Below are 72,089 nucleotides of genomic sequence, written 5' to 3' on the forward strand. Positions count from 1 at the left end.
ATTAAGAGACCAGAGATTATAGTCATGCCTGTGTGTCCCATGAAGAGACCGGAGATTATAGGCATGCCTGTGTGTCCCATGAAGAGACCTCGGATTATAGGCTTGCCTGTGTGTCCCATGAAGAGACCGGAGATTATAGGCACGCCTGTGTGTCCCATGAAGGGACCGGAGATTATAGGCATGCCAGTGTGTCCCATGAAGAGACCGGAGATTATCGGCATGCCTGTGTGTCCCAAGAAGAGACCGGAGATTATCGGCATGCCTGTGTGTCCTGTGTAGAGACCGGAGATTATAGGCACGCCTGTGTGTCCCATGAAGGGACCGGAGATTATCGGCATGCCTGTGTGTCCCACTAAGAGACCAGAGATTATAAGCATGCCTGTGTGTCCAATGAAGAGACCTCGGATTATAGGCATGCCTGTGTGTCCCATGAAGAGACCGGAGATTATAGGCATGCCTGTGTGTCCCATTTAGAGACCGGAGATTATCGGCACGCCTGTGTGTCCCGTGTAGAGACCGGAGATTATAGGCATGCCTGTGTGTCCCATGAAGAGACCGGAGATTATCGGCATGCCTGTGTGTCCCATGAAGAGACCGGAGATTATAGGCATGCCTGTGTGTCCCATGAAGAGACCGGAGATTATAGGCATGCCTGTGTGTCCCATGAAGAGACCAGAGATTATAGGCATGCCTGTGTGTCCCATGAAGAGACCGGAGATTGTAGGCATGCCTGTGTGTCCCATGAAGAGACCGGAGATTATAGGCATGCCTGTGTGTCCCATGAAGGGACCGGAGTTATAGGCATGCCTGTGTGTCCCATTTAGAGACCGGAGATTATCGGCATGCCTGTGTGTCCCATGAAGAGACCTCGGATTATCGGCATGCCTGTGTGTCCCATGAAGAGACCGGAGATTATAGGCATGCCTGTGTGTCCCATGAAGAGACCGGAGATTATCGGGATGCCTGTGTGTCCCATGAAGAGACCGGAGATTATAGGCATGCCTGTGTGTCCCATGAAGAGACCGGAGATTATCGGCATGCCTGTGTGTCCCATGAAGAGACCAGAGATTATATGCACGCCTGTGTGTCCCATGAAGAGACCGGAGATTATAGGCATGCCTGTGTGTCCCGTGTAGAGACCGGAGATAATAGGCATGCCTGTGTGTCCCATGAAGAGACCTCGGATTATAGGCATGCCTGTGTGTCCCATGAAGAGACCCGAGATTATAGGCACGCCTGTGTGTCCCATGAAGGGACCGGAGTTATAGGCATGCCTGTGTGTCCCATTTAGAGACCGGAGATTATCGGCATGCCTGTGTGTCCCATGAAGAGACCTCAGATTATCGGCATGCCTGTGTGTCTCATGAAGAGACCTCGGATTATAGGCTTGCCTGTGTGTCCCATGAAGAGACTGGAGATTATAGGCATGCCTGTGTGTCCCATGAAGAGACCGGTGATTATAGGCATGCCTGTGTGTCCCATGAAGAGACCGGAGATTATAGGCATGCCTGTGTGTCCCATGAAGAGACCGGAGATTATAGGCATGCCTGTGTGTCCCATGAAGAGACCAGAGATTATAGGCATGCCTGTGTGTCCCATGAAGAGACCGGAGATTGTAGGCATGCCTGTGTGTCCCATGAAGAGACCGGAGATTATAGGCATGTCTGTGTGTCCCATGAAGGGACCGGAGTTATAGGCATGCCTGTGTGTCCCATTTAGAGACCAGAGATTATCGGCATGCCTGTGTGTCCCATGAAGAGACCTCGGATTATCGGCATGCCTGTGTGTCCCATGACGAGACCTCAGATTATAGGCATGCCTGTGTGTCCCATGAAGAGACCGGAGATTGTGGGCACGCCTGTGTGTCCCATGAAGAGACCGGAGATTATAGGCATGCCTGTGTGTCCCATGAAGGGACTGGAGATTATCAGCATGCCTGTGTGTCCCATGAAGAGACCGGAGATTATCGGCATGCCTGTGTGTCCCATGAAGAGACCGGAGATTATGGGCATGCCTGTGTGTCCCATGAAGAGACCGGAGATTATCGGCATGCCTGTGTGTCCCATGAAGAGACCGGAGATTATCGGCATGCCTGTGTGTCCCATGAAGAGACCGGAGTTTATCGGCATGCCTGTGCGTCCCATGAAGAGACCAGAGATTATAGGCATGCCTGTGTGTCCCATGAAGAGACCGGAGATTATAGGCATGACTGTGTGTCCCATGAAGAGACCTCGGATTATAGGCTTGCCTGTGTGTCCCATGAAGAGACCGGAGATTATAGGCATGCCTGTGTGTCCCATGAAGAGATTGGAGATTATAGGCATGCCTGTGTGTCCCATGAAGAGACCAGAGATTATCGGCATGCCTGTGTGTCCCATGAAGAGACCGGAGATAATAGGAATGCCTGTGTGTCCCATGAAGAGACCGGCGATTGTAGGCACGCCTGTGTGTCCCGTGTAGAGACTGGAGATTATAGGCATGCCTGTGTGTCCCATGAAGAGACCGGAGATTATAGGCACGCCTGTATGTCCCATGAAGAGACCAGAGATAGGCACGCCTGTGTGTCCCATGAAGGGACCGGAGATTATAGGCACGCCTGTGTGTCTCATGAAGAGACCGGAGATTATAGGCTTGCCTGTGTGTCCCATGAAGAGACTGGAGATTATAGGCATGCCTCTGTGTCCCATGAAGAGACCGGAGATTATAGGCATGCCTGTGTGCCCCATTTAGAGACCGGAGATTATCGGCATGCCTGTGTGTCCCATGAAGAGACCGGAGATTATAGGCATGCCTGTGTGTCCCATGAAGAGACCGGAGATTATCGGCATGCCTGTGTGTCCCATGAAGAGACCAGAGATTATATGCATGCCTGTGTGTCCCATGAAGAGATCGGAGATTATAGGCATGCCTGTGTGTCCGATGAAGAGACCAGAGATTATAGGCATGCCTGTGTGTCCCATGAAGAGACCGGAGATTGTAGGCATGCCTGTGTGTCCCATGAAGAGGCCGGAGATTATAGGCATGCCTGTGTGTCCCATGAAGGGACCGGAGTTATAGGCATGCCTGTGTGTCCCATTTAGAGACCGGAGATTATCGGCATGCCTGTGTGTCCCATGAAGAGACCTCGGATTATCGGCATGCCTGTGTGTCCCATGAAGAGACCTCAGATTATAGGCATGCCTGTGTGTCCCATGAAGAGACCGGAGATTGTAGGCATGCCTGTGTGTCCCATGAAGAGACCGGAGATTATAGGCATGCCTGTGTGTCCCATGAAGGGACTGGAGATTATCAGCATGCCTGTGTGTTCCATGAAGAGACCGGAGATTATCGGCATGCCTGTGTGTCCCATGAAGAGACCGGAGATTATGGGCATGCCTGTGTGTCCCATGAAGAGAACGGAGAATATAGGCATGCCTGTGTGTCCCATGAGGAGACCGGAGATTATCGGCATGCCTGTGTGTCCCATGAAGAGACCGGAGTTTATCGGTATGCCTGTGCGTCTCATGAAGAGACCAGAGATTATAGGCATGCCTGTGTGTCCCATGAAGAGACCGGAGATTATAGGCATGCCTGTGTGTCCCATGAAGAGACCTCGGATTATAGGCTTGCCTGTGTGTCCCATGAAGAGACCGGAGATTATAGGCACGCCTGTGTGTCCCATGAAGGGACCGGAGATTATAGGCATGCCAGTGTGTCCCATGAAGAGACCGGAGATAATCGGCATGCCTGTGTGTCCTGTGTAGAGACTGGAGATTATAGGCACGCCTGTGTGTCCCATGAAGGGACCGGAGATTATCGGCATGCCTGTGTGTCCCACTAAGAGACCAGAGATTATAAGCATGCCTGTGTGTCCCATGAAGAGACCTCGGATTATAGGCATGCCTGTGTGTCCCATGAAGAGACCTGAGATTATAGGCATGCCTGTGTGTCCCATTTAGAGACCGGAGATTATCGGCATGCCTGTGTGTCCCGTGTAGAGACCGGAGATTATAGGCATGCCTGTGTGTCCCATGAAGAGACCGGAGATTATCGGCATGCCTGTGTGTCCCATGAAGAGACCGGAGATTATAGGCATGCCTGTGTGTCCCATGAAGAGACCGGAGATTATCGGCATGCCTGTGTGTCCCATGAAGAGACCGGAGATTATAGGCATGCCTGTGTGTCCCATGAAGAGACCGGAGATTATAGGCATGCCTGTGTGTCCCATGAAGAGGCCGGCGATTGTAGGCACGCCTGTGTGTCCCGTGTAGAGACCGGAGATTATAGGCATGCCTGTGTGTCCCATGAAGAGACCGAAGATTATAGGCACGCCTGTATGTCCCATGAAGAGACCAGAGATTATAGGCATGCCTGTGTGTCCCGTGTAGAGACCGGAGATTATAGGCATGCCTGTGTGTCCCATGAAGAGACCTCGGATTATAGGCATGCCTGTGTGTCCCATCAAGAGACCGGAGATTATAGGCACGCCTGTGTGTCCCATGAAGGGACCGGAGTTATAGGCATGCCTGTGTGTCCCATTTAGAGACCGGAGATTATCGGCATGCCTGTGTGTCCCATGAAGAGACCTCGGATTATAGGCATGCCTGTGTGTCCCATGAAAAGACCTCGGATTATAGGCTTGCCTGTCTGTCCCATGAAGAGACCAGAGATTATAGGCACGCCTGTGTGTCCCATGAAGAGACCGGAGATTATAGGCATGCCTGTGTGTCCCGTGTAGAGACCGGAGATTATAGGCATGCCTGTGTGTCCCATGAAGAGACCTCAGATTATAGGCATGCCTGTGTGTCCCATTTAGAGACCGGAGATTATCGGCATGCCTGTGTGTCCCATGAAGAGACCTCGGATTATAGGCATGCCTGTGTGTCCCATGAAAAGACCTCGGATTATAGGCTTGCCTGTGTGTCCCATGAAGAGACCAGAGATTATAGGCACGCCTGTGTGTCCCATGAAGAGACCGGAGATTATAGGCATGCCTGTGTGTCCCGTGTAGAGACCGGAGATTATAGGCATGCCTGTGTGTCCCATGAAGAGACCTCGGATTATAGGCATGCCTGTGTGTCCCGTGTAGAGACCGGAGATTATAGGCATGCCTGTGTGTCCCATGAAGAGACCAGAGATTATAGGCATGCCTGTGTGTCCCGTGTAGAGACCGGAGATTATAGGCATGCCTGTGTGTCCCATGAAGAGACCTCGGATTATAGGCATGCCTGTGTGTCCCATCAAGAGACCGGAGATTATAGGCACGCCTGTGTGTCCCATGAAGGGACCGGAGTTATAGGCATGCCTGTGTGTCCCATTTAGAGACCGGAGATTATCGGCATGCCTGTGTGTCCCATGAAGAGACCTCGAAATATAGGCATGCCTGTGTGTCCCATGAAAAGACCTCGGATTATAGGCTTGCCTGTGTGTCCCATGAAGAGACCGGAGATTATAGGCATGCCTGTGTGTCCCATGAAGAGACCTCGGATTATAGGCATGCCTGTGTGTCCCATCAAGAGACCGGAGATTATAGGCACGCCTGTGTGTCCCATGAAGGGACCGGAGTTATAGGCATGCCTGTGTGTCCCATTTAGAGACCGGAGATTATCGGCATGCCTGTGTGTCCCATGAAGAGACCTCGGATTATAGGCATGCCTGTGTGTCCCATGAAAAGACCTCGGATTATAGGCTCGCCTGTGTGTCCCATGAAGAGACCAGAGATTATAGGCACGCCTGTGTGTCCCATGAAGAGACCAGAGATTATAGGCATGCCTGTGTGTCCCATGTAGAGACCGGAGATTATAGGCATGCCTGTGTGTCCCATGAAGAGACCTCGGATTATAGGCATGCCTGTGTGTCCCATGAAGAGACCCGAGATTATAGGCACGCCTGTGTGTCCCATGAAGGGACCGGAGTTATAGGCATGCCTGTGTGTCCCATTTAGAGACCGGAGATTATCGGCATGCCTGTGTGTCCCATGAAGAGACCTCAGATTATCGGCATGCCTGTGTGTCCCATGAAGAGACCTCGGATTATAGGCTTGCCTGTGTGTCCCATGAAGAGACTGGAGATTATAGGCATGCCTGTGTGTCCCATGAAGAGACCAGTGATTATAGGCATGTCTGTGTGTCCCATGAAGAGACTGGAGATTATCGGCATGCCTGTGTGTCCCATGAAGAGACCGGAGATTATAGGCATGCCTGTGTGTCCCATGAAGAGACCGGAGATTATAGGCATGCCTGTGTGTCCCATGAAGAGACCAGAGATTATAGGCATGCCTGTGTGTCCCATGAAGAGACCGGAGATTGTAGGCATGCCTGTGTGTCCCATGAAGAGACCGGAGATTATCGGCATGTCTGTGTGTCCCATGAAGGGACCGGAGTTATAGGCATGCCTGTGTGTCCCATTTAGAGACCAGAGATTATCGGCATGCCTGTGTGTCCCATGAAGAGACCTCGGATTATCGGCATGCCTGTGCGTCCCATGAAGAGACCAGAGATTATAGGCATGCCTGTGTGTCCCATGAAGAGACCGGAGATTATAGGCATGACTGTGTGTCCCATGAAGAGACCTCGGGTTATAGGCTTGCCTGTGTGTCCCATGAAGAGACCGGAGATTATAGGCATGCCTGTGTGTCCCATGAAGAGATTGGAGATTATAGGCATGCCTGTGTGTCCCATGAAGAGACCAGAGATTATCGGCATGCCTGTGTGTCCCATGAAGAGACCGGAGATTATAGGAATGCCTGTGTGTCCCATGAAGAGACTGGAGATTATAGGCATGCCTGTGTATCCCATGAAGAGACCGGAGATTATAGGCATGCCAGTGTGTCCCATGAAGAGACCGGAGATTATAGGCATGCCAGTGTGTCCCATGAAGAGACCGGAGATTATAGGCATGCCTGTGTGTCCCATGAAGAGACCGGCGATTGTAGGCACGCCTGTGTGTCCCGTGTAGAGACCGGAGATTATAGGCATGCCTGTGTGTCCCATGAAGAGACCGGAGATTATAGGCACGCCTGTATGTCCCATGAAGAGACCGGAGATTATAGGCATGCCTGTGTGTCCCATGTAGAGACCGGAGATTATAGGCATGCCTGTGTGTCCCATGAAGAGACCTCGGATTATAGGCATGCCTGTGTGTCCCATCAAGAGACCGGAGATTATAGGCACGCCTGTGTGTCCCATGAAGGGACCGGAGTTATAGGCATGCCTGTGTGTCCCATTTAGAGACCGGAGATTATCGGCATGCCTGTGTGTCCCATGAAGAAACCTCGGATTATAGGCATGCCTGTGTGTCCCATGAAAAGACCTCAGATTATAGGCTTGCCTGTGTGTCCCATGAAGAGACCGGAGATTATAGGCATGCCTGTGTGTCTCATGAAGAGACCGGAGATTATAGGCTTGCCTGTGTGTCCCATGAAGAGACTGGAGATTATAGGCATGCCTGTGTGTCTCATGAAGAGACCTGAGATTATAGGCATGCCTGTGTGTCCCATTTAGAGACCGGAGATTATCGGCATGCCTGTGTGTCCCATGAAGAGACCGGAGATTATCAGCATGCCTGTGTGTCCCATGAAGAGACCGGAGATTATAGGCATGCCTGTGTGATCCATGAAGAGACTGGAGTTATAGGCATGCCTGTGTGTCCCATTTAGAGACCGGAGATTATCGGCATGCCTGTGTGTCCCATGAAGAGACCGGAGATTATAGGCATGCCTGTGTGTCCCATGAAGAGACCGGAGATTATCGGCATGCCTGTGTGTCCCATGAAGAGACCGGAGATTATAGGCATGCCTGTGTGTCCCATGAAGAGATCGGAGATTATAGGCATGCCTGTGTGTCCGATGAAGAGACCAGAGATTATAGGCATGCCTGTGTGTCCCATGAAGAGACCGGAGATTGTAGGCATGCCTGTGTGTCCCATGAAGAGACCTCAGATTATCGGCATGCCTGTGTGTCCCATGAAGAGACCCCGGATTATAGGCTTGCCTGTGTGTCCCATGAAGAGACTGGAGATTATAGGCATGCCTGTGTGTCCCATTTAGAGACCGGAGATTATCGGCATGCCTGTGTGTCCCATGAAGAGACCTCAGATTATCGGCATGCCTGTGTGTCCCATGAAGAGACCTCGGATTATAGGCTTGCCTGTGTGTCCCATGAATAGACCGGAGATTATCGGCATGCCTGTGTGTCCCATGAAGAGACCGGAGATTATAGGCATGCCTGTGTGTCCCATGAAGAGACCGGAGATTATAGGCATGCCTGTGTGTCCCATGAAGAGACCAGAGATTATAGGCATGCCTGTGTGTCCCATGAAGAGACCGGAGATTGTAGGCATGCCTGTGTGTCCCATGAAGAGACCGGAGATTATAGGCATGTCTGTGTGTCCCATGAAGGGACCGGAGTTATAGGCATGCCTGTGTGTCCCATTTAGAGACCAGAGATTATCGGCATGCCTGTGTGTCCCATGAAGAGACCTCGGATTATCGGCATGCCTGTGTGTCCCATGAAGAGACCTCAGATTATAGGCATGCCTGTGTGTCCCATGAAGAGACCGGAGATTGTAGGCACGCCTGTGTGTCCCATGAAGAGACCGGAGATTATAGGCATGCCTGTGTGTCCCATGAAGGGACTGGAGATTATCAGCATGCCTGTGTGTCCCATGAAGTGACCGGAGATTATCAGCATGCCTGTGTGTCCCATGAAGTGACCGGAGATTATCGGCATGCCTGTGTGTCCCATGAAGAGACCGGAGATTATGGGCATGCCTGTGTGTCCCATGAAGAGAACGGAGATCATAGGCATGCCTGTGTGTCCCATGAAGAGACCAGAGATTATCGGCATGCCTGTGTGTCCCATGAAGAGACCGGAGATTATCGGCATGCCTGTGTGTCCCATGAAGAGACCGGAGTTTATCGGCATGCCTGTGCGTCCCATGAAGAGACCAGAGATTATAGGCATGCCTGTGTGTCCCATGAAGAGACTGGAGATTATAGGCATGACTGTGTGTCCCATGAAGAGATTGGAGATTATAGGCATGCCTGTGTGTCCCATGAAGAGACCAGAGATTATCGGCATGCCTGTGTGTCCCATGAAGAGACTGGAGATTATAGGCATGCCTGTGTGTCTCATGAACAGACCTGAGATTATAGGCATGCCTGTGTGTCCCATTTAGAGACCGGAGATTATCGGCATGCCTGTGTGTCCCATGAAGAGACCGGAGATTATCAGCATGCCTGTGTGTCCCATGAAGAGACCGGAGATTATAGGCATGCCTGTGTGATCCATGAAGAGACCGGAGTTATAGGCATGCCTGTGTGTCCCATGAAGAGACCGGAGATTATAGGCATGCCTGTGTGACCCATGAAGAGACCAGAGATTATAGGCATGCCTGTGTGTCCCATGAAGTGACTGGAGATTATAGGCATGCCTCTGTGTCCCATGAAGAGACCGGAGATTATAGGCATGCCTGTGTGTCCCATTTAGAGACCGGAGATTATCGGCATGCCTGTGTGTCCCATGAAGAGACCGGAGATTATAGGCATGCCTGTGTGTCCCATGAAGAGACCGGAGATTATCGGCATGCCTGTGTGTCCCATGAAGAGACCGGAGATTATAGGCATGCCTGTGTGTCCCATGAAGAGATCGGAGATTATAGGCATGCCTGTGTGTCCGATGAAGAGACCAGAGATTATAGGCATGCCTGTGTGTCCCATGAAGAGACCGGAGATTGTAGGCATGCCTGTGTGTCCCATGAAGAGGCCAGAGATTATAGGCATGCCTGTGTGTCCCATGAAGGGACCGGAGTTATAGGCATGCCTGTGTGTCCCATTTAGAGACCGGAGATTATCAGCATGCCTGTGTGTCCCATGAAGAGACCGGAGATTATAGGCATGCCTGTGTGATCCATGAAGAGACCGGAGTTATAGGCATGCCTGTGTGTCCCATGAAGAGACCGGAGATTATAGGCATGCCTGTGTGACCCATGAAGAGACCAGAGATTATAGGCATGCCTGTGTGTCCCATGAAGTGACTGGAGATTATAGGCATGCCTCTGTGTCCCATGAAGAGACCGGAGATTATAGGCATGCCTGTGTGTCCCATTTAGAGACCGGAGATTATCGGCATGCCTGTGTGTCCCATGAAGAGACCGGAGATTATAGGCATGCCTGTGTGTCCCATGAAGAGACCGGAGATTATCGGCATGCCTGTGTGTCCCATGAAGAGACCGGAGATTATAGGCATGCCTGTGTGTCCCATGAAGAGATCGGAGATTATAGGCATGCCTGTGTGTCCGATGAAGAGACCAGAGATTATAGGCATGCCTGTGTGTCCCATGAAGAGACCGGAGATTGTAGGCATGCCTGTGTGTCCCATGAAGAGGCCAGAGATTATAGGCATGCCTGTGTGTCCCATGAAGGGACCGGAGTTATAGGCATGCCTGTGTGTCCCATTTAGAGACCGGAGATTATCGGCATGCCTGTGTGTCCCATGAAGAGACCTCGGATTATCGGCATGCCTGTGTGTCCCATGAAGAGACCTCAGATTATAGGCATGCCTGTGTGTCCCATGAAGAGACCGGAGATTGTAGGCATGCCTGTGTGTCCCATGAAGAGACCGGAGATTATAGGCATGCCTGTGTGTCCCATGAAGGGACTGGAGATTATCAGCATGCCTGTGTGTTCCATGAAGAGACCGGAGATTATCGGCATGCCTGTGTGTCCCATGAAGAGACCGGAGATTATGGGCATGCCTGCGTGTCCCATGAAGAGAACGGAGAATATAGGCATGCCTGTGTGTCCCATGAAGAGACCGGAGATTATCGGCATGCCTGTGTGTCCCATGAAGAGACCGGAGTTTATCGGTATGCCTGTGCGTCTCATGAAGAGACCAGAGATTATAGGCATGCCTGTGTGTCCCATGAAGAGACTGGAGATTATAGGCATGCCTGTGTGTCCCATGAAGAGACCAGTGATTATAGGCATGTCTGTGTGTCCCATGAAGAGACTGGAGATTATCGGCATGCCTGTGTGTCCCATGAAGAGACCGGAGATTATAGGCATGCCTGTGTGTCCCATGAAGAGACCGGAGATTATAGGCATGCCTGTGTGTCCCATGAAGAGACCAGAGATTATAGGCATGCCTGTGTGTCCCATGAAGAGACCGGAGATTGTAGGCATGCCTGTGTGTCCCATGAAGAGACCGGAGATTATCGGCATGTCTGTGTGTCCCATGAAGGGACCGGAGTTATAGGCATGCCTGTGTGTCCCATTTAGAGACCAGAGATTATCGGCATGCCTGTGTGTCCCATGAAGAGACCTCGGATTATCGGCATGCCTGTGCGTCCCATGAAGAGACCAGAGATTATAGGCATGCCTGTGTGTCCCATGAAGAGACCGGAGATTATAGGCATGACTGTGTGTCCCATGAAGAGACCTCGGGTTATAGGCTTGCCTGTGTGTCCCATGAAGAGACCGGAGATTATAGGCATGCCTGTGTGTCCCATGAAGAGATTGGAGATTATAGGCATGCCTGTGTGTCCCATGAAGAGACCAGAGATTATCGGCATGCCTGTGTGTCCCATGAAGAGACCGGAGATTATAGGAATGCCTGTGTGTCCCATGAAGAGACTGGAGATTATAGGCATGCCTGTGTATCCCATGAAGAGACCGGAGATTATAGGCATGCCAGTGTGTCCCATGAAGAGACCGGAGATTATAGGCATGCCAGTGTGTCCCATGAAGAGACCGGAGATTATAGGCATGCCTGTGTGTCCCATGAAGAGACCGGCGATTGTAGGCACGCCTGTGTGTCCCGTGTAGAGACCGGAGATTATAGGCATGCCTGTGTGTCCCATGAAGAGACCGGAGATTATAGGCACGCCTGTATGTCCCATGAAGAGACCGGAGATTATAGGCATGCCTGTGTGTCCCATGTAGAGACCGGAGATTATAGGCATGCCTGTGTGTCCCATGAAGAGACCTCGGATTATAGGCATGCCTGTGTGTCCCATCAAGAGACCGGAGATTATAGGCACGCCTGTGTGTCCCATGAAGGGACCGGAGTTATAGGCATGCCTGTGTGTCCCATTTAGAGACCGGAGATTATCGGCATGCCTGTGTGTCCCATGAAGAGACCTCGGATTATAGGCATGCCTGTGTGTCCCATGAAAAGACCTCGGATTATAGGCTTGCCTGTGTGTCCCATGAAGAGACCGGAGATTATAGGCATGCCTGTGTGTCTCATGAAGAGACCGGAGATTATAGGCTTGCCTGTGTGTCCCATGAAGAGACTGGAGATTATAGGCATGCCTGTGTGTCTCATGAAGAGACCTGAGATTATAGGCATGCCTGTGTGTCCCATTTAGAGACCGGAGATTATCGGCATGCCTGTGTGTCCCATGAAGAGACCGGAGATTATCAGCATGCCTGTGTGTCCCATGAAGAGACCGGAGATTATAGGCGTGCCTGTGTGATCCATGAAGAGACTGGAGTTATAGGCATGCCTGTGTGTCCCATTTAGAGACCGGAGATTATCGGCATGCCTGTGTGTCCCATGAAGAGACCGGAGATTATAGGCATGCCTGTGTGTCCCATGAAGAGACCGGAGATTATCGGCATGCCTGTGTGTCCCATGAAGAGACCGGAGATTATAGGCATGCCTGTGTGTCCCATGAAGAGATCGGAGATTATAGGCATGCCTGTGTGTCCGATGAAGAGACCAGAGATTATAGGCATGCCTGTGTGTCCCATGAATAGACCGGAGATTGTAGGCATGCCTGTGTGTCCCATGAAGAGACCTCAGATTATCGGCATGCCTGTGTGTCCCATGAAGAGACCCCGGATTATAGGCTTGCCTGTGTGTCCCATGAAGAGACTGGAGATTATAGGCATGCCTGTGTGTCTCATGAAGAGACCTGAGATTATAGGCATGCCTGTGTGTCCCATTTAGAGACCGGAGATTATCGGCATGCCTGTGTGTCCCATGAAGAGACCGGAGATTATCAGCATGCCTGTGTGTCCCATGAAGAGACCGGAGATTATAGGCATGCCTGTGTGATCCATGAAGAGACTGGAGTTATAGGCATGCCTGTGTGTCCCATTTAGAGACCGGAGATTATCGGCATGCCTGTGTGTCCCATGAAGAGACCGGAGATTATAGGCATGCCTGTGTGTCCCATGAAGAGACCGGAGATTATCGGCATGCCTGTGTGTCCCATGAAGAGACCGGAGATTATAGGCATGCCTGTGTGTCCCATGAAGAGATCGGAGATTATAGGCATGCCTGTGTGTCCGATGAAGAGACCAGAGATTATAGGCATGCCTGTGTGTCCCATGAATAGACCGGAGATTGTAGGCATGCCTGTGTGTCCCATGAAGAGACCTCAGATTATCGGCATGCCTGTGTGTCCCATGAAGAGACCCCGGATTATAGGCTTGCCTGTGTGTCCCATGAAGAGACTGGAGATTATAGGCATGCCTGTGTGTCCCATTTAGAGACCGGAGATTATCGGCATGCCTGTGTGTCCCATGAAGAGACCTCAGATTATCGGCATGCCTGTGTGTCCCATGAAGAGACCTCGGATTATAGGCTTGCCTGTGTGTCCCATGAAGAGACTGGAGATTATAGGCATGCCTGTGTGTCCCATGAAGAGACCGGTGATTATAGGCATGCCTGTTTGTTACATGAATAGACCGGAGATTATCGGCATGCCTGTGTGTCCCATGAAGAGACCGGAGATTATAGGCATGCCTGTGTGTCCCATGAAGAGACCGGAGATTATAGGCATGCCTGTGTGTCCCATGAAGAGACCAGAGATTATAGGCATGCCTGTGTGTCCCATGAAGAGACCGGAGATTGTAGGCATGCCTGTGTGTCCCATGAAGAGACCGGAGATTATAGGCATGTCTGTGTGTCCCATGAAGGGACCGGAGTTATAGGCATGCCTGTGTGTCCCATTTAGAGACCAGAGATTATCGGCATGCCTGTGTGTCCCATGAAGAGACCTCGGATTATCGGCATGCCTGTGTGTCCCATGAAGAGACCTCAGATTATAGGCATGCCTGTGTGTCCCATGAAGAGACCGGAGATTGTAGGCACGCCTGTGTGTCCCATGAAGAGACCGGAGATTATAGGCATGCCTGTGTGTCCCATGAAGGGACTGGAGATTATCAGCATGCCTGTGTGTCCCATGAAGTGACCGGAGATCATCGGCATGCCTGTGTGTCCCATGAAGAGACCGGAGATTATGGGCATGCCTGTGTGTCCCATGAAGAGAACGGAGATCATAGGCATGCCTGTGTGTCCCATGAAGAGACCAGAGATTATCGGCATGCCTGTGTGTCCCATGAAGAGACCGGAGATTATCGGCATGCCTGTGTGTCCCATGAAGAGACCGGAGTTTATCGGCATGCCTGTGCGTCCCATGAAGAGACCAGAGATTATAGGCATGCCTGTGTGTCCCATGAAGAGACTGGAGATTATAGGCATGACTGTGTGTCCCATGAAGAGACCTCGGATTATAGGCTTGCCTGTGTGTCCCATGAAGAGACCGGAGATTATAGGCATGCCTGTGTGTCCCATGAAGAGATTGGAGATTATAGGCATGCCTGTGTGTCCCATGAAGAGACCAGAGATTATCGGCATGCCTGTGTGTCCCATGAAGAGACTGGAGATTATAGGCATGCCTGTGTGTCTCATGAACAGACCTGAGATTATAGGCATGCCTGTGTGTCCCATTTAGAGACCGGAGATTATCGGCATGCCTGTGTGTCCCATGAAGAGACCGGAGATTATCAGCATGCCTGTGTGTCCCATGAAGAGACCGGAGATTATAGGCATGCCTGTGTGATCCATGAAGAGACCGGAGTTATAGGCATGCCTGTGTGTCCCATGAAGAGACCGGAGATTATAGGCATGCCTGTGTGACCCATGAAGAGACCAGAGATTATAGGCATGCCTGTGTGTCCCATGAAGAGACTGGAGATTATAGGCATGCCTCTGTGTCCCATGAAGAGACCGGAGATTATAGGCATGCCTGTGTGTCCCATTTAGAGACCAGAGATTATCGGCATGCCTGTGTGTCCCATGAAGAGACCGGAGATTATAGGCATGCCTGTGTGTCCCATGAAGAGACCGGAGATTATCGGCATGCCTGTGTGTCCCATGAAGAGACCGGAGATTATAGGCATGCCTGTGTGTCCCATGAAGAGATCGGAGATTATAGGCATGCCTGTGTGTCCGATGAAGAGACCAGAGATTATAGGCATGCCTGTGTGTCCCATGAAGAGACCGGAGATTGTAGGCATGCCTGTGTGTCCCATGAAGAGGCCAGAGATTATAGGCATGCCTGTGTGTCCCATGAAGGGACCGGAGTTATAGGCATGCCTGTGTGTCCCATTTAGAGACCGGAGATTATCGGCATGCCTGTGTGTCCCATGAAGAGACCTCGGATTATCGGCATGCCTGTGTGTCCCATGAAGAGACCTCAGATTATAGGCATGCCTGTGTGTCCCATGAAGAGACCGGAGATTGTAGGCATGCCTGTGTGTCCAATGAAGAGACCGGAGATTATAGGCATGCCTGTGTGTCCCATGAAGGGACTGGAGATTATCAGCATGCCTGTGTGTTCCATGAAGAGACCGGAGATTATCGGCATGCCTGTGTGTCCCATGAAGAGACCGGAGATTATGGGCATGCCTGCGTGTCCCATGAAGAGAACGGAGAATATAGGCATGCCTGTGTGTCCCATGAAGAGACCGGAGATTATCGGCATGCCTGTGTGTCCCATGAAGAGACCGGAGTTTATCGGTATGCCTGTGCGTCTCATGAAGAGACCAGAGATTATAGGCATGCCTGTGTGTCCCATGAAGAGACTGGAGATTATAGGCATGCCTGTGTGTCCCATGAAGAGACCAGTGATTATAGGCATGTCTGTGTGTCCCATGAAGAGACTGGAGATTATCGGCATGCCTGTGTGTCCCATGAAGAGACCGGAGATTATAGGCATGCCTGTGTGTCCCATGAAGAGACCGGAGATTATAGGCATGCCTGTGTGTCCCATGAAGAGACCAGAGATTATAGGCATGCCTGTGTGTCCCATGAAGAGACCGGAGATTGTAGGCATGCCTGTGTGTCCCATGAAGAGACCGGAGATTATCGGCATGTCTGTGTGTCCCATGAAGGGACCGGAGTTATAGGCATGCCTGTGTGTCCCATTTAGAGACCAGAGATTATCAGCATGCCTGTGTGTCCCATGAAGAGACCTCGGATTATCGGCATGCCTGTGCGTCCCATGAAGAGACCAGAGATTATAGGCATGCCTGTGTGTCCCATGAAGAGACCGGAGATTATAGGCATGACTGTGTGTCCCATGAAGAGACCTCGGGTTATAGGCTTGCCTGTGTGTCCCATGAAGAGACCGGAGATTATAGGCATGCCTGTGTGTCCCATGAAGAGATTGGAGATTATAGGCATGCCTGTGTGTCCCATGAAGAGACCAGAGATTATCGGCATGCCTGTGTGTCCCATGAAGAGACCGGAGATTATAGGAATGCCTGTGTGTCCCATGAAGAGACTGGAGATTATAGGCATGCCTGTGTATCCCATGAAGAGACCGGAGATTATAGGCATGCCAGTGTGTCCCATGAAGAGACCGGAGATTATAGGCATGCCAGTGTGTCCCATGAAGAGACCGGAGATTATAGGCATGCCTGTGTGTCCCATGAAGAGACCGGCGATTGTACGCACGCCTGTGTGTCCCGTGTAGAGACCGGAGATTATAGGCATGCCTGTGTGTCCCATGAAGAGACCGGAGATTATAGGCACGCCTGTATGTCCCATGAAGAGACCGGAGATTATAGGCATGCCTGTGTGTCCCATGTAGAGACCGGAGATTATAGGCATGCCTGTGTGTCCCATGAAGAGACCTCGGATTATAGGCATGCCTGTGTGTCCCATCAAGAGACCGGAGATTATAGGCACGCCTGTGTGTCCCATGAAGGGACCGGAGTTATAGGCATGCCTGTGTGTCCCATTTAGAGACCGGAGATTATCGGCATGCCTGTGTGTCCCATGAAGAGACCTCGGATTATAGGCATGCCTGTGTGTCCCATGAAAAGACCTCGGATTATAGGCTTGCCTGTGTGTCCCATGAAGAGACCGGAGATTATAGGCATGCCTGTGTGTCTCATGAAGAGACCGGAGATTATAGGCTTGCCTGTGTGTCCCATGAAGAGACTGGAGATTATAGGCATGCCTGTGTGTCTCATGAAGAGACCTGAGATTATAGGCATGCCTGTGTGTCCCATTTAGAGACCGGAGATTATCGGCATGCCTGTGTGTCCCATGAAGAGACCGGAGATTATCAGCATGCCTGTGTGTCCCATGAAGAGACCGGAGATTATAGGCATGCCTGTGTGATCCATGAAGAGACTGGAGTTATAGGCATGCCTGTGTGTCCCATTTAGAGACCGGAGATTATCGGCATGCCTGTGTGTCCCATGAAGAGACCGGAGATTATAGGCATGCCTGTGTGTCCCATGAAGAGACCGGAGATTATCGGCATGCCTGTGTGTCCCATGAAGAGACCGGAGATTATAGGCATGCCTGTGTGTCCCATGAAGAGATCGGAGATTATAGGCATGCCTGTGTGTCCGATGAAGAGACCAGAGATTATAGGCATGCCTGTGTGTCCCATGAATAGACCGGAGATTGTAGGCATGCCTGTGTGTCCCATGAAGAGACCTCAGATTATCGGCATGCCTGTGTGTCCCATGAAGAGACCCCGGATTATAGGCTTGCCTGTGTGTCCCATGAAGAGACTGGAGATTATAGGCATGCCTGTGTGTCCCATTTAGAGACCGGAGATTATCGGCATGCCTGTGTGTCCCATGAAGAGACCTCAGATTATCGGCATGCCTGTGTGTCCCATGAAGAGACCTCGGATTATAGGCTTGCCTGTGTGTCCCATGAAGAGACTGGAGATTATAGGCATGCCTGTGTGTCCCATGAAGAGACCGGTGATTATAGGCATGCCTGTTTGTTACATGAATAGACCGGAGATTATCGGCATGCCTGTGTGTCCCATGAAGAGACCGGAGATTATAGGCATGCCTGTGTGTCCCATGAAGAGACCGGAGATTATAGGCATGCCTGTGTGTCCCATGAAGAGACCAGAGATTATAGGCATGCCTGTGTGTCCCATGAAGAGACCGGAGATTGTAGGCATGCCTGTGTGTCCCATGAAGAGACCTGAGATTATAGGCATGTCTGTGTGTCCCATGAAGGGACCGGAGTTATAGGCATGCCTGTGTGTCCCATTTAGAGACCAGAGATTATCGGCATGCCTGTGTGTCCCATGAAGAGACCTCGGATTATCGGCATGCCTGTGTGTCCCATGAAGAGACCTCAGATTATAGGCATGCCTGTGTGTCCCATGAAGAGACCGGAGATTGTAGGCACGCCTGTGTGTCCCATGAAGAGACCGGAGATTATAGGCATGCCTGTGTGTCCCATGAAGGGACTGGAGATTATCAGCATGCCTGTGTGTCCCATGAAGTGACCGGAGATTATCAGCATGCCTGTGTGTCCCATGAAGTGACCGGAGATTATCGGCATGCCTGTGTGTCCCATGAAGAGACCGGAGATTATGGGCATGCCTGTGTGTCCCATGAAGAGAACGGAGATCATAGGCATGCCTGTGTGTCCCATGAAGAGACCAGAGATTATCGGCATGCCTGTGTGTCCCATGAAGAGACCGGAGATTATCGGCATGCCTGTGTGTCCCATGAAGAGACCGGAGTTTATCGGCATGGCTGTGCGTCCCATGAAGAGACCAGAGATTATAGGCATGCCTGTGTGTCCCATGAAGAGACTGGAGATTATAGGCATGACTGTGTGTCCCATGAAGAGACCTCGGATTATAGGCTTGCCTGTGTGTCCCATGAAGAGACCGGAGATTATAGGCATGCCTGTGTGTCCCATGAAGAGATTGGAGATTATAGGCATGCCTGTGTGTCCCATGAAGAGACCAGAGATTATCGGCATGCCTGTGTGTCCCATGAAGAGACTGGAGATTATAGGCATGCCTGTGTGTCTCATGAACAGACCTGAGATTATAGGCATGCCTGTGTGTCCCATTTAGAGACCGGAGATTATCGGCATGCCTGTGTGTCCCATGAAGAGACCGGAGATTATCAGCATGCCTGTGTGTCCCATGAAGAGACCGGAGATTATAGGCATGCCTGTGTGATCCATGAAGAGACCGGAGTTATAGGCATGCCTGTGTGTCCCATTTAGAGACCGGAGATTATCGGCATGCCTGTGTGTCCCATGAAGAGACCTCGGATTATCGGCATGCCTGTGTGTCCCATGAAGAGACCTCAGATTATAGGCATGCCTGTGTGTCCCATGAAGAGACCGGAGATTGTAGGCATGCCTGTGTGTCCAATGAAGAGACCGGAGATTATCAGCATGCCTGTGTGTTCCATGAAGAGACCGGAGATTATCGGCATGCCTGTGTGTCCCATGAAGAGACCGGAGATTATGGGCATGCCTGCGTGTCCCATGAAGAGAACGGAGAATATAGGCATGCCTGTGTGTCCCATGAAGAGACCGGAGATTATCGGCATGCCTGTGTGTCCCATGAAGAGACCGGAGTTTATCGGTATGCCTGTGCGTCTCATGAAGAGACCAGAGATTATAGGCATGCCTGTGTGTCCCATGAAGAGACTGGAGATTATAGGCATGCCTGTGTGTCCCATGAAGAGACCAGTGATTATAGGCATGTCTGTGTGTCCCATGAAGAGACTGGAGATTATCGGCATGCCTGTGTGTCCCATGAAGAGACCGGAGATTATAGGCATGCCTGTGTGTCCCATGAAGAGACCGGAGATTATAGGCATGCCTGTGTGTCCCATGAAGAGACCAGAGATTATAGGCATGCCTGTGTGTCCCATGAAGAGACCGGAGATTGTAGGCATGCCTGTGTGTCCCATGAAGAGACCGGAGATTATCGGCATGTCTGTGTGTCCCATGAAGGGACCGGAGTTATAGGCATGCCTGTGTGTCCCATTTAGAGACCAGAGATTATCAGCATGCCTGTGTGTCCCATGAAGAGACCTCGGATTATCGGCATGCCTGTGCGTCCCATGAAGAGACCAGAGATTATAGGCATGCCTGTGTGTCCCATGAAGAGACCGGAGATTATAGGCATGACTGTGTGTCCCATGAAGAGACCTCGGGTTATAGGCTTGCCTGTGTGTCCCATGAAGAGACCGGAGATTATAGGCATGCCTGTGTGTCCCATGAAGAGATTGGAGATTATAGGCATGCCTGTGTGTCCCATGAAGAGACCAGAGATTATCGGCATGCCTGTGTGTCCCATGAAGAGACCGGAGATTATAGGAATGCCTGTGTGTCCCATGAAGAGACTGGAGATTATAGGCATGCCTGTGTATCCCATGAAGAGACCGGAGATTATAGGCATGCCAGTGTGTCCCATGAAGAGACCGGAGATTATAGGCATGCCAGTGTGTCCCATGAAGAGACCGGAGATTATAGGCATGCCTGTGTGTCCCATGAAGAGACCGGCGATTGTACGCACGCCTGTGTGTCCCGTGTAGAGACCGGAGATTATAGGCATGCCTGTGTGTCCCATGAAGAGACCGGAGATTATAGGCACGCCTGTATGTCCCATGAAGAGACCGGAGATTATAGGCATGCCTGTGTGTCCCATGTAGAGACCGGAGATTATAGGCATGCCTGTGTGTCCCATGAAGAGACCTCGGATTATAGGCATGCCTGTGTGTCCCATCAAGAGACCGGAGATTATAGGCACGCCTGTGTGTCCCATGAAGGGACCGGAGTTATAGGCATGCCTGTGTGTCCCATTTAGAGACCGGAGATTATCGGCATGCCTGTGTGTCCCATGAAGAGACCTCGGATTATAGGCATGCCTGTGTGTCCCATGAAAAGACCTCGGATTATAGGCTTGCCTGTGTGTCCCATGAAGAGACCGGAGATTATAGGCATGCCTGTGTGTCTCATGAAGAGACCGGAGATTATAGGCTTGCCTGTGTGTCCCATGAAGAGACTGGAGATTATAGGCATGCCTGTGTGTCTCATGAAGAGACCTGAGATTATAGGCATGCCTGTGTGTCCCATTTAGAGACCGGAGATTATCGGCATGCCTGTGTGTCCCATGAAGAGACCGGAGATTATCAGCATGCCTGTGTGTCCCATGAAGAGACCGGAGATTATAGGCATGCCTGTGTGATCCATGAAGAGACTGGAGTTATAGGCATGCCTGTGTGTCCCATTTAGAGACCGGAGATTATCGGCATGCCTGTGTGTCCCATGAAGAGACCGGAGATTATAGGCATGCCTGTGTGTCCCATGAAGAGACCGGAGATTATCGGCATGCCTGTGTGTCCCATGAAGAGACCGGAGATTATAGGCATGCCTGTGTGTCCCATGAAGAGATCGGAGATTATAGGCATGCCTGTGTGTCCGATGAAGAGACCAGAGATTATAGGCATGCCTGTGTGTCCCATGAATAGACCGGAGATTGTAGGCATGCCTGTGTGTCCCATGAAGAGACCTCAGATTATCGGCATGCCTGTGTGTCCCATGAAGAGACCCCGGATTATAGGCTTGCCTGTGTGTCCCATGAAGAGACTGGAGATTATAGGCATGCCTGTGTGTCCCATTTAGAGACCGGAGATTATCGGCATGCCTGTGTGTCCCATGAAGAGACCTCAGATTATCGGCATGCCTGTGTGTCCCATGAAGAGACCTCGGATTATAGGCTTGCCTGTGTGTCCCATGAAGAGACTGGAGATTATAGGCATGCCTGTGTGTCCCATGAAGAGACCGGTGATTATAGGCATGCCTGTTTGTTACATGAATAGACCGGAGATTATCGGCATGCCTGTGTGTCCCATGAAGAGACCGGAGATTATAGGCATGCCTGTGTGTCCCATGAAGAGACCGGAGATTATAGGCATGCCTGTGTGTCCCATGAAGAGACCAGAGATTATAGGCATGCCTGTGTGTCCCATGAAGAGACCGGAGATTGTAGGCATGCCTGTGTGTCCCATGAAGAGACCGGAGATTATAGGCATGTCTGTGTGTCCCATGAAGGGACCGGAGTTATAGGCATGCCTGTGTGTCCCATTTAGAGACCAGAGATTATCGGCATGCCTGTGTGTCCCATGAAGAGACCTCGGATTATCGGCATGCCTGTGTGTCCCATGAAGAGACCTCAGATTATAGGCATGCCTGTGTGTCCCATGAAGAGACCGGAGATTGTAGGCACGCCTGTGTGTCCCATGAAGAGACCGGAGATTATAGGCATGCCTGTGTGTCCCATGAAGGGACTGGAGATTATCAGCATGCCTGTGTGTCCCATGAAGTGACCGGAGATTATCAGCATGCCTGTGTGTCCCATGAAGTGACCGGAGATTATCGGCATGCCTGTGTGTCCCATGAAGAGACCGGAGATTATGGGCATGCCTGTGTGTCCCATGAAGAGAACGGAGATCATAGGCATGCCTGTGTGTCCCATGAAGAGACCAGAGATTATCGGCATGCCTGTGTGTCCCATGAAGAGACCGGAGATTATCGGCATGCCTGTGTGTCCCATGAAGAGACCGGAGTTTATCGGCATGCCTGTGCGTCCCATGAAGAGACCAGAGATTATAGGCATGCCTGTGTGTCCCATGAAGAGACTGGAGATTATAGGCATGACTGTGTGTCCCATGAAGAGACCTCGGATTATAGGCTTGCCTGTGTGTCCCATGAAGAGACCGGAGATTATAGGCATGCCTGTGTGTCCCATGAAGAGATTGGAGATTATAGGCATGCCTGTGTGTCCCATGAAGAGACCAGAGATTATCGGCATGCCTGTGTGTCCCATGAAGAGACTGGAGATTATAGGCATGCCTGTGTGTCTCATGAACAGACCTGAGATTATAGGCATGCCTGTGTGTCCCATTTAGAGACCGGAGATTATCGGCATGCCTGTGTGTCCCATGAAGAGACCGGAGATTATCAGCATGCCTGTGTGTCCCATGAAGAGACCGGAGATTATAGGCATGCCTGTGTGATCCATGAAGAGACCGGAGTTATAGGCATGCCTGTGTGTCCCATGAAGAGACCGGAGATTATAGGCATGCCTGTGTGACCCATGAAGAGACCAGAGATTATAGGCATGCCTGTGTGTCCCATGAAGAGACTGGAGATTATAGGCATGCCTCTGTGTCCCATGAAGAGACCGGAGATTATAGGCATGCCTGTGTGTCCCATTTAGAGACCGGAGATTATCGGCATGCCTGTGTGTCCCATGAAGAGACCGGAGATTATAGGCATGCCTGTGTGTCCCATGAAGAGACCGGAGATTATCGGCATGCCTGTGTGTCCCATGAAGAGACCGGAGATTATAGGCATGCCTGTGTGTCCCATGAAGAGATCGGAGATTATAGGCATGCCTGTGTGTCCGATGAAGAGACCAGAGATTATAGGCATGCCTGTGTGTCCCATGAAGAGACCGGAGATTGTAGGCATGCCTGTGTGTCCCATGAAGAGGCCAGAGATTATAGGCATGCCTGTGTGTCCCATGAAGGGACCGGAGTTATAGGCATGCCTGTGTGTCCCATTTAGAGACCGGAGATTATCGGCATGCCTGTGTGTCCCATGAAGAGACCTCGGATTATCGGCATGCCTGTGTGTCCCATGAAGAGACCTCAGATTATAGGCATGCCTGTGTGTCCCATGAAGAGACCGGAGATTGTAGGCATGCCTGTGTGTCCCATGAAGAGACCGGAGATTATAGGCATGCCTGTGTGTCCCATGAAGGGACTGGAGATTATCAGCATGCCTGTGTGTTCCATGAAGAGACCGGAGATTATCGGCATGCCTGTGTGTCCCATGAAGAGACCGGAGATTATGGGCATGCCTGCGTGTCCCATGAAGAGAACGGAGAATATAGGCATGCCTGTGTGTCCCATGAAGAGACCGGAGATTATCGGCATGCCTGTGTGTCCCATGAAGAGACCGGAGTTTATCGGTATGCCTGTGCGTCTCATGAAGAGACCAGAGATTATAGGCATGCCTGTGTGTCCCATGAAGAGACCGGAGATTATAGGCATGCCTGTGTGTCCCATGAAGAGACCTCGGATTATAGGCTTGCCTGTGTGTCCCATGAAGAGACCGGAGATTATAGGCACGCCTGTGTGTCCCATGAAGGGACCGGAGATTATAGGCATGCCAGTGTGTCCCATGAAGAGACCGGAGATTATCGGCATGCCTGTGTGTCCCAAGAAGAGACCGGAGATTATCGGCATGCCTGTGTGTCCTGTGTAGAGACCGGAGATTATAGGCACGCCTGTGTGTCCCATGAAGGGACCGGAGATTATCGGCATGCCTGTGTGTCCCACTAAGAGACTAGAGATTATAAGCATGCCTGTGTGTCCCATGAAGAGACCTCGGATTATAGGCATGCCTGTGTGTCCCATGAAGAGACCGGAGATTATAGGCATAGCTGTGTGTCCCATTTAGAGACCAGAGATTATCGGCACGCCTGTGTGTCCCGTGTAGAGACCGGGGATTATAGGCATGCCTGTGTGTCCCATGAAGAGACCGGAGATTATCGGCATGCCTGTGTGTCCCATGAAGAGACCGGAGATTATAGGCATGCCTGTGTGTCCCATGAAGAGACCGGAGATTATCGGCATGCCTGTGTGTCCCATGAAGAGACCGGAGATTATAGGCATGCCTGTGTGTCCCATGAAGAGACCGGAGATTATAGGCATGCCTGTGTGTCCCATGAAGAGACCAGAGATTATAGGCATGCCTGTGTGTCCCATGAAGAGACCGGAGATTGTAGGCATGCCTGTGTGTCCCATGAAGAGGCCGGAGATTATAGGCATGCCTGTGTGTCCTATGAAGGGACCGGAGTTATAGGCATGCCTGTGTGTCCCATTTAGAGACCGGAGATTATCGGCATGCCTGTGTGTCCCATGAAGAGACCTCGGATTATCGGCATGCCTGTGTGTCCCATGAAGAGACCGGAGATTATAGGCATGCCTGTGTGTCCCATGAAGAGACCGGAGATTATCGGGATGCCTGTGTGTCCCATGAAGAGACCGGAGATTATAGGCATGCCTGTGTGTCCCATGAAGAGACCGGAGATTATCGGCATGCCTGTGTGTCCCATGAAGAGACCAGAGATTCTAGGCACGCCTGTGTGTCCCATGAAGAGACCGGAGATTATAGGCATGCCTGTGTGTCCCGTGTAGAGACCGGAGATTATAGGCATGCCTGTGTGTCCCATGAAGAGACCTCGGATTATAGGCATGCCTGTGTGTCCCATGAAGAGACCCGAGATTATAGGCACGCCTGTGTGTCCCATGAAGGGACCGGAGTTATAGGCATGCCTGTGTGTCCCATTTAGAAACCGGAGATTATCGGCATGCCTGTGTGTCCCATGAAGAGACCTCAGATTATCGGCATGCCTGTGTGTCTCATGAAGAGACCTCGGATTATAGGCTTGCCTGTGTGTCCCATGAAGAGACTGGAGATTATAGGCATGCCTGTGTGTCCCATGAAGAGACCGGTGATTATAGGCATGCCTGTGTGTCCCATGAAGAGACCGGAGATTATAGGCATGCCTGTGTGTCCCATGAAGAGACCGGAGATTATAGGCATGCCTGTGTGTCCCATGAAGAGACCAGAGGTTATAGGCATGCCTGTGTGTCCCATGAAGAGACCGGAGATTGTAGGCATGCCTGTGTGTCCCATGAAGAGACCGGAGATTATAGGCATGTCTGTGTGTCCCATGAAGAGACCGGAGATTATCGGCATGCCTGTGTGTCCCATTTAGAGACCAGAGATTATCGGCATGCCTGTGTGTCCCATGAAGAGACCTCGGATTATCGGCATGCCTGTGTGTCCCATGACGAGACCTCAGATTATAGGCATGCCTGTGGGTCCCATGAAGAGACCGGAGATTGTAGGCACGCCTGTGTGTCCCATGAAGAGACCGGAGATTATAGGCATGCCTGTGTGTCCCATGAAGGGACTGGAGATTATCAGCATGCCTGTGTGTCCCATGAAGAGACCGGAGATTATCGGCATGCCTGTGTGTCCCATGAAGAGACCGGAGATTATGGGCATGCCTGTGTGTCCCATGAAGAGAACGGAGATTATAGGCATGCCTGTGTGTCCCATGAAGAGACCGGAGATTATCGGCATGCCTGTGTGTCCCATGAAGAGACCGGAGATTATCGGCATGCCTGTGTGTCCCATGAAGAGACCGGAGTTTATCGGCATGCCTGTGCGTCCCATGAAGAGACCAGAGATTATAGGCATGCCTGTGTGTCCCATGAAGAGACCGGAGATTATAGGCATGACTGTGTGTCCCATGAAGAGACCTCGGATTATAGGCTTGCCTGTGTGTCCCATGAAGAGACCGGAGATTATAGGCATGCCTGTGTGTCCCATGAAGAGATTGGAGATTATAGGCATGCCTGTGTGTCCCATGAAGAGACCAGAGATTATCGGCATGCCTGTGTGTCCCATGAAGAGACCGGAGATAATAGGAATGCCTGTGTGTCCCATGAAGATACTGGAGATTATAGGCATGCCTGTGTATCCCATGAAGAGACCAGAGATTATCGGCATGCCTGTGTGTCCCATGAAGAGACCGGAGATTATAGGCATGCCAGTGTGTCCCATGAAGAGACCGGAGATTATATGCATGCCTGTGTGTCCCATGAAGAGACCGGCGATTATAGGCACGCCTGTGTGTCCCGTGTAGAGACTGGAGATTATAGGCATGCCTGTGTGTCCCATGAAGAGACCGGAGATTATAGGCACGCCTGTATGTCCCATGAAGAGACCGGAGATTATAGGCACGCCTGTGTGTCCCATGAAGGGACCGGAGATTATAGGCACGCCTGTGTGTCTCATGAAGAGACCGGAGATTATAGGCTTGCCTGTGTGTCCCATGAAGAGACTGGAGATTATAGGCATGCCTGTGTGTCTCATGAACAGACCTGAGATTATAGGCATGCCTGTGTGTCCCATTTAGAGACCGGAGATTATCGGCATGCCTGTGTGTCCCATGAAGAGACCGGAGATTATCAGCATGCCTGTGTGTCCCATGAAGAGACCGGAGATTATAGGCATGCCTGTGTGATCCATGAAGAGACCGGAGTTATAGGCATGCCTGTGTGTCCAATGAAGAGACCGGAGATTATAGGCATGCCTGTGTGACCCATGAAGAGACCAGAGATTATAGGCATGCCTGTGTGTCCCATGAAGAGACTGGAGATTATAGGCATGCCTCTGTGTCCCATGAAGAGACCGGAGATTATAGGCATTCCTGTGTGTCCCATTTAGAGACCGGAGATTATCGGCATGCCTGTGTGTCCCATGAAGAGACCGGAGATTATAGGCATGCCTGTGTGTCCCATGAAGAGACCGGAGATTATCGGCATGCCTGTGTGTCCCATGAAGAGACCGGAGATTATAGGCATGCCTGTGTGTCCCATGAAGAGATCGGAGATTATAGGCATGCCTGTGTGTCCGATGAAGAGACCAGAGATTATAGGCATGCCTGTGTGTCCCATGAAGAGACCGGAGATTGTAGGCATGCCTGTGTGTCCCATGAAGAGGCCGGAGATTATAGGCATGCCTGTGTGTCCCATGAAGGGACCGGAGTTATAGGCATGCCTGTGTGTCCCATTTAGAGACCGGAGATTATCGGCATGCCTGTGTGTCCCATGAAGAGACCTCGGATTATCGGCATGCCTGTGTGTCCCATGAAGAGACCTCAGATTATAGGCATGCCTGTGTGTCCCATGAAGAGACCGGAGATTGTAGGCATGCCTGTGTGTCCCATGAAGAGACCGGAGATTATAGGCATGCCTGTGTGTCCCATGAAGGGACTGGAGATTATCAGCATGCCTGTGTGTTCCATGAAGAGACCGGAGATTATCGGCATGCCTGTGTGTCCCATGAGGAGACCGGAGATTATGGGCATGCCTGTGTGTCCCATGAAGAGAACGGAGAATATAGGCATGCCTGTGTGTCCCATGAAGAGACCGGAGATTATCGGCATGCCTGTGTGTCCCATGAAGAGACCGGAGTTTATCGGTATGCCTGTGCGTCTCATGAAGAGACCAGAGATTATAGGCATGCCTGTGTGTCCCATGAAGAGACCGGAGATTATAGGCATGCCTGTGTGATCCATGAAGAGACCTCGGATTATAGGCTTGCCTGTGTGTCCCATGAAGAGACCGGAGATTATAGGCACGCCTGTGTATCCCATGAAGGGACCGGAGATTATAGGCATGCCAGTGTGTCCCATGAAGAGACCGGAGATTATAGGCATGTCTGTGTGTCCCATGAAGGGACCGGAGTTATAGGCATGCCTGTGTGTCCCATTTAGAGACCAGAGATTATCGGCATGCCTGTGTGTCCCATGAAGAGACCTCGGATTATCGGCATGCCTGTGTGTCCCATGAAGAGACCTCAGATTATAGGCATGCCTGTGTGTCCCATGAAGAGACCGGAGATTGTAGGCACGCCTGTGTGTCCCATGAAGAGACCGGAGATTATAGGCATGCCTGTGTGTCCCATGAAGGGACTGGAGATTATCAGCATGCCTGTGTGTCCCATGAAGTGACCGGAGATTATCAGCATGCCTGTGTGTCCCATGAAGTGACCGGAGATTATCGGCATGCCTGTGTGTCCCATGAAGAGACCGGAGATTATGGGCATGCCTGTGTGTCCCATGAAGAGAACGGAGATCATAGGCATGCCTGTGTGTCCCATGAAGAGACCAGAGATTATCGGCATGCCTGTGTGTCCCATGAAGAGACCGGAGATTATCGGCATGCCTGTGTGTCCCATGAAGAGACCGGAGTTTATCGGCATGCCTGTGCGTCCCATGAAGAGACCAGAGATTATAGGCATGCCTGTGTGTCCCATGAAGAGACTGGAGATTATAGGCATGACTGTGTGTCCCATGAAGAGACCTCGGATTATAGGCTTGCCTGTGTGTCCCATGAAGAGACCGGAGATTATAGGCATGCCTGTGTGTCCCATGAAGAGATTGGAGATTATAGGCATGCCTGTGTGTCCCATGAAGAGACCAGAGATTATCGGCATGCCTGTGTGTCCCATGAAGAGACTGGAGATTATAGGCATGCCTGTGTGTCTCATGAACAGACCTGAGATTATAGGCATGCCTGTGTGTCCCATTTAGAGACCGGAGATTATCGGCATGCCTGTGTGTCCCATGAAGAGACCGGAGATTATCAGCATGCCTGTGTGTCCCATGAAGAGACCGGAGATTATAGGCATGCCTGTGTGATCCATGAAGAGACCGGAGTTATAGGCATGCCTGTGTGTCCCATGAAGAGACCGGAGATTATAGGCATGCCTGTGTGACCCATGAAGAGACCAGAGATTATAGGCATGCCTGTGTGTCCCATGAAGAGACTGGAGATTATAGGCATGCCTCTGTGTCCCATGAAGAGACCGGAGATTATAGGCATGCCTGTGTGTCCCATTTAGAGACCGGAGATTATCGGCATGCCTGTGTGTCCCATGAAGAGACCGGAGATTATAGGCATGCTTGTGTGTCCCATGAAGAGACCGGAGATTATCGGCATGCCTGTGTGTCCCATGAAGAGACCGGAGATTATAGGCATGCCTGTGTGTCCCATGAAGAGATCGGAGATTATAGGCATGCCTGTGTGTCCGATGAAGAGACCAGAGATTATAGGCATGCCTGTGTGTCCCATGAAGAGACCGGAGATTGTAGGCATGCCTGTGTGTCCCATGAAGAGGCCAGAGATTATAGGCATGCCTGTGTGTCCCATGAAGGGACCGGAGTTATAGGCATGCCTGTGTGTCCCATTTAGAGACCGGAGATTATCGGCATGCCTGTGTGTCCCATGAAGAGACCTCGGATTATCGGCATGCCTGTGTGTCCCATGAAGAGACCTCAGATTATAGGCATGCCTGTGTGTCCCATGAAGAGACCGGAGATTGTAGGCATGCCTGTGTGTCCCATGAAGAGACCGGAGATTATAGGCATGCCTGTGTGTCCCATGAAGGGACTGGAGATTATCAGCATGCCTGTGTGTTCCATGAAGAGACCGGAGATTATCGGCATGCCTGTGTGTCCCATGAAGAGACCGGAGATTATGGGCATGCCTGCGTGTCCCATGAAGAGAACGGAGAATATAGGCATGCCTGTGTGTCCCATGAAGAGACCGGAGATTATCGGCATGCCTGTGTGTCCCATGAAGAGACCGGAGTTTATCGGTATGCCTGTGCGTCTCATGAAGAGACCAGAGATTATAGGCATGCCTGTGTGTCCCATGAAGAGACCGGAGATTATAGGCATGCCTGTGTGTCCCATGAAGAGACCTCGGATTATAGGCTTGCCTGTGTGTCCCATGAAGAGACCGGAGATTATAGGCACGCCTGTGTGTCCCATGAAGGGACCGGAGATTATAGGCATGCCAGTGTGTCCCATGAAGAGACCGGAGATTATCGGCATGCCTGTGTGTCCCAAGAAGAGACCGGAGATTATCGGCATGCCTGTGTGTCCTGTGTAGAGACCGGAGATTATAGGCACGCCTGTGTGTCCCATGAAGGGACCGGAGATTATCGGCATGCCTGTGTGTCCCACTAAGAGACCAGAGATTATAAGCATGCCTGTGTGTCCCATGAAGAGACCTCGGATTATAGGCATGCCTGTGTGTCCCATGAAGAGACCGGAGATTATAGGCATGCCTGTGTGTCCCATTTAGAGACCAGAGATTATCGGCACGCCTGTGTGTCCCGTGTAGAGACCGGGGATTATAGGCATGCCTGTGTGTCCCATGAAGAGACCGGAGATTATCGGCATGCCTGTGTGTCCCATGAAGAGACCGGAGATTATAGGCATGCCTGTGTGTCCCATGAAGAGACCGGAGATTATCGGCATGCCTGTGTGTCCCATGAAGAGACCGGAGATTATAGGCATGCCTGTGTGTCCCATGAAGAGACCGGAGATTATAGGCATGCCTGTGTGTCCCATGAAGAGACCAGAGATTATAGGCATGCCTGTGTGTCCCATGAAGAGACCGGAGATTGTAGGCATGCCTGTGTGTCCCATGAAGAGACCGGAGATTATAGGCATGCCTGTGTGTCCCATGAAGGGACCGGAGTTATAGGCATGCCTGTGTGTCCCATTTAGAGACCGGAGATTATCGGCATGCCTGTGTGTCCCATGAAGAGACCTCGGATTATCGGCATGCCTGTGTGTCCCATGAAGAGACCGGAGATTATAGGCATGCCTGTGTGTCCCATGAAGAGACCGGAGATTATCGGGATGCCTGTGTGTCCCATGAAGAGACCGGAGATTATAGGCATGCCTGTGTGTCCCATGAAGAGACCGGAGATTATCGGCATGCCTGTGTGTCCCATGAAGAGACCAGAGATTCTAGGCACGCCTGTGTGTCCCATGAAGAGACCGGAGATTATAGGCATGCCTGTGTGTCCCGTGTAGAGACCGGAGATTATAGGCATGCCTGTGTGTCCCATGAAGAGACCTCGGATTATAGGCATGCCTGTGTGTCCCATGAAGAGACCGGAGATTATCGGCATGCCTGTGTGTCCCATTTAGAGACCAGAGATTATCGGCATGCCTGTGTGTCCCATGAAGAGACCTCGGATTATCGGCATGCCTGTGTGTCCCATGACGAGACCTCAGATTATAGGCATGCCTGTGTGTCCCATGAAGAGACCGGAGATTGTAGGCACGCCTGTGTGTCCCATGAAGAGACCGGAGATTATAGGCATGCCTGTGTGTCCCATGAAGGGACTGGAGATTATCAGCATGCCTGTGTGTCCCATGAAGAGACCGGAGATTATCGGCATGCCTGTGTGTCCCATGAAGAGACCGGAGATTATGGGCATGCCTGTGTGTCCCATGAAGAGAACGGAGATTATAGGCATGCCTGTGTGTCCCATGAAGAGACCGGAGATTATCGGCATGCCTGTGTGTCCCATGAAGAGACCGGAGATTATCGGCATGCCTGTGTGTCCCATGAAGAGACCGGAGTTTATCGGCATGCCTGTGCGTCCCATGAAGAGACCAGAGATTATAGGCATGCCTGTGTGTCCCATGAAGAGACCGGAGATTATAGGCATGACTGTGTGTCCCATGAAGAGACCTCGGATTATAGGCTTGCCTGTGTGTCCCATGAAGAGACCGGAGATTATAGGCATGCCTGTGTGTCCCATGAAGAGATTGGAGATTATAGGCATGCCTGTGTGTCCCATGAAGAGACCAGAGATTATCGGCATGCCTGTGTGTCCCATGAAGAGACCGGAGATAATAGGAATGCCTGTGTGTCCCATGAAGAGACTGGAGATTATAGGCATGCCTGTGTATCCCATGAAGAGACCAGAGATTATCGGCATGCCTGTGTGTCCCATGAAGAGACCGGAGATTATAGGCATGCCAGTGTGTCCCATGAAGAGACCGGAGATTATATGCATGCCTGTGTGTCCCATGAAGAGACCGGCGATTATAGGCACGCCTGTGTGTCCCGTGTAGAGACTGGAGATTATAGGCATGCCTGTGTGTCCCATGAAGAGACCGGAGATTATAGGCACGCCTGTATGTCCCATGAAGAGACCGGAGATTATAGGCACGCCTGTGTGTCCCATGAAGGGACCGGAGATTATAGGCACGCCTGTGTGTCTCATGAAGAGACCGGAGATTATAGGCTTGCCTGTGTGTCCCATGAAGAGACTGGAGATTATAGGCATGCCTGTGTGTCTCATGAACAGACCTGAGATTATAGGCATGCCTGTGTGTCCCATGAAGAGACCGGAGTTTATCGGCATGCCTGTGCGTCCCATGAAGAGATCGGAGATTATAGGCATGCCTGTGTGTCCGATGAAGAGACCAGAGATTATAGGCATGCCTGTGTGTCCCATGAATAGACCGGAGATTGTAGGCATGCCTGTGTGTCCCATGAAGAGACCTCAGATTATCGGCATGCCTGTGTGTCCCATGAAGAGACCCCGGATTATAGGCTTGCCTGTGTGTCCCATGAAGAGACTGGAGATTATAGGCATGCCTGTGTGTCCCATTTAGAGACCGGAGATTATCGGCATGCCTGTGTGTCCCATGAAGAGACCTCAGATTATCGGCATGCCTGTGTGTCCCATGAAGAGACCTCGGATTATAGGCTTGCCTGTGTGTCCCATGAAGAGACTGGAGATTATAGGCATGCCTGTGTGTCCCATGAAGAGACCGGTGATTATAGGCATGCCTGTTTGTTACATGAATAGACCGGAGATTATCGGCATGCCTGTGTGTCCCATGAAGAGACCGGAGATTATAGGCATGCCTGTGTGTCCCATGAAGAGACCGGAGATTATAGGCATGCCTGTGTGTCCCATGAAGAGACCAGAGATTATAGGCATGCCTGTGTGTCCCATGAAGAGACCGGAGATTGTAGGCATGCCTGTGTGTCCCATGAAGAGACCGGAGATTATAGGCATGTCTGTGTGTCCCATGAAGGGACCGGAGTTATAGGCATGCCTGTGTGTCCCATTTAGAGACCAGAGATTATCGGCATGCCTGTGTGTCCCATGAAGAGACCTCGGATTATCGGCATGCCTGTGTGTCCCATGAAGAGACCTCAGATTATAGGCATGCCTGTGTGTCCCATGAAGAGACCGGAGATTGTAGGCACGCCTGTGTGTCCCATGAAGAGACCGGAGATTATAGGCATGCCTGTGTGTCCCATGAAGGGACTGGAGATTATCAGCATGCCTGTGTGTCCCATGAAGTGACCGGAGATTATCAGCATGCCTGTGTGTCCCATGAAGTGACCGGAGATTATCGGCATGCCTGTGTGTCCCATGAAGAGACCGGAGATTATGGGCATGCCTGTGTGTCCCATGAAGAGAACGGAGATCATAGGCATGCCTGTGTGTCCCATGAAGAGACCAGAGATTATCGGCATGCCTGTGTGTCCCATGAAGAGACCGGAGATTATCGGCATGCCTGTGTGTCTCATGAAGAGACCGGAGTTTATCGGCATGCCTGTGCGTCCCATGAAGAGACCAGAGATTATAGGCATGCCTGTGTGTCCCATGAAGAGACTGGAGATTATAGGCATGACTGTGTGTCCCATGAAGAGACCTCGGATTATAGGCTTGCCTGTGTGTCCCATGAAGAGACCGGAGATTATCGGCATGCCTGTGTGTCCCATGAAGAGACCGGAGATTATCAGCATGCCTGTGTGTCCCATGAAGAGACCGGAGATTATAGGCATGCCTGTGTGATCCATGAAGAGACCGGAGTTATAGGCATGCCTGTGTGTCCCATGAAGAGACCGGAGATTATAGGCATGCCTGTGTGACCCATGAAGAGACCAGAGATTATAGGCATGCCTGTGTGTCCCATGAAGAGACTGGAGATTATAGGCATGCCTCTGTGTCCCATGAAGAGACCGGAGATTATAGGCATGCCTGTGTGTCCCATTTAGAGACCGGAGATTATCGGCATGCCTGTGTGTCCCATGAAGAGACCGGAGATTATAGGCATGCCTGTGTGTCCCATGAAGAGACCGGAGATTATCGGCATGCCTGTGTGTCCCATGAAGAGACCGGAGATTATAGGCATGCCTGTGTGTCCCATGAAGAGATCGGAGATTATAGGCATGCCTGTGTGTCCGATGAAGAGACCAGAGATTATAGGCATGCCTGTGTGTCCCATGAAGAGACCGGAGATTGTAGGCATGCCTGTGTGTCCCATGAAGAGGCCAGAGATTATAGGCATGCCTGTGTGTCCCATGAAGGGACCGGAGTTATAGGCATGCCTGTGTGTCCCATTTAGAGACCGGAGATTATCGGCATGCCTGTGTGTCCCATGAAGAGACCTCGGATTATCGGCATGCCTGTGTGTCCCATGAAGAGACCTCAGATTATAGGCATGCCTGTGTGTCCCATGAAGAGACCGGAGATTGTAGGCATGCCTGTGTGTCCCATGAAGAGACCGGAGATTATAGGCATGCCTGTGTGTCCCATGAAGGGACTGGAGATTATCAGCATGCCTGTGTGTTCCATGAAGAGACCGGAGATTATCGGCATGCCTGTGTGTCCCATGAAGAGACCGGAGATTATGGGCATGCCTGCGTGTCCCATGAAGAGAACGGAGAATATAGGCATGCCTGTGTGTCCCATGAAGAGACCGGAGATTATCGGCATGCCTGTGTGTCCCATGAAGAGACCGGAGTTTATCGGTATGCCTGTGCGTCTCATGAAGAGACCAGAGATTATAGGCATGCCTGTGTGTCCCATGAAGAGACCGGAGATTATAGGCATGCCTGTGTGTCCCATGAAGAGACCTCGGATTATAGGCTTGCCTGTGTGTCCCATGAAGAGACCGGAGATTATAGGCACGCCTGTGTGTCCCATGAAGGGACCGGAGATTATAGGCATGCCAGTGTGTCCCATGAAGAGACCGGAGATTATCGGCATGCCTGTGTGTCCCAAGAAGAGACCGGAGATTATCGGCATGCCTGTGTGTCCTGTGTAGAGACCGGAGATTATAGGCACGCCTGTGTGTCCCATGAAGGGACCGGAGATTATCGGCATGCCTGTGTGTCCCACTAAGAGACCAGAGATTATAAGCATGCCTGTGTGTCCCATGAAGAGACCTCGGATTATAGGCATGCCTGTGTGTCCCATGAAGAGACCGGAGATTATAGGCATGCCTGTGTGTCCCATTTAGAGACCAGAGATTATCGGCACGCCTGTGTGTCCCGTGTAGAGACCGGGGATTATAGGCATGCCTGTGTGTCCCATGAAGAGACCGGAGATTATCGGCATGCCTGTGTGTCCCATGAAGAGACCGGAGATTATAGGCATGCCTGTGTGTCCCATGAAGAGACCGGAGATTATCGGCATGCCTGTGTGTCCCATGAAGAGACCGGAGATTATAGGCATGCCTGTGTGTCCCATGAAGAGACCGGAGATTATAGGCATGCCTGTGTGTCCCATGAAGAGACCAGAGATTATAGGCATGCCTGTGTGTCCCATGAAGAGACCGGAGATTGTAGGCATGCCTGTGTGTCCCATGAAGAGGCCGGAGATTATAGGCATGCCTGTGTGTCCCATGAAGGGACCGGAGTTATAGGCATGCCTGTGTGTCCCATTTAGAGACCGGAGATTATCGGCATGCCTGTGTGTCCCATGAAGAGACCTCGGATTATCGGCATGCCTGTGTGTCCCATGAAGAGACCGGAGATTATAGGCATGCCTGTGTGTCCCATGAAGAGACCGGAGATTATCGGGATGCCTGTGTGTCCCATGAAGAGACCGGAGATTATAGGCATGCCTGTGTGTCCCATGAAGAGACCGGAGATTATCGGCATGCCTGTGTGTCCCATGAAGAGACCAGAGATTCTAGGCACGCCTGTGTGTCCCATGAAGAGACCGGAGATTATAGGCATGCCTGTGTGTCCCGTGTAGACACCGGAGATTATAGGCATGCCTGTGTGTCCCATGAAGAGACCTCGGATTATAGGCATGCCTGTGTGTCCCATGAAGAGACCCGAGATTATAGGCACGCCTGTGTGTCCCATGAAGGGACCGGAGTTATAGGCATGCCTGTGTGTCCCATTTAGAAACCGGAGATTATCGGCATGCCTGTGTGTCCCATGAAGAGACCTCAGATTATCGGCATGCCTGTGTGTCTCATGAAGAGACCTCGGATTATAGGCTTGCCTGTGTGTCCCATGAAGAGACTGGAGATTATAGGCATGCCTGTGTGTCCCATGAAGAGACCGGTGATTATAGGCATGCCTGTGTGTCCCATGAAGAGACCGGAGATTATAGGCATGCCTGTGTGTCCCATGAAGAGACCGGAGATTATAGGCATGCCTGTGTGTCCCATGAAGAGACCAGAGGTTATAGGCATGCCTGTGTGTCCCATGAAGAGACCGGAGATTGTAGGCATGCCTGTGTGTCCCATGAAGAGACCGGAGATTATAGGCATGTCTGTGTGTCCCATGAAGAGACCGGAGATTATCGGCATGCCTGTGTGTCCCATTTAGAGACCAGAGATTATCGGCATGCCTGTGTGTCCCATGAAGAGACCTCGGATTATCGGCATGCCTGTGTGTCCCATGACGAGACCTCAGATTATAGGCATGCCTGTGTGTCCCATGAAGAGACCGGAGATTGTAGGCACGCCTGTGTGTCCCATGAAGAGACCGGAGATTATAGGCATGCCTGTGTGTCCCATGAAGGGACTGGAGATTATCAGCATGCCTGTGTGTCCCATGAAGAGACCGGAGATTATCGGCATGCCTGTGTGTCCCATGAAGAGAACGGAGATTATAGGCATGCCTGTGTGTCCCATGAAGAGACCGGAGATTATCGGCATGCCTGTGTGTCCCATGAAGAGACCGGAGATTATCGGCATGCCTGTGTGTCCCATGAAGAGACCGGAGTTTATCGGCATGCCTGTGCGTCCCATGAAGAGACCAGAGATTATAGGCATGCCTGTGTGTCCCATGAAGAGACCGGAGATTATAGGCATGACTGTGTGTCCCATGAAGAGACCTCGGATTATAGGCTTGCCTGTGTGTCCCATGAAGAGACCGGAGATTATAGGCATGCCTGTGTGTCCCATGAAGAGATTGGAGATTATAGGCATGCCTGTGTGTCCCATGAAGAGACCGGAGATAATAGGAATGCCTGTGTGTCCCATGAAGAGACTGGAGATTATAGGCATGCCTGTGTATCCCATGAAGAGACCAGAGATTATCGGCATGCCTGTGTGTCCCATGAAGAGACCGGAGATTATAGGCATGCCAGTGTGTCCCATGAAGAGACCGGAGATTATATGCATGCCTGTGTGTCCCATGAAGAGACCGGCGATTATAGGCACGCCTGTGTGTCCCGTGTAGAGACTGGAGATTATAGGCATGCCTGTGTGTCCCATGAAGAGACCGGAGATTATAGGCACGCCTGTATGTCCCATGAAGAGACCGGAGATTATAGGCACGCCTGTGTGTCCCATGAAGGGACCGGAGATTATAGGCACGCCTGTGTGTCTCATGAAGAGACCGGAGATTATAGGCTTGCCTGTGTGTCCCATGAAGAGACTGGAGATTATAGGCATGCCTGTGTGTCTCATGAACAGACCTGAGATTATAGGCATGCCTGTGTGTCCCATTTAGAGACCGGAGATTATCGGCATGCCTGTGTGTCCCATGAAGAGACCGGAGATTATCAGCATGCCTGTGTGTCCCATGAAGAGACCGGAGATTATAGGCATGCCTGTGTGATCCATGAAGAGACCGGAGTTATAGGCATGCCTGTGTGTCCAATGAAGAGACCGGAGATTATAGGCATGCCTGTGTGACCCATGAAGAGACCAGAGATTATAGGCATGCCTGTGTGTCCCATGAAGAGACTGGAGATTATAGGCATGCCTCTGTGTCCCATGAAGAGACCGGAGATTATAGGCATGCCTGTGTGTCCCATTTAGAGACCGGAGATTATCGGCATGCCTGTGTGTCCCATGAAGAGACCGGAGATTATAGGCATGCCTGTGTGTCCCATGAAGAGACCGGAGATTATCGGCATGCCTGTGTGTCCCATGAAGAGACCGGAGATTATAGGCATGCCTGTGTGTCCCATGAAGAGATCGGAGATTATAGGCATGCCTGTGTGTCCGATGAAGAGACCAGAGATTATAGGCATGCCTGTGTGTCCCATGAAGAGACCGGAGATTGTAGGCATGCCTGTGTGTCCCATGAAGAGGCCGGAGATTATAGGCATGCCTGTGTGTCCCATGAAGGGACCGGAGTTATAGGCATGCCTGTATGTCCCATTTAGAGACCGGAGATTATCGGCATGCCTGTGTGTCCCATGAAGAGACCTCGGATTATCGGCATGCCTGTGTGTCCCATGAAGAGACCTCAGATTATAGGCATGCCTGTGTGTCCCATGAAGAGACCGGAGATTGTAGGCATGCCTGTGTGTCCCATGAAGAGACCGGAGATTATAGGCATGCCTGTGTGTCCCATGAAGGGACTGGAGATTATCAGCATGCCTGTGTGTTCCATGAAGAGACCGGAGATTATCGGCATGCCTGTGTGTCCCATGAGGAGACCGGAGATTATGGGCATGCCTGTGTGTCCCATGAAGAGAACGGAGAATATAGGCATGCCTGTGTGTCCCATGAAGAGACCGGAGATTATCGGCATGCCTGTGTGTCCCATGAAGAGACCGGAGTTTATCGGTATGCCTGTGCGTCTCATGAAGAGACCAGAGATTATAAGCATGCCTGTGTGTCCCATGAAGAGACCGGAGATTATAGGCATGCCTGTGTGATCCATGAAGAGACCTCGGATTATAGGCTTGCCTGTGTGTCCCATGAAGAGACCGGAGATTATAGGCACGCCTGTGTATCCCATGAAGGGACCGGAGATTATAGGCATGCCAGTGTGTCCCATGAAGAGACCGGAGATTATCGGCATGCCTGTGTGTCCCAAGAAGAGACCGGAGATTATCGGCATGCCTGTGTGTCCCGTGTAGAGACCGGAGATTATAGGCACGCCTGTGTGTCCCATGAAGGGACCGGAGATTATCGGCATGCCTGTGTGTCCCACTAAGAGACCAGAGATTATAAGCATGCCTGTGTGTCCCATGAAGAGACCTCGGATTATAGGCACGCCTGTGTGTCCCATGAAGAGACCGGAGATTATAGGCATGCCTGTATGTCCCATTTAGAGACCGGAGATTATCGGCACGCCTGTGTGTCCCGTGTAGAGACCGGAGATTATAGGCATGCCTGTGTGTCCCATGAAGAGACCGGAGATTATCGGCATGCCTGTGTGTCCCATGAAGAGACCGGAGATTATAGGCATGCCTGTGTGTCCCATGAAGAGACCGGAGATTATAGGCATGCCTGTGTGTCCCATGAAGGGACCGGAGTTATAGGCATGCCTGTGTGTCCCATTTAGAGACCGGAGATTATCGGCATGCCTGTGTGTCCCATGAAGAGACCTCGGATTATCGGCATGCCTGTGTGTCCCATGAAGAGACCGGAGATTATAGGCATGCCTGTGTGTCCCATGAAGAGACCGGAGATTATCGGGATGCCTGTGTGTCCCATGAAGAGACCGGAGATTATAGGCATGCCTGTGTGTCCCATGAAGAGACCGGAGATTATCGGCATGCCTGTGTGTCCCATGAAGAGACCGGAGATTATAGGCATGCCTGTGTGTCCCATGAAGAGGCCGGCGATTGTAGGCACGCCTGTGTGTCCCGTGTAGAGACCTGAGATTATAGGCATGCCTGTGTGTCCCATGAAGAGACCGAAGATTATAGGCACGCCTGTATGTCCCATGAAGAGACCAGAGATTATAGGCATGCCTGTGTGTCCCGTGTAGAGACCGGAGATTATAGGCATGCCTGTGTGTCCCATGAAGAGACCTCGGATTATAGGCATGCCTGTGTGTCCCATCAAGAGACCGGAGATTATAGGCACGCCTGTGTGTCCCATGAAGGGACCGGAGTTATAGGCATGCCTGTGTGTCCCATTTAGAGACCGGAGATTATCGGCATGCCTGTGTGTCCCATGAAGAGACCTCGGATTATAGGCATGCCTGTGTGTCCCATGAAAAGACCTCGGATTATAGGCTTGCCTGTGTGTCCCATGAAGAGACCAGAGATTATAGGCACACCTGTGTGTCCCATGAAGAGACCGGAGATTATAGGCATGCCTGTGTGTCCCGTGTAGAGACCGGAGATTATAGGCATGCCTGTGTGTCCCATGAAGAGACCTCGGATTATAGGCATGCCTGTGTGTCCCATTTAGAGACCGGAGATTATCGGCATGCCTGTGTGTCCCATGAAGAGACCTCGGATTATAGGCATGCCTGTGTGTCCCATGAAAAGACCTCGGATTATAGGCTTGCCTGTGTGTCCCATGAAGAGACCAGAGATTATAGGCACGCCTGTGTGTCCCATGAAGAGACCGGAGATTATAGGCATGCCTTAGTGTCCCGTGTAGAGACCGGAGATTATAGGCATGCCTGTGTGTCCCATGAAGAGACCTCGGATTATAGGCATGCCTGTGTGTCCCGTGTAGAGACCGGAGATTATAGGCATGCCTGTGTGTCCCATGAAGAGACCAGAGATTATAGGCATGCCTGTGTGTCCCGTGTAGAGACCGGAGATTATAGGCATGCCTGTGTGTCCCATGAAGAGACCTCGGATTATAGGCATGCCTGTGTGTCCCATCAAGAGACCGGAGATTATAGGCACGCCTGTGTGTCCCATGAAGGGACCGGAGTTATAGGCATGCCTGTGTGTCCCATTTAGAGACCGGAGATTATCAGCATGCCTGTGTGTCCCATGAAGAGACCTCGGATTATAGGCATGCCTGTGTGTCCCATGAAAAGACCTCGGATTATAGGCTTGCCTGTGTGTCCCATGAAGAGACCGGAGATTATAGGCATGCCTGTGTGTCCCATGAAGAGACCTCGGATTATAGGCATGCCTGTGTGTCCCATCAAGAGACCGGAGATTATAGGCACGCCTGTGTGTCCCATGAAGGGACCGGAGTTACAGGCATGCCTGTGTGTCCCATTTAGAGACTGGAGATTATCGGCATGCCTGTGTGTCCCATGAAGAGACCTCGGATTATAGGCATGCCTGTGTGTCCCATGAAAAGACCTCGGATTATAGGCTTGCTTGTGTGTCCCATGAAGAGACCAGAGATTATAGGCACGCCTGTGTGTCCCATGAAGAGACCGGAGATTATAGGCATGCCTGTGTGTCCCATGTAGAGACCGGAGATTATAGGCATGCCTGTGTGTCCCATGAAGAGACCTCGGATTATAGGCATGCCTGTGTGTCCCATGAAGAGACCCGAGATTATAGGCACGCCTGTGTGTCCCATGAAGGGACCGGAGTTATAGGCATGCCTGTGTGTCCCATTTAGAGACCGGAGATTATCGGCATGCCTGTGTGTCCCATGAAGAGACCTCAGATTATCGGCATGCCTGTGTGTCCCATTTAGAGACCGGAGATTATCGGCATGCCTGTGTGTCCCATGAAGAGACCTCGGATTATAGGCATGCCTGTGTGTCCCATGAAAAGACCTCGGATTATAGGCTTGCCTGTGTGTCCCATGAAGAGACCAGAGATTATAGGCACGCCTGTGTGTCCCATGAAGAGACCGGAGATTATAGGCATGCCTGTGTGTCCCATGTAGAGACCGGAGATTATAGGCATGCCTGTGTGTCCCATGAAGAGACCTCGGATTATAGGCATGCCTGTGTGTCCCATGAAGAGACCCGAGATTATAGGCACGCCTGTGTGTCCCATGAAGGGACCGGAGTTATAGGCATGCCTGTGTGTCCCATTTAGAGACCGGAGATTATCGGCATGCCTGTGTGTCCCATGAAGAGACCTCAGATTATCGGCATGCCTGTGTGTCCCATGAAGAGACCTCGGATTATAGGCTTGCCTGTGTGTCCCATGAAGAGACTGGAGATTATAGGCATGCCTGTGTGTCCCATGAAGAGACCAGTGATTATAGGCATGCCTGTGTGTCCCATGAAGAGACCGGAGATTATCGGCATGCCTGTGTGTCCCATGAAGAGACCGGAGATTATAGGCATGCCTGTGTGTCCCATGAAGAGACCGGAGATTATAGGCATGCCTGTGTGTCCCATGAAGAGACCAGAGATTATAGGCATGCCTGTGTGTCCCATGAAGAGACCGGAGATTGTAGGCATGCCTGTGTGTCCCATGAAAAGACCGGAGATTATAGGCATGTCTGTGTGTCCCATGAAGGGACCGGAGTTATAGGCATGCCTGTGTGTCCCATTTAGAGACCAGAGATTATCGGCATGCCTGTGTGTCCCATGAAGAGACCTCGGATTATCGGCATGCCTGTGTGTCCCATGAAGAGACCTCAGATTATCGGCATGCCTGTGTGTCCCATGAAGAGACCGGAGATTGTAGGCACGCCTGTGTGTCCCATGAAGAGACCGGAGATTATAGGCATGCCTGTGTGTCCCATGAAGAGACTGGAGATTATAGGCATGCCTGTGTGACCCATGAAGAGACCTGAGATTATAGGCATGCCTGTGTGTCCCATGAAGAGACTGGAGATTATAGGCATGCCTCTGTGTCCCATGAAGAGACCGGAGATTATAGGCATGCCTGTGTGTCCCATTTAGAGACCGGAGATTATCGGCATGCCTGTGTGTCCCATGAAGAGACCGGAGATTATAGGCATGCCTGTGTGTCCCATGAAGAGACCGGAGATTATCGGCATGCCTGTGTGTCCCATGAAGAGACCGGAGATTATCGGCATGCCTGTGTGTCCCATGAAGAGACCGGAGATTGTAGGCATGCCTGTGTGTCCCATGAAGAGATCGGAGATTATAGGCATGCCTGTGTGTCCGATGAAGAGACCAGAGATTATAGGCATGCCTGTGTGTCCCATGAAGAGACCGGAGATTGTAGGCATGCCTGTGTGTCCCATGAAGAGGCCGGAGATTATAGGCATGCCTGTGTGTCCCATGAAGGGACCGGAGTTATAGGCATGCCTGTGTGTCCCATTTAGAGACCGGAGATTATCGGCATGCCTGTGTGTCCCATGAAGAGACCTCGGATTATCGGCATGCCTGTGTGTCCCATGAAGAGACCTCAGATTATAGGCATGCCTGTGTGTCCCATGAAGAGACCGGAGATTGTAGGCATGCCTGTGTGTCCCATGAAGAGACCGGAGATTATAGGCATGCCTGTGTGTCCCATGAAGGGACTGGAGATTATCAGCATGCCTGTGTGTTCCATGAAGAGACCGGAGATTATCGGCATGCCTGTGTGTCCCATGAAGAGACCGGAGATTATGGGCATGCCTGTGTGTCCCATGAAGAGAACGGAGAATATAGGCATGCCTGTGTGTCCCATGAAGAGACCGGAGATTATCGGCATGCCTGTGTGTCCCATGAAGAGACCGGAGTTTATCGGTATGCCTGTGCGTCTCATGAAGAGACCAGAGATTATAGGCATGCCTGTGTGTCCCATGAAGAGACCGGAGATTATAGGCATGCCTGTGTGTCCCATGAAGAGACCTCGGATTATAGGCTTGCCTGTGTGTCCCATGAAGAGACCGGAGATTATAGGCACGCCTGTGTATCCCATGAAGGGACCGGAGATTATAGGCATGCCAGTGTGTCCCATGAAGAGACCGGAGATTATCGGCATGCCTGTGTGTCCCAAGAAGAGACCGGAGATTATCGGCATGCCTGTGTGTCCCGTGTAGAGACCGGAGATTATAGGCACGCCTGTGTGTCCCATGAAGGGACCGGAGATTATCGGCATGCCTGTGTGTCCCACTAAGAGACCAGAGATTATAAGCATGCCTGTGTGTCCCATGAAGAGACCTCGGATTATAGGCACGCCTGTGTGTCCCATGAAGAGACCGGAGATTATAGGCATGCCTGTATGTCCCATTTAGAGACCGGAGATTATCGGCACGCCTGTGTGTCCCGTGTAGAGACCGGAGATTATAGGCATGCCTGTGTGTCCCATGAAGAGACCGGAGATTATCGGCATGCCTGTGTGTCCCATGAAGAGACCGGAGATTATAGGCATGCCTGTGTGTCCCATGAAGAGACCGGAGATTATAGGCATGCCTGTGTGTCCCATGAAGGGACCGGAGTTATAGGCATGCCTGTGTGTCCCATTTAGAGACCGGAGATTATCGGCATGCCTGTGTGTCCCATGAAGAGACCTCGGATTATCGGCATGCCTGTGTGTCCCATGAAGAGACCGGAGATTATAGGCATGCCTGTGTGTCCCATGAAGAGACCGGAGATTATCGGGATGCCTGTGTGTCCCATGAAGAGACCGGAGATTATAGGCATGCCTGTGTGTCCCATGAAGAGACCGGAGATTATCGGCATGCCTGTGTGTCCCATGAAGAGACCGGAGATTATAGGCATGCCTGTGTGTCCCATGAAGAGGCCGGCGATTGTAGGCACGCCTGTGTGTCCCGTGTAGAGACCGGAGATTATAGGCATGCCTGTGTGTCCCATGAAGAGACCGAAGATTATAGGCACGCCTGTATGTCCCATGAAGAGACCAGAGATTATAGGCATGCCTGTGTGTCCCGTGTAGAGACCGGAGATTATAGGCATGCCTGTGTGTCCCATGAAGAGACCTCGGATTATAGGCATGCCTGTGTGTCCCATCAAGAGACCGGAGATTATAGGCACGCCTGTGTGTCCCATGAAGGGACCGGAGTTATAGGCATGCCTGTGTGTCCCATTTAGAGACCGGAGATTATCGGCATGCCTGTGTGTCCCATGAAGAGACCTCGGATTATAGGCATGCCTGTGTGTCCCATGAAAAGACCTCAGATTATAGGCTTGCCTGTGTGTCCCATGAAGAGACCAGAGATTATAGGCACGCCTGTGTCCCATGAAGAGACCGGAGATTATAGGCATGCCTGTGTGTCCCGTGTAGAGACCGGAGATTATAGGCATGCCTGTGTGTCCCATGAAGAGACCTCGGATTATAGGCATGCCTGTGTGTCCCATTTAGAGACCGGAGATTATCGGCATGCCTGTGTGTCCCATGAAGAGACCTCGGATTATAGGCATGCCTGTGTGTCCCATGAAAAGACCTCGGATTATAGGCTTGCCTGTGTGTCCCATGAAGAGACCAGAGATTATAGGCACGCCTGTGTGTCCCATGAAGAGACCGGAGATTATAGGCATGCCTTAGTGTCCCGTGTAGAGACCGGAGATTATAGGCATGCCTGTGTGTCCCATGAAGAGACCTCGGATTATAGGCATGCCTGTGTGTCCCGTGTAGAGACCGGAGATTATAGGCATGCCTGTGTGTCCCATGAAGAGACCAGAGATTATAGGCATGCCTGTGTGTCCCGTGTAGAGACCGGAGATTATAGGCATGCCTGTGTGTCCCATGAAGAGACCTCGGATTATAGGCATGCCTGTGTGTCCCATCAAGAGACCGGAGATTATAGGCACGCCTGTGTGTCCCATGAAGGGACCGGAGTTATAGGCATGCCTGTGTGTCCCATTTAGAGACTGGAGATTATCAGCATGCCTGTGTGTCCCATGAAGAGACCTCGGATTATAGGCATGCCTGTGTGTCCCATGAAAAGACCTCGGATTATAGGCTTGCCTGTGTGTCCCATGAAGAGACCGGAGATTATAGGCATGCCTGTGTGTCCCATGAAGAGACCTCGGATTATAGGCATGCCTGTGTGTCCCATCAAGAGACCGGAGATTATAGGCATGCCTGTGTGTCCCATGAAGGGACCGGAGTTACAGGCATGCCTGTGTGTCCCATTTAGAGACCGGAGATTATCGGCATGCCTGTGTGTCCCATGAAGAGACCTCGGATTATAGGCATGCCTGTGTGTCCCATGAAAAGACCTCGGATTATAGGCTTGCTTGTGTGTCCCATGAAGAGACCAGAGATTATAGGCACGCCTGTGTGTCCCATGAAGAGACCGGAGATTATAGGCATGCCTGTGTGTCCCATGTAGAGACCGGAGATTATAGGCATGCCTGTGTGTCCCATGAAGAGACCTCGGATTATAGGCATGCCTGTGTGTCCCATGAAGAGACCCGAGATTATAGGCACGCCTGTGTGTCCCATGAAGGGACCGGAGTTATAGGCATGCCTGTGTGTCCCATTTAGAGACCGGAGATTATCGGCATGCCTGTGTGTCCCATGAAGAGACCTCAGATTATCGGCATGCCTGTGTGTCCCATTTAGAGACCGGAGATTATCGGCATGCCTGTGTGTCCCATGAAGAGACCTCGGATTATAGGCATGCCTGTGTGTCCCATGAAAAGACCTCGGATTATAGGCTTGCCTGTGTGTCCCATGAAGAGACCAGAGATTATAGGCATGCCTGTGTGTCCCATGTAGAGACCGGAGATTATAGGCATGCCTGTGTGTCCCATGAAGAGACCTCGGATTATAGGCATGCCTGTGTGTCCCATGAAGAGACCCGAGATTATAGGCACGCCTGTGTGTCCCATGAAGGGACCGGAGTTATAGGCATGCCTGTGTGTCCCATTTAGAGACCGGAGATTATCGGCATGCCTGTGTGTCCCATGAAGAGACCTCAGATTATCGGCATGCCTGTGTGTCCCATGAAGAGACCTCGGATTATAGGCTTGCCTGTGTGTCCCATGAAGAGACTGGAGATTATAGGCATGCCTGTGTGTCCCATGAAGAGACCAGTGATTATAGGCATGCCTGTGTGTCCCATGAAGAGACCGGAGATTATCGGCATGCCTGTGTGTCCCATGAAGAGACCGGAGATTATAGGCATGCCTGTGTGTCCCATGAAGAGACCGGAGATTATAGGCATGCCTGTGTGTCCCATGAAGAGACCAGAGATTATAGGCATGCCTGTGTGTCCCATGAAGAGACCGGAGATTGTAGGCATGCCTGTGTGTCCCATGAAAAGACCGGAGATTATAGGCATGTCTGTGTGTCCCATGAAGGGACCGGAGTTATAGGCATGCCTGTGTGTCCCATTTAGAGACCAGAGATTATCGGCATGCCTGTGTGTCCCATGAAGAGACCTCGGATTATCGGCATGCCTGTGTGTCCCATGAAGAGACCTCAGATTATAGGCATGCCTGTGTGTCCCATGAAGAGACCGGAGATTGTAGGCACGCCTGTGTGTCCCATGAAGAGACCGGAGATTATAGGCATGCCTGTGTGTCCCATGAAGGGACTGGAGATTATCAGCATGCCTGTGTGTCCCATGAAGTGACCGGAGATTATCGGCATGCCTGTGTGTCCCATGAAGAGACCGGAGATTATGGGCATGCCTGTGTGTCCCATGAAGAGAACGGAGATCATAGGCATGCCTGTGTGTCCCATGAAGAGACCGGAGATTATCGGCATGCCTGTGTGTCCCATGAAGAGACCGGAGATTATCGGCATGCCTGTGTGTCCCATGAAGAGACCGGAGTTTATCGGCATGCCTGTGCGTCCCATGAAGAGACCAGAGATTATAGGCATGCCTGTGTGTCCCATGAAGAGACCGGAGATTATAGGCATGACTGTGTGTCCCATGAAGAGACCTCGGATTATAGGCTTGCCTGTGTGTCCCATGAAGAGACCGGAGATTATAGGCATGCCTGTGTGTCCCATGAAGAGACCAGAGATTATCGGCATGCCTGTGTGTCCCATGAAGAGACCGGAGATTATAGGAATGCCTGTGTGTCCCATGAAGAGACCGGAGATTATAGGCATGCCTGTGTATCCCATGAAGAGACCGGAGATTATCGGCATGCCTGTGTGTCCCATGAAGAGACCGGAGATTATAGGCATGCCAGTGTGTCCCATGAAGAGACCAGAGATTATAGGAATGCCTGTGTGTCCCATGAAGAGACTGGAGATTATAGGCATGCCTGTGTGTCTCATGAACAGACCTGAGATTATAGGCATGCCTGTGTGTCCCATTTAGAGACCGGAGATTATAGGAATGCCTGTGTGTCCCATGAAGAGACTGGAGATTATAGGCATGCCTGTGTGTCTCATGAACAGACCTGAGATTATCGGCATGCCTGTGTGTCCCATGAAGAGACCGGAGATTATCAGCATGCCTGTGTGTCCCATGAAGAGACCGGAGATTATAGGCATGCCTGTGTGATCCATGAAGAGACCGGAGTTATAGGCATGCCTGTGTGTCCCATGAAGAGACCGGAGATTATAGGCATGCCTGTGTGACCCATGAAGAGACCAGAGATTATCGGCATGCCTGTGTGTCCCATGAAGAGACTGGAGATTATAGGCATGCCTCTGTGTCCCATGAAGAGACCGGAGATTATAGGCATGCCTGTGTGTCCCATTTAGAGACCGGAGATTATCGGCATGCCTGTGTGTCCCATGAAGAGACCGGAGATTATAGGCATGCCTGTGTGTCCCATGAAGAGACCGGAGATTATCGGCATGCCTGTGTGTCCCATGAAGAGACCGGAGATTATAGGCATGCCTGTGTGTCCCATGAAGAGATCGGAGATTATAGGCATGCCTGTGTGTCCGATGAAGAGACCAGAGATTATAGGCATGCCTGTGTGTCCCATGAAGAGACCGGAGATTGTAGGCATGCCTGTGTGTCCCATGAAGAGGCCAGAGATTATAGGCATGCCTGTGTGTCCCATGAAGGGACCGGAGTTATAGGCATGCCTGTGTGTCCCATTTAGAGACCGGAGATTATCGGCATGCCTGTGTGTCCCATGAAGAGACCTCGGATTATCGGCATGCCTGTGTGTCCCATGAAGAGACCTCAGATTATAGGCATGCCTGTGTGTCCCATGAAGAGACCGGAGATTGTAGGCATGCCTGTGTGTCCCATGAAGAGACCGGAGATTATAGGCATGCCTGTGTGTCCCATGAAGGGACTGGAGATTATCAGCATGCCTGTGTGTTCCATGAAGAGACCGGAGATTATCGGCATGCCTGTGTGTCCCATGAAGAGACCGGAGATTATGGGCATGCCTGCGTGTCCCATGAAGAGAACGGAGAATATAGGCATGCCTGTGTGTCCCATGAAGAGACCGGAGATTATCGGCATGCCTGTGTGTCCCATGAAGAGACCGGAGTTTATCGGTATGCCTGTGCGTCTCATGAAGAGACCAGAGATTATAGGCATGCCTGTGTGTCCCATGAAGAGACCGGAGATTATAGGCATGCCTGTGTGTCCCATGAAGAGACCTCGGATTATAGGCTTGCCTGTGTGTCCCATGAAGAGACCGGAGATTATAGGCACGCCTGTGTGTCCCATGAAGGGACCGGAGATTATAGGCATGCCAGTGTGTCCCATGAAGAGACCGGAGATTATCGGCATGCCTGTGTGTCCCAAGAAGAGACCGGAGATTATCGGCATGCCTGTGTGTCCTGTGTAGAGACCGGAGATTATAGGCACGCCTGTGTGTCCCATGAAGGGACCGGAGATTATCGGCATGCCTGTGTGTCCCACTAAGAGACCAGAGATTATAAGCATGCCTGTGTGTCCCATGAAGAGACCTCGGATTATAGGCATGCCTGTGTGTCCCATGAAGAGACCGGAGATTATAGGCATGCCTGTGTGTCCCATTTAGAGACCAGAGATTATCGGCACGCCTGTGTGTCCCGTGTAGAGACCGGAGATTATAGGCATGCCTGTGTGTCCCATGAAGAGACCGGAGATTATCGGCATGCCTGTGTGTCCCATGAAGAGACCGGAGATTATAGGCATGCCTGTGTGTCCCATGAAGAGACCGGAGATTATCGGCATGCCTGTGTGTCCCATGAAGAGACCGGAGATTATAGGCATGCCTGTGTGTCCCATGAAGAGACCGGAGATTATAGGCATGCCTGTGTGTCCCATGAAGAGACCAGAGATTATAGGCATGCCTGTGTGTCCCATGAAGAGACCGGAGATTGTAGGCATGCCTGTGTGTCCCATGAAGAGACCGGAGATTATAGGCATGCCTGTGTGTCCCATGAAGGGACCGGAGTTATAGGCATGCCTGTGTGTCCCATTTAGAGACCGGAGATTATCGGCATGCCTGTGTGTCCCATGAAGAGACCTCGGATTATCGGCATGCCTGTGTGTCCCATGAAGAGACCGGAGATTATAGGCATGCCTGTGTGTCCCATGAAGAGACCGGAGATTATCGGGATGCCTGTGTGTCCCATGAAGAGACCGGAGATTATAGGCATGCCTGTGTGTCCCATGAAGAGACCGGAGATTATCGGCATGCCTGTGTGTCCCATGAAGAGACCAGAGATTCTAGGCACGCCTGTGTGTCCCATGAAGAGACCGGAGATTATAGGCATGCCTGTGTGTCCCGTGTAGAGACCGGAGATTATAGGCATGCCTGTGTGTCCCATGAAGAGACCTCGGATTATAGGCATGCCTGTGTGTCCCATGAAGAGACCCGAGATTATAGGCACGCCTGTGTGTCCCATGAAGGGACCGGAGTTATAGGCATGCCTGTGTGTCCCATTTAGAAACCGGAGATTATCGGCATGCCTGTGTGTCCCATGAAGAGACCTCAGATTATCGGCATGCCTGTGTGTCTCATGAAGAGACCTCGGATTATAGGCTTGCCTGTGTGTCCCATGAAGAGACTGGAGATTATAGGCATGCCTGTGTGTCCCATGAAGAGACCGGTGATTATAGGCATGCCTGTGTGTCCCATGAAGAGACCGGAGATTATAGGCATGCCTGTGTGTCCCATGAAGAGACCGGAGATTATAGGCATGCCTGTGTGTCCCATGAAGAGACCAGAGATTATAGGCATGCCTGTGTGTCCCATGAAGAGACCGGAGATTGTAGGCATGCCTGTGTGTCCCATGAAGAGACCGGAGATTATAGGCATGTCTGTGTGTCCCATGAAGGGACCGGAGTTATAGGCATGCCTGTGTGTCCCATTTAGAGACCAGAGATTATCGGCATGCCTGTGTGTCCCATGAAGAGACCTCGGATTATCGGCATGCCTGTGTGTCCCATGACGAGACCTCAGATTATAGGCATGCCTGTGTGTCCCATGAAGAGACCGGAGATTATAGGCATGCCTGTGTGTCCCATGAAGAGACCGGAGATTGTAGGCACGCCTGTGTGTCCCATGAAGAGACCGGAGATTATAGGCATGCCTGTGTGTCCCATGAAGGGACTGGAGATTATCAGCATGCCTGTGAGTCCCATGAAGAGACCGGAGATTATCGGCATGCCTGTGTGTCCCATGAAGAGACCGGAGATTATGGGCATGCCTGTGTGTCCCATGAAGAGAACGGAGATTATAGGCATGCCTGTGTGTCCCATGAAGAGACCGGAAATTATCGGCATGCCTGTGTGTCCCATGAAGAGACCGGAGATTATCGGCATGCCTGTGTGTCTCATGAAGAGACCGGAGTTTATCGGCATGCCTGTGCGTCCCATGAAGAGACCAGAGATTATAGGCATGCCTGTGTGTCCCATGAAGAGACCGGAGATTATAGGCATGACTGTGTGTCCCATGAAGAGACCTCGGATTATAGGCTTGCCTGTGTGTCCCATGAAGAGACCGGAGATTATAGGCATGCCTGTGTGTCCCATGAAGAGATTGGAGATTATAGGCATGCCTGTGTGTCCCATGAAGAGACCAGAGATTATCGGCATGCCTGTGTGTCCCATGAAGAGACCGGAGATAATAGGAATGCCTGTGTGTCCCATGAAGAGACTGGAGATTATAGGCATGCCTGTGTATCCCATGAAGAGACCAGAGATTATCGGCATGCCTGTGTGTCCCATGAAGAGACCGGAGATTATAGGCATGCCAGTGTGTCCCATGAAGAGACCGGAGATTATATGCATGGCTGTGTGTCCCATGAAGAGACCGGCGATTGTAGGCACGCCTGTGTGTCCCGTGTAGAGACTGGAGATTATAGGCATGCCTGTGTGTCCCATGAAGAGACCGGAGATTATAGGCACGCCTGTATGTCCCATGAAGAGACCGGAGATTATAGGCACGCCTGTGTGTCCCATGAAGGGACCGGAGATTATAGGCACGCCTGTGTGTCTCATGAAGAGACCGGAGATTATAGGCTTGCCTGTGTGTCCCATGAAGAGACTGGAGATTATAGGCATGCCTGTGTGTCTCATGAACAGACCTGAGATTATAGGCATGCCTGTGTGTCCCATTTAGAGACCGGAGATTATCGGCATGCCTGTGTGTCCCATGAAGAGACCGGAGATTATCAGCATGCCTGTGTGTCCCATGAAGAGACCGGAGATTATAGGCATGCCTGTGTAATCCATGAAGAGACCGGAGTTATAGGCATGCCTGTGTGTCCCATGAAGAGACCGGAGATTATCGGCATGCCTGTGTGTCCCATGAAGAGACCGGAGATTATAGGCATGCCTGTGTGTCCCATGAAGAGACCGGAGATTATCGGCATGCCTGTGTGTCCCATGAAGAGACCGGAGATTATAGGCATGCCTGTGTGTCCCATGAAGAGATCGGAGATTATAGGCATGCCTGTGTGTCCGATGAAGAGACCAGAGATTATAGGCATGCCTGTGTGTCCCATGAAGAGACCGGAGATTGTAGGCATGCCTGTGTGTCCCATGAAGAGGCCGGAGATTATAGGCATGCCTGTGTGTCCCATGAAGGGACCGGAGTTATAGGCATGCCTGTGTGTCCCATTTAGAGACCGGAGATTATCGGCATGCCTGTGTGTCCCATGAAGAGACCTCGGATTATCGGCATGCCTGTGTGTCCCATGAAGAGACCTCAGATTATAGGCATGCCTGTGTGTCCCATGAAGAGACCGGAGATTGTAGGCATGCCTGTGTGTCCCATGAAGAGACCGGAGATTATAGGCATGCCTGTGTGTCCCATGAAGGGACTGGAGATTATCAGCATGCCTGTGTGTTCCATGAAGAGACCGGAGATTATCGGCATGCCTGTGTGTCCCATGAGGAGACCGGAGATTATGGGCATGCCTGTGTGTCCCATGAAGAGAACGGAGAATATAGGCATGCCTGTGTGTCCCATGAAGAGACCGGAGATTATCGGCATGCCTGTGTGTCCCATGAAGAGACCGGAGTTTATCGGTATGCCTGTGCGTCTCATGAAGAGACCAGAGATTATAGGCATGCCTGTGTGTCCCATGAAGAGACCGGAGATTATAGGCATGCCTGTGTGTCCCATGAAGAGACCTCGGATTATAGGCTTGCCTGTGTGTCCCATGAAGAGACCGGAGATTATAGGCACGCCTGTGTATCCCATGAAGGGACCGGAGATTATAGGCATGCCAGTGTGTCCCATGAAGAGACCGGAGATTATCGGCATGCCTGTGTGTCCCAAGAAGAGACCGGAGATTATCGGCATGCCTGTGTGTCCCGTGTAGAGACCGGAGATTATAGGCACGCCTGTGTGTCCCATGAAGGGACCGGAGATTATCGGCATGCCTGTGTGTCCCACTAAGAGACCAGAGATTATAAGCATGCCTGTGTGTCCCATGAAGAGACCTCGGATTATAGGCACGCCTGTGTGTCCCATGAAGAGACCGGAGATTATAGGCATGCCTGTATGTCCCATTTAGAGACCGGAGATTATCGGCACGCCTGTGTGTCCCGTGTAGAGACCGGAGATTATAGGCATGCCTGTGTGTCCCATGAAGAGACCGGAGATTATCGGCATGCCTGTGTGTCCCATGAAGAGACCGGAGATTATAGGCATGCCTGTGTGTCCCATGAAGAGACCGGAGATTATAGGCATGCCTGTGTGTCCCATGAAGGGACCGGAGTTATAGGCATGCCTGTGTGTCCCATTTAGAGACCGGAGATTATCGGCATGCCTGTGTGTCCCATGAAGAGACCTCGGATTATCGGCATGCCTGTGTGTCCCATGAAGAGACCGGAGATTATAGGCATGCCTGTGTGTCCCATGAAGAGACCGGAGATTATCGGGATGCCTGTGTGTCCCATGAAGAGACCGGAGATTATAGGCATGCCTGTGTGTCCCATGAAGAGACCGGAGATTATCGGCATGCCTGTGTGTCCCATGAAGAGACCGGAGATTATAGGCATGCCTGTGTGTCCCATGAAGAGGCCGGCGATTGTAGGCACGCCTGTGTGTCCCGTGTAGAGACCGGAGATTATAGGCATGCCTGTGTGTCCCATGAAGAGACCGAAGATTATAGGCACGCCTGTATGTCCCATGAAGAGACCAGAGATTATAGGCATGCCTGTGTGTCCCGTGTAGAGACCGGAGATTATAGGCATGCCTGTGTGTCCCATGAAGAGACCTCGGATAATAGGCATGCCTGTGTGTCCCATCAAGAGACCGGAGATTATAGGCACGCCTGTGTGTCCCATGAAGGGACCGGAGTTATAGGCATGCCTGTGTGTCCCATTTAGAGACCGGAGATTATCGGCATGCCTGTGTGTCCCATGAAGAGACCTCGGATTATAGGCATGCCTGTGTGTCCCATGAAAAGACCTCGGATTATAGGCTTGCCTGTGTGTCCCATGAAGAGACCAGAGATTATAGGCACACCTGTGTGTCCCATGAAGAGACCGGAGATTATAGGCATGCCTGTGTGTCCCGTGTAGAGACCGGAGATTATAGGCATGCCTGTGTGTCCCATGAAGAGACCTCGGATTATAGGCATGCCTGTGTGTCCCATTTAGAGACCGGAGATTATCGGCATGCCTGTGTGTCCCATGAAGAGACCTCGGATTATAGGCATGCCTGTGTGTCCCATGAAAAGACCTCGGATTATAGGCTTGCCTGTGTGTCCCATGAAGAGACCAGAGATTATAGGCACGCCTGTGTGTCCCATGAAGAGACCGGAGATTATAGGCATGCCTTAGTGTCCCGTGTAGAGACCGGAGATTATAGGCATGCCTGTGTGTCCCATGAAGAGACTTCGGATTATAGGCATGCCTGTGTGTCCCGTGTAGAGACCGGAGATTATAGGCATGCCTGTGTGTCCCATGAAGAGACCAGAGATTATAGGCATGCCTGTGTGTCCCGTGTAGAGACCGGAGATTATAGGCATGCCTGTGTGTCCCATGAAGAGACCTCGGATTATAGGCATGCCTGTGTGTCCCATCAAGAGACCGGAGATTATAGGCACGCCTGTGTGTCCCATGAAGGGACCGGAGTTATAGGCATGCCTGTGTGTCCCATTTAGAGACCGGAGATTATCAGCATGCCTGTGTGTCCCATGAAGAGACCTCGGATTATAGGCATGCCTGTGTGTCCCATGAAAAGACCTCGGATTATAGGCTTGCCTGTGTGTCCCATGAAGAGACCGGAGATTATAGGCATGCCTGTGTGTCCCATGAAGAGACCTCGGATTATAGGCATGCCTGTGTGTCCCATCAAGAGACCGGAGATTATAGGCACGCCTGTGTGTCCCATGAAGGGACCGGAGTTACAGGCATGCCTGTGTGTCCCATTTAGAGACCGGAGATTATCGGCATGCCTGTGTGTCCCATGAAGAGACCTCGGATTATAGGCATGCCTGTGTGTCCCATGAAAAGACCTCGGATTATAGGCTTGCTTGTGTGTCCCATGAAGAGACCAGAGATTATAGGCACGCCTGTGTGTCCCATGAAGAGACCGGAGATTATAGGCATGCCTGTGTGTCCCATGTAGAGACCGGAGATTATAGGCATGCCTGTGTGTCCCATGAAGAGACCTCGGATTATAGGCATGCCTGTGTGTCCCATGAAGAGACCCGAGATTATAGTCACGCCTGTGTGTCCCATGAAGGGACCGGAGTTATAGGCATGCCTGTGTGTCCCATTTAGAGACCGGAGATTATCGGCATGCCTGTGTGTCCCATGAAGAGACCTCAGATTATCGGCATGCCTGTGTGTCCCATTTAGAGACCGGAGATTATCGGCATGCCTGTGTGTCCCATGAAGAGACCTCGGATTATAGGCATGCCTGTGTGTCCCATGAAAAGACCTCGGATTATAGGCTTGCCTGTGTGTCCCATGAAGAGACCAGAGATTATAGGCACGCCTGTGTGTCCCATGAAGAGACCGGAGATTATAGGCATGCCTGTGTGTCCCATGTAGAGACCGGAGATTATAGGCATGCCTGTGTGTCCCATGAAGAGACCTCGGATTATAGGCATGCCTGTGTGTCCCATGAAGAGACCCGAGATTATAGGCACGCCTGTGTGTCCCATGAAGGGACCGGAGTTATAGGCATGCCTGTGTGTCCCATTTAGAGACCGGAGATTATCGGCATGCCTGTGTGTCCCATGAAGAGACCTCAGATTATCGGCATGCCTGTGTGTCCCATGAAGAGACCTCGGATTATAGGCTTGCCTGTGTGTCCCATGAAGAGACTGGAGATTATAGGCATGCCTGTGTGTCCCATGAAGAGACCAGTGATTATAGGCATGCCTGTGTGTCCCATGAAGAGACCGGAGATTATCGGCATGCCTGTGTGTCCCATGAAGAGACCGGAGATTATAGGCATGCCTGTGTGTCCCATGAAGAGACCGGAGATTATAGGCATGCCTGTGTGTCCCATGAAGAGACCAGAGATTATAGGCATGCCTGTGTGTCCCATGAAGAGACCGGAGATTGTAGGCATGCCTGTGTGTCCCATGAAAAGACCGGAGATTATAGGCATGTCTGTGTGTCCCATGAAGGGACCGGAGTTATAGGCATGCCTGTGTGTCCCATTTAGAGACCAGAGATTATCGGCATGCCTGTGTGTCCCATGAAGAGACCTCGGATTATCGGCATGCCTGTGTGTCCCATGAAGAGACCTCAGATTATAGGCATGCCTGTGTGTCCCATGAAGAGACCGGAGATTGTAGGCACGCCTGTGTGTCCCATGAAGAGACCGGAGATTATAGGCATGCCTGTGTGTCCCATGAAGAGACCGGAGATTATAGGCATGCCTGTGTGACCCATGAAGAGACCAGAGATTATAGGCATGCCTGTGTGTCCCATGAAGAGACTGGAGATTATAGGCATGCCTCTGTGTCCCATGAAGAGACCGGAGATTATAGGCATGCCTGTGTGTCCCATTTAGAGACCGGAGATTATCGGCATGCCTGTGTGTCCCATGAAGAGACCGGAGATTATAGGCATGCCTGTGTGTCCCATGAAGAGACCGGAGATTATCGGCATGCCTGTGTGTCCCATGAAGAGACCGGAGATTATAGGCATGCCTGTGTGTCCCATGAAGAGATCGGAGATTATAGGCATGCCTGTGTGTCCGATGAAGAGACCAGAGATTATAGGCATGCCTGTGTGTCCCATGAAGAGACCGGAGATTGTAGGCATGCCTGTGTGTCCCATGAAGAGGCCGGAGATTATAGGCATGCCTGTGTGTCCCATGAAGGGACCGGAGTTATAGGCATGCCTGTGTGTCCCATTTAGAGACCGGAGATTATCGGCATGCCTGTGTGTCCCATGAAGAGACCTCGGATTATCGGCATGCCTGTGTGTCCCATGAAGAGACCTCAGATTATAGGCATGCCTGTGTGTCCCATGAAGAGACCGGAGATTGTAGGCATGCCTGTGTGTCCCATGAAGAGACCGGAGATTATAGGCATGCCTGTGTGTCCCATGAAGGGACTGGAGATTATCAGCATGCCTGTGTGTTCCATGAAGAGACCGGAGATTATCGGCATGCCTGTGTGTCCCATGAAGAGACCGGAGATTATGGGCATGCCTGTGTGTCCCATGAAGAGAACGGAGAATATAGGCATGCCTGTTTGTCCCATGAAGAGACCGGAGATTATCGGCATGCCTGTGTGTCCCATGAAGAGACCGGAGTTTATCGGTATGCCTGTGCGTCTCATGAAGAGACCAGAGATTATAGGCATGCCTGTGTGTCCCATGAAGAGACCGGAGATTATAGGCATGCCTGTGTGTCCCATGAAGAGACCTCGGATTATAGGCTTGCCTGTGTGTCCCATGAAGAGACCGGAGATTATAGGCATGCCTGTGTATCCCATGAAGGGACCGGAGATTATAGGCATGCCAGTGTGTCCCATGAAGAGACCGGAGATTATCGGCATGCCTGTGTGTCCCAAGAAGAGACCGGAGATTATCGGCATGCCTGTGTGTCCCGTGTAGAGACCGGAGATTATAGGCACGCCTGTGTGTCCCATGAAGGGACCGGAGATTATCGGCATGCCTGTGTGTCCCACTAAGAGACCAGAGATTATAAGCATGCCTGTGTGTCCCATGAAGAGACCTCGGATTATAGGCACGCCTGTGTGTCCCATGAAGAGACCGGAGATTATAGGCATGCCTGTATGTCCCATTTAGAGACCGGAGATTATCGGCACGCCTGTGTGTCCCGTGTAGAGACCGGAGATTATAGGCATGCCTGTGTGTCCCATGAAGAGACCGGAGATTATCGGCATGCCTGTGTGTCCCATGAAGAGACCGGAGATTATAGGCATGCCTGTGTGTCCCATGAAGAGACCTCAGATTATAGGCATGCCTGTGTGTCCCATGAAGAGACCGGAGATTGTAGGCACGCCTGTGTGTCCCATGAAGAGACCGGAGATTATAGGCATGCCTGTGTGTCCCATGAAGGGACTGGAGATTATCAGCATGCCTGTGTGTCCCATGAAGTGACCGGAGATTATCGGCATGCCTGTGTGTCCCATGAAGAGACCGGAGATTATGGGCATGCCTGTGTGTCCCATGAAGAGAACGGAGATCATAGGCATGCCTGTGTGTCCCATGAAGAGACCGGAGATTATCGGCATGCCTGTGTGTCCCATGAAGAGACCGGAGATTATCAGCATGCCTGTGTGTCCCATGAAGAGACCGGAGTTTATCGGCATGCCTGTGCGTCCCATGAAGAGACCAGAGATTATAGGCATGCCTGTGTGTCCCATGAAGAGACCGGAGATTATAGGCATGACTGTGTGTCCCATGAAGAGACCTCGGATTATAGGCTTGCCTGTGTGTCCCATGAAGAGACCGGAGATTATAGGCATGCCTGTGTGTCCCATGAAGAGACCAGAGATTATCGGCATGCCTGTGTGTCCCATGAAGAGACCGGAGATTATAGGAATGCCTGTGTGTCCCATGAAGAGACCGGAGATTATAGGCATGCCTGTGTATCCCATGAAGAGACCGGAGATTATCGGCATGCCTGTGTGTCCCATGAAGAGACCGGAGATTATAGGCATGCCAGTGTGTCCCATGAAGAGACCAGAGATTATAGGAATGCCTGTGTGTCCCATGAAGAGACTGGAGATTATAGGCATGCCTGTGTGTCTCATGAACAGACCTGAGATTATAGGCATGCCTGTGTGTCCCATTTAGAGACCGGAGATTATCGGCATGCCTGTGTGTCCCATGAAGAGACCGGAGATTATCAGCATGCCTGTGTGTCCCATGAAGAGACCGGAGATTATAGGCATGCCTGTGTGATCCATGAAGAGACCGGAGTTATAGGCATGCCTGTGTGTCCCATGAAGAGACCGGAGATTATAGGCATGCCTGTGTGACCCATGAAGAGACCAGAGATTATAGGCATGCCTGTGTGTCCCATGAAGAGACTGGAGATTATAGGCATGCCTCTGTGTCCCATGAAGAGACCGGAGATTATAGGCATGCCTGTGTGTCCCATTTAGAGACCGGAGATTATCGGCATGCCTGTGTGTCCCATGAAGAGACCGGAGATTATAGGCATGCCTGTGTGTCCCATGAAGAGACCGGAGATTATCGGCATGCCTGTGTGTCCCATGAAGAGACCGGAGATTATAGGCATGCCTGTGTGTCCCATGAAGAGATCGGAGATTATAGGCATGCCTGTGTGTCCGATGAAGAGACCAGAGATTATAGGCATGCCTGTGTGTCCCATGAAGAGACCGGAGATTGTAGGCATGCCTGTGTGTCCCATGAAGAGGCCAGAGATTATAGGCATGCCTGTGTGTCCCATGAAGGGACCGGAGTTATTGGCATGCCTGTGTGTCCCATTTAGAGACCGGAGATTATCGGCATGCCTGTGTGTCCCATGAAGAGACCTCGGATTATCGGCATGCCTGTGTGTCCCATGAAGAGACCTCAGATTATAGGCATGCCTGTGTGTCCCATGAAGAGACCGGAGATTGTAGGCATGCCTGTGTGTCCCATGAAGAGACCGGAGATTATAGGCATGCCTGTGTGTCCCATGAAGGGACTGGAGATTATCAGCATGCCTGTGTGTTCCATGAAGAGACCGGAGATTATCGGCATGCCTGTGTGTCCCATGAAGAGACCGGAGATTATGGGCATGCCTGCGTGTCCCATGAAGAGAACGGAGAATATAGGCATGCCTGTGTGTCCCATGAAGAGACCAGAGATTATCGGCATGCCTGTGTGTCCCATGAAGAGACCGGAGTTTATCGGTATGCCTGTGCGTCTCATGAAGAGACCAGAGATTATAGGCATGCCTGTGTGTCCCATGAAGAGACCGGAGATTATAGGCATGCCTGTGTGTCCCATGAAGAGACCTCGGATTATAGGCTTGCCTGTGTGTCCCATGAAGAGACCGGAGATTATAGGCACGCCTGTGTGTCCCATGAAGGGACCGGAGATTATAGGCATGCCAGTGTGTCCCATGAAGAGACCGGAGATTATCGGCATGCCTGTGTGTCCCAAGAAGAGACCGGAGATTACCGGCATGCCTGTGTGTCCTGTGTAGAGACCGGAGATTATAGGCACGCCTGTGTGTCCCATGAAGGGACCGGAGATTATCGGCATGCCTGTGTGTCCCACTAAGAGACCAGAGATTATAAGCATGCCTGTGTGTCCCATGAAGAGACCTCGGATTATAGGCATGCCTGTGTGTCCCATGAAGAGACCGGAGATTATAGGCATGCCTGTGTGTCCCATTTAGAGACCAGAGATTATCGGCACGCCTGTGTGTCCCGTGTAGAGACCGGAGATTATAGGCATGCCTGTGTGTCCCATGAAGAGACCGGAGATTATCGGCATGCCTGTGTGTCCCATGAAGAGACCGGAGATTATAGGCATGCCTGTGTGTCCCATGAAGAGACCGGAGATTATCGGCATGCCTGTGTGTCCCATGAAGAGACCGGAGATTATAGGCATGCCTGTGTGTCCCATGAAGAGACCGGAGATTATAGGCATGCCTGTGTGTCCCATGAAGAGACCAGAGATTATAGGCATGCCTGTGTGTCCCATGAAGAGACCGGAGATTGTAGGCATGCCTGTGTGTCCCATGAAGAGACCGGAGATTATAGGCATGCCTGTGTGTCCCATGAAGGGACCGGAGTTATAGACATGCCTGTGTGTCCCATTTAGAGACCGGAGATTATCGGCATGCCTGTGTGTCCCATGAAGAGACCTCGGATTATCGGCATGCCTGTGTGTCCCATGAAGAGACCGGAGATTATAGGCATGCCTGTGTGTCCCATGAAGAGACCGGAGATTATCGGGATGCCTGTGTGTCCCATGAAGAGACCGGAGATTATAGGCATGCCTGTGTGTCCCATGAAGAGACCGGAGATTATCGGCATGCCTGTGTGTCCCATGAAGAGACCAGAGATTCTAGGCACGCCTGTGTGTCCCATGAAGAGACCGGAGATTATAGGCATGCCTGTGTGTCCCGTGTAGAGACCGGAGATTATAGGCATGCCTGTGTGTCCCATGAAGAGACCTCGGATTATAGGCATGCCTGTGTGTCCCATGAAGAGACCCGAGATTATAGGCACGCCTGTGTGTCCCATGAAGGGACCGGAGTTATAGGCATGCCTGTGTGTCCCATTTAGAAACCGGAGATTATCGGCATGCCTGTGTGTCCCATGAAGAGACCTCAGATTATCGGCATGCCTGTGTGTCTCATGAAGAGACCTCGGATTATAGGCTTGCCTGTGTGTCCCATGAAGAGACTGGAGATTATAGGCATGCCTGTGTGTCCCATGAAGAGACCGGTGATTATAGGCATGCCTGTGTGTCCCATGAAGAGACCGGAGATTATAGGCATGCCTGTGTGTCCCATGAAGAGACCGGAGATTATAGGCATGCCTGTGTGTCCCATGAAGAGACCAGAGATTATAGGCATGCCTGTGTGTCCCATGAAGAGACCGGAGATTGTAGGCATGCCTGTGTGTCCCATGAAGAGACCGGAGATTATAGGCATGTCTGTGTGTCCCATGAAGGGACCGGAGTTATAGGCATGCCTGTGTGTCCCATTTAGAGACCAGAGATTATCGGCATGCCTGTGTGTCCCATGAAGAGACCTCGGATTATCGGCATGCCTGTGTGTCCCATGACGAGACCTCAGATTATAGGCATGCCTGTGTGTCCCATGAAGAGACCGGAGATTATAGGCATGCCTGTGTGTCCCATGAAGAGACCGGAGATTGTAGGCACGCCTGTGTGTCCCATGAAGAGACCGGAGATTATAGGCATGCCTGTGTGTCCCATGAAGGGACTGGAGATTATCAGCATGCCTGTGTGTCCCATGAAGAGACCGGAGATTATCGGCATGCCTGTGTGTCCCATGAAGAGACCGGAGATTATGGGCATGCCTGTGTGTCCCATGAAGAGAACGGAGATTATAGGCATGCCTGTGTGTCCCATGAAGAGACCGGAGATTATCGGCATGCCTGTGTGTCCCATGAAGAGACCGGAGATTATCGGCATGCCTGTGTGTCCCATGAAGAGACCGGAGTTTATCGGCATGCCTGTGCGTCCCATGAAGAGACCAGAGATTATAGGCATGCCTGTGTGTCCCATGAAGAGACCGGAGTTTATCGGTATGCCTGTGCGTCTCATGAAGAGACCAGAGATTATAGGCATGCCTGTGTGTCCCATGAAGAGACCGGAGATTATAGGCATGCCTGTGTGTCCCATGAAGAGACCTCGGATTATAGGCTTGCCTGTGTGTCCCATGAAGAGACCGGAGATTATAGGCACGCCTGTGTGTCCCATGAAGGGACCGGAGATTATAGGCATGCCAGTGTGTCCCATGAAGAGACCGGAGATTATCGGCATGCCTGTGTGTCCCAAGAAGAGACCGGAGATTACCGGCATGCCTGTGTGTCCTGTGTAGAGACCGGAGATTATAGGCACGCCTGTGTGTCCCATGAAGGTACCGGAGATTATCGGCATGCCTGTGTGTCCCACTAAGAGACCAGAGATTATAAGCATGCCTGTGTGTCCCATGAAGAGACCTCGGATTATAGGCATGCCTGTGTGTCCCATGAAGAGACCGGAGATTATAGGCATGCCTGTGTGTCCCATTTAGAGACCAGAGATTATCGGCACGCCTGTGTGTCCCGTGTAGAGACCGGAGATTATAGGCATGCCTGTGTGTCCCATGAAGAGACCGGAGATTATCGGCATGCCTGTGTGTCCCATGAAGAGACCGGAGATTATAGGCATGCCTGTGTGTCCCATGAAGAGACCGGAGATTATCGGCATGCCTGTGTGTCCCATGAAGAGACCGGAGATTATAGGCATGCCTGTGTGTCCCATGAAGAGACCGGAGATTATAGGCATGCCTGTGTGTCCCATGAAGAGACCAGAGATTATAGGCATGCCTGTGTGTCCCATGAAGAGACCGGAGATTGTAGGCATGCCTGTGTGTCCCATGAAGAGACCGGAGATTATAGGCATGCCTGTGTGTCCCATGAAGGGACCGGAGTTATAGGCATGCCTGTGTGTCCCATTTAGAGACCGGAGATTATCGGCATGCCTGTGTGTCCCATGAAGAGACCTCGGATTATCGGCATGCCTGTGTGTCCCATGAAGAGACCGGAGATTATAGGCATGCCTGTGTGTCCCATGAAGAGACCGGAGATTATCGGGATGCCTGTGTGTCCCATGAAGAGACCGGAGATTATAGGCATGCCTGTGTGTCCCATGAAGAGACCGGAGATTATCGGCATGCCTGTGTGTCCCATGAAGAGACCAGAGATTCTAGGCACGCCTGTGTGTCCCATGAAGAGACCGGAGATTATAGGCATGCCTGTGTGTCCCGTGTAGAGACCGGAGATTATAGGCATGCCTGTGTGTCCCATGAAGAGACCTCGGATTATAGGCATGCCTGTGTGTCCCATGAAGAGACCCGAGATTATAGGCACGCCTGTGTGTCCCATGAAGGGACCGGAGTTATAGGCATGCCTGTGTGTCCCATTTAGAAACCGGAGATTATCGGCATGCCTGTGTGTCCCATGAAGAGACCTCAGATTATCGGCATGCCTGTGTGTCTCATGAAGAGACCTCGGATTATAGGCTTGCCTGTGTGTCCCATGAAGAGACTGGAGATTATAGGCATGCCTGTGTGTCCCATGAAGAGACCGGTGATTATAGGCATGCCTGTGTGTCCCATGAAGAGACCGGAGATTATAGGCATGCCTGTGTGTCCCATGAAGAGACCGGAGATTATAGGCATGCCTGTGTGTCCCATGAAGAGACCAGAGATTATAGGCATGCCTGTGTGTCCCATGAAGAGACCGGAGATTGTAGGCATGCCTGTGTGTCCCATGAAGAGACCGGAGATTATAGGCATGTCTGTGTGTCCCATGAAGGGACCGGAGTTATAGGCATGCCTGTGTGTCCCATTTAGAGACCAGAGATTATCGGCATGCCTGTGTGTCCCATGAAGAGACCTCGGATTATCGGCATGCCTGTGTGTCCCATGACGAGACCTCAGATTATAGGCATGCCTGTGTGTCCCATGAAGAGACCGGAGATTATAGGCATGCCTGTGTGTCCCATGAAGAGACCGGAGATTGTAGGCACGCCTGTGTGTCCCATGAAGAGACCGGAGATTATAGGCATGCCTGTGTGTCCCATGAAGGGACTGGAGATTATCAGCATGCCTGTGTGTCCCATGAAGAGACCGGAGATTATCGGCATGCCTGTGTGTCCCATGAAGAGACCGGAGATTATGGGCATGCCTGTGTGTCCCATGAAGAGAACGGAGATTATAGGCATGCCTGTGTGTCCCATGAAGAGACCGGAGATTATCGGCATGCCTGTGTGTCCCATGAAGAGACCGGAGATTATCGGCATGCCTGTGTGTCCCATGAAGAGACCGGAGTTTATCGGCATGCCTGTGCGTCCCATGAAGAGACCAGAGATTATAGGCATGCCTGTGTGTCCCATGAAGAGACCGGAGATTATAGGCATGACTGTGTGTCCCATGAAGAGACCTCGGATTATAGGCTTGCCTGTGTGTCCCATGAAGAGACCGGAGATTATAGGCATGCCTGTGTGTCCCATGAAGAGATTGGAGATTATAGGCATGCCTGTGTGTCCCATGAAGAGACCAGAGATTATCGGCATGCCTGTGTGTCCCATGAAGAGACCGGAGATAATAGGAATGCCTGTGTGTCCCATGAAGAGACTGGAGATTATAGGCATGCCTGTGTATCCCATGAAGAGACCAGAGATTATCGGCATGCCTGTGTGTCCCATGAAGAGACCGGAGATTATAGGCATGCCAGTGTGTCCCATGAAGAGACCGGAGATTATATGCATGCCTGTGTGTCCCATGAAGAGACCGGCGATTGTAGGCACGCCTGTGTGTCCCGTGTAGAGACTGGAGATTATAGGCATGCCTGTGTGTCCCATGAAGAGACCGGAGATTATAGGCACGCCTGTATGTCCCATGAAGAGACCGGAGATTATAGGCACGCCTGTGTGTCCCATGAAGGGACCGGAGATTATAGGCACGCCTGTGTGTCTCATGAAGAGACCGGAGATTATAGGCTTGCCTGTGTGTCCCATGAAGAGACTGGAGATTATAGGCATGCCTGTGTGTCTCATGAACAGACCTGAGATTATAGGCATGCCTGTGTGTCCCATTTAGAGACCGGAGATTATCGGCATGCCTGTGTGTCCCATGAAGAGACCGGAGATTATCAGCATGCCTGTGTGTCCCATGAAGAGACCGGAGATTATAGGCATGCCTGTGTGATCCATGAAGAGACCGGAGTTATAGGCATGCCTGTGTGTCCCATGAAGAGACCGGAGATTATCGGCATGCCTGTGTGTCCCATGAAGAGACCGGAGATTATAGGCATGCCTGTGTGTCCCATGAAGAGACCGGAGATTATCGGCATGCCTGTGTGTCCCATGAAGAGACCGGAGATTATAGGCATGCCTGTGTGTCCCATGAAGAGATCGGAGATTATAGGCATGCCTGTGTGTCCGATGAAGAGACCAGAGATTATAGGCATGCCTGTGTGTCCCATGAAGAGACCGGAGATTGTAGGCATGCCTGTGTGTCCCATGAAGAGGCCGGAGATTATAGGCATGCCTGTGTGTCCCATGAAGGGACCGGAGTTATAGGCATGCCTGTGTGTCCCATTTAGAGACCGGAGATTATCGGCATGCCTGTGTGTCCCATGAAGAGACCTCGGATTATCGGCATGCCTGTGTGTCCCATGAAGAGACCTCAGATTATAGGCATGCCTGTGTGTCCCATGAAGAGACCGGAGATTGTAGGCATGCCTGTGTGTCCCATGAAGAGACCGGAGATTATAGGCATGCCTGTGTATCCCATGAAGGGACTGGAGATTATCAGCATGCCTGTGTGTTCCATGAAGAGACCGGAGATTATCAGCATGCCTGTGTGTCCCATGAGGAGACCGGAGATTATGGGCATGCCTGTGTGTCCCATGAAGAGAACGGAGAATATAGGCATGCCTGTGTGTCCCATGAAGAGACCGGAGATTATCGGCATGCCTGTGTGTCCCATGAAGAGACCGGAGTTTATCGGTATGCCTGTGCGTCTCATGAAGAGACCAGAGATTATAGGCATGCCTGTGTGTCCCATGAAGAGACCGGAGATTATAGGCATGCCTGTGTGTCCCATGAAGAGACCTCGGATTATAGGCTTGCCTGTGTGTCCCATGAAGAGACCGGAGATTATAGGCATGCCTGTGTATCCCATGAAGGGACCGGAGATTATAGGCATGCCAGTGTGTCCCATGAAGAGACCGGAGATTATCGGCATGCCTGTGTGTCCCAAGAAGAGACCGGAGATTATCGGCATGCCTGTGTGTCCCGTGTAGAGACCGGAGATTATAGGCACGCCTGTGTGTCCCATGAAGGGACCGGAGATTATCGGCATGCCTGTGTGTCCCACTAAGAGACCAGAGATTATAAGCATGCCTGTGTGTCCCATGAAGAGACCTCGGATTATAGGCACGCCTGTGTGTCCCATGAAGAGACCGGAGATTATAGGCATGCCTGTATGTCCCATTTAGAGACCGGAGATTATCAGCACGCCTGTGTGTCCCGTGTAGAGACCGGAGATTATAGGCATGCCTGTGTGTCCCATGAAGAGACCGGAGATTATCGGCATGCCTGTGTGTCCCATGAAGAGACCGGAGATTATAGGCATGCCTGTGTGTCCCATGAAGAGACCGGAGATTATAGGCATGCCTGTGTGTCCCATGAAGGGACCGGAGTTATAGGCATGCCTGTGTGTCCCATTTAGAGACCGGAGATTATCGGCATGCCTGTGTGTCCCATGAAGAGACCTCGGATTATCGGCATGCCTGTGTGTCCCATGAAGAGACCGGAGATTATAGGCATGCCTGTGTGTCCCATGAAGAGACCGGAGATTATCGGGATGCCTGTGTGTCCCATGAAGAGACCGGAGATTATAGGCATGCCTGTGTGTCCCATGAAGAGACCGGAGATTATCGGCATGCCTGTGTGTCCCATGAAGAGACCGGAGATTATAGGCATGCCTGTGTGTCCCATGAAGAGGCCGGCGATTGTAGGCACGCCTGTGTGTCCCGTGTAGAGACCGGAGATTATAGGCATGCCTGTGTGTCCCATGAAGAGACCGAAGATTATAGGCACGCCTGTATGTCCCATGAAGAGACCAGAGATTATAGGCATGCCTGTGTGTCCCGTGTAGAGACCGGAGATTATAGGCATGCCTGTGTGTCCCATGAAGAGACCTCGGATTATAGGCATGCCTGTGTGTCCCATCAAGAGACCGGAGATTATAGGCACGCCTGTGTGTCCCATGAAGGGACCGGAGTTATAGGCATGCCTGTGTGTCCCATTTAGAGACCGGAGATTATCGGCATGCCTGTGTGTCCCATGAAGAGACCTCGGATTATAGGCATGCCTGTGTGTCCCATGAAAAGACCTCGGATTATAGGCTTGCCTGTGTGTCCCATGAAGAGACCAGAGATTATAGGCACACCTGTGTGTCCCATGAAGAGACCGGAGATTATAGGCATGCCTGTGTGTCCCGTGTAGAGACCGGAGATTATAGGCATGCCTGTGTGTCCCATGAAGAGACCTCGGATTATAGGCATGCCTGTGTGTCCCATTTAGAGACCGGAGATTATCGGCATGCCTGTGTGTCCCATGAAGAGACCTCGGATTATAGGCATGCCTGTGTGTCCCATGAAAAGACCTCGGATTATAGGCTTGCCTGTGTGTCCCATGAAGAGACCAGAGATTATAGGCACGCCTGTGTGTCCCATGAAGAGACCGGAGATTATAGGCATGCCTTAGTGTCCCGTGTAGAGACCGGAGATTATAGGCATGCCTGTGTGTCCCATGAAGAGACCTCGGATTATAGGCATGCCTCTGTGTCCCGTGTAGAGACCGGAGATTATAGGCATGCCTGTGTGTCCCATGAAGAGACCAGAGATTATAGGCATGCCTGTGTGTCCCGTGTAGAGACCGGAGATTATAGGCATGCCTGTGTGTCCCATGAAGAGACCTCGGATTATAGGCATGCCTGTGTGTCCCATCAAGAGACCGGAGATTATAGGCACGCCTGTGTGTCCCATGAAGGGACCAGAGTTATAGGCATGCCTGTGTGTCCCATTTAGAGACCGGAGATTATCAGCATGCCTGTGTGTCCCATGAAGAGACCTCGGATTATAGGCATGCCTGTGTGTCCCATGAAAAGACCTCGGATTATAGGCTTGCCTGTGTGTCCCATGAAGAGACCGGAGATTATAGGCATGCCTGTGTGTCCCATGAAGACACCTCGGATTATAGGCATGCCTGTGTGTCCCATCAAGAGACCGGAGATTATAGGCACGCCTGTGTGTCCCATGAAGGGACCGGAGTTACAGGCATGCCTGTGTGTCCCATTTAGAGACCGGAGATTATCGGCATGCCTGTGTGTCCCATGAAGAGACCTCGGATTATAGGCATGCCTGTGTGTCCCATGAAAAGACCTCGGATTATAGGCTTGCTTGTGTGTCCCATGAAGAGACCAGAGATTATAGGCACGCCTGTGTGTCCCATGAAGAGACCGGAGATTATAGGCATGCCTGTGTGTCCCATGTAGAGACCGGAGATTATAGGCATGCCTGTGTGTCCCATGAAGAGACCTCGGATTATAGGCATGCCTGTGTGTCCCATGAAGAGACCCGAGATTATAGGCACGCCTGTGTGTCCCATGAAGGGACCGGAGTTATAGGCATGCCTGTGTGTCCCATTTAGAGACCGGAGATTATCGGCATGCCTGTGTGTCCCATGAAGAGACCTCGGATTATCGGCATGCCTGTGTGTCCCATGAAGAGACCGGAGATTATAGGCATGCCTGTGTGTCCCATGAAGAGACCGGAGATTATCGGGATGCCTGTGTGTCCCATGAAGAGACCGGAGATTATAGGCATGCCTGTGTGTCCCATGAAGAGACCGGAGATTATCGGCATGCCTGTGTGTCCCATGAAGAGACCGGAGATTATAGGCATGCCTGTGTGTCCCATGAAGAGGCCGGCGATTGTAGGCACGCCTGTGTGTCCCGTGTAGAGACCGGAGATTATAGGCATGCCTGTGTGTCCCATGAAGAGACCGAAGATTATAGGCACGCCTGTATGTCCCATGAAGAGACCAGAGATTATAGGCATGCCTGTGTGTCCCGTGTAGAGACCGGAGATTATAGGCATGCCTGTGTGTCCCATGAAGAGACCTCGGATTATAGGCATGCCTGTGTGTCCCATCAAGAGACCGGAGATTATAGGCACGCCTGTGTGTCCATGAAGGGACCAGAGTTATAGGCATGCCTGTGTGTCCCATTTAGAGACCGGAGATTATCGGCATGCCTGTGTGTCCCATGAAGAGACCTCGGATTATAGGCATGCCTGTGTGTCCCATGAAAAGACCTCGGATTATAGGCTTGCCTGTGTGTCCCATGAAGAGACCAGAGATTATAGGCACACCTGTGTGTCCCATGAAGAGACCGGAGATTATAGGCATGCCTGTGTGTCCCGTGTAGAGACCGGAGATTATAGGCATGCCTGTGTGTCCCATGAAGAGACCTCGGATTATAGGCATGCCTGTGTGTCCCATTTAGAGACCGGAGATTATCGGCATGCCTGTGTGTCCCATGAAGAGACCTCGGATTATAGGCATGCCTGTGTGTCCCATGAAAAGACCTCGGATTATAGGCTTGCCTGTGTGTCCCATGAAGAGACCAGAGATTATAGGCACGCCTGTGTGTCCCATGAAGAGACCGGAGATTATAGGCATGCCTTAGTGTCCCGTGTAGAGACCGGAGATTATAGGCATGCCTGTGTGTCCCATGAAGAGACCTCGGATTATAGGCATGCCTCTGTGTCCCGTGTAGAGACCGGAGATTATAGGCATGCCTGTGTGTCCCATGAAGAGACCAGAGATTATAGGCATGCCTGTGTGTCCCGTGTAGAGACCGGAGATTATAGGCATGCCTGTGTGTCCCATGAAGAGACCTCGGATTATAGGCATGCCTGTGTGTCCCATCAAGAGACCGGAGATTATAGGCACGCCTGTGTGTCCCATGAAGGGACCAGAGTTATAGGCATGCCTGTGTGTCCCATTTAGAGACCGGAGATTATCAGCATGCCTGTGTGTCCCATGAAGAGACCTCGGATTATAGGCATGCCTGTGTGTCCCATGAAAAGACCTCGGATTATAGGCTTGCCTGTGTGTCCCATGAAGAGACCGGAGATTATAGGCATGCCTGTGTGTCCCATGAAGAGACCTCGGATTATAGGCATGCCTGTGTGTCCCATCAAGAGACCGGAGATTATAGGCACGCCTGTGTGTCCCATGAAGGGACCGGAGTTACAGGCATGCCTGTGTGTCCCATTTAGAGACCGGAGATTATCGGCATGCCTGTGTGTCCCATGAAGAGACCTCGGATTATAGGCATGCCTGTGTGTCCCATGAAAAGACCTCGGATTATAGGCTTGCTTGTGTGTCCCATGAAGAGACCAGAGATTATAGGCACGCCTGTGTGTCCCATGAAGAGACCGGAGATTATAGGCATGCCTGTGTGTCCCATGTAGAGACCGGAGATTATAGGCATGCCTGTGTGTCCCATGAAGAGACCTCGGATTATAGGCATGCCTGTGTGTCCCATGAAGAGACCCGAGATTATAGGCACGCCTGTGTGTCCCATGAAGGGACCGGAGTTATAGGCATGCCTGTGTGTCCCATTTAGAGACCGGAGATTATCGGCATGCCTGTGTGTCCCATGAAGAGACCTCAGATTATCGGCATGCCTGTGTGTCCCATTT

Source organism: Triturus cristatus, chromosome 2_1 (assembly GCF_964204655.1).
Source record: "Triturus cristatus chromosome 2_1, aTriCri1.1, whole genome shotgun sequence".
NCBI classification, from domain to species: Eukaryota; Metazoa; Chordata; class Amphibia; order Caudata; family Salamandridae; genus Triturus; species Triturus cristatus.